The sequence below is a fragment of the Perna viridis genome, chromosome 14, assembly GCF_037379345.1.
Source record: "Perna viridis isolate PV_CMFRI_1.1 ecotype Kerala chromosome 14, ASM3737934v1, whole genome shotgun sequence".
Classification (NCBI taxonomy): Eukaryota; Metazoa; Mollusca; class Bivalvia; order Mytilida; family Mytilidae; genus Perna; species Perna viridis.
The window spans coordinates 33,153,812-33,218,792 of NC_142458.1; the positions used below are offsets into that span (position 1 = coordinate 33,153,812).

General features: G+C 32.6%; 3 protein-coding genes across 14 annotated transcripts; 2 read left to right on the forward strand and 1 right to left on the reverse strand.

Moving 5' to 3' along the window:
• Nucleotides 1–824: 824 nt before the first annotated feature.
• On the reverse strand, nucleotides 825–38,621 carry LOC148599047 (ATP-dependent 6-phosphofructokinase-like). Of its 12 annotated transcripts, none has more exons than XR_015918755.1 (23): nucleotides 38,394–38,621; nucleotides 35,614–35,687; nucleotides 34,375–34,452; nucleotides 33,207–33,396; nucleotides 32,219–32,384; nucleotides 31,576–31,620; nucleotides 30,134–30,242; nucleotides 28,915–29,010; nucleotides 28,407–28,499; nucleotides 27,918–28,043; nucleotides 26,646–26,710; nucleotides 25,419–25,509; nucleotides 24,623–24,769; nucleotides 20,381–20,401; nucleotides 18,573–18,593; nucleotides 17,433–17,503; nucleotides 16,433–16,523; nucleotides 15,689–15,841; nucleotides 14,917–15,081; nucleotides 14,178–14,242; nucleotides 12,205–12,484; nucleotides 9,245–9,350; nucleotides 825–5,166 (listed from the first exon to the last, which is right to left on the reverse strand). XR_015918755.1 is itself a non-coding variant. In XM_088562470.1 (23 exons), the coding sequence occupies exons 1-23, from the start codon at nucleotides 38,527–38,529 to the stop codon at nucleotides 2,936–2,938; spliced, it is 2,457 nt and encodes an 818-aa protein (XP_088418596.1). In that variant the 5' UTR covers nucleotides 38,530–38,621; the 3' UTR covers nucleotides 825–2,935. The 12 variants fall into 12 exon arrangements, 10 of the variants coding, with proteins under 10 accessions (XP_088418596.1, XP_088418595.1, XP_088418598.1 ...); XM_088562470.1 differs by having other exon boundaries at nucleotides 825–3,071; nucleotides 12,205–12,416; XM_088562469.1 differs by having other exon boundaries at nucleotides 12,205–12,416.
• A 251-nt stretch (nucleotides 38,622–38,872) lies between these two features.
• LOC148599048 (large ribosomal subunit protein eL19-like) lies at nucleotides 38,873–44,724 on the forward strand. Its single transcript, XM_088561228.1, has 4 exons — nucleotides 38,873–38,916; nucleotides 40,432–40,538; nucleotides 41,497–41,740; nucleotides 44,471–44,724. The coding sequence occupies exons 1-4, from the start codon at nucleotides 38,912–38,914 to the stop codon at nucleotides 44,706–44,708; spliced, it is 594 nt and encodes a 197-aa protein (XP_088417354.1). The 5' UTR covers nucleotides 38,873–38,911; the 3' UTR covers nucleotides 44,709–44,724.
• A 9,069-nt stretch (nucleotides 44,725–53,793) lies between these two features.
• Nucleotides 53,794–62,667, forward strand: LOC148599049 (uncharacterized). Its single transcript, XM_088561667.1, has 4 exons — nucleotides 53,794–54,820; nucleotides 60,873–60,933; nucleotides 61,172–61,247; nucleotides 62,015–62,667. Exons 1-4 carry the CDS (start codon nucleotides 54,800–54,802, stop codon nucleotides 62,610–62,612), a joined length of 756 nt encoding a protein of 251 aa, XP_088417793.1. The 5' UTR covers nucleotides 53,794–54,799; the 3' UTR covers nucleotides 62,613–62,667.
• Nucleotides 62,668–64,981: the final 2,314 nt, after the last annotated feature.

Here is a 64,981-nt window from a genome sequence, read left to right on the forward strand (position 1 = left end):
TGACAATTGTCATCTCAACACTGAGAGTTATGATAAAAGAGACGACTTTAATTTTAATATCATTAATTTTCCTTACTTGTCCATCAATATATATTCATCTCCTGCATATGGTGTTTATATTTCACAATTGATTCGCTACGCTAGAGCAAGTACTAACTACTCTTGATTTCCTTAAATGCCATAAATATCTGCGTAACAGACTCCTGAAATATGTCTTATAAGGTCTCTTACAAAATTCTTTTTTAGTTATCAGTCCTTGGAAGAAAATTACTGTTTCTTCTAAAACAATGGGTAGTGGTTGTTGCTTTTTGGTAAAAAGTCCTTTGTGCTGATGTGACCGCTGATTTGCCGATTATGAAAATAGCATCCAAAAGCTTTTTAATCATCACAGGTATAGTCATGCCGCAATGGAAGAGGGAGGTTTAGCGCGCTGTAAAACCTAGATTTAACCCACCATTTCGTCTGAAGTGCCCGTACCAAGTCAGGACCATTGTGGTAGCAGCTGCTCCAGTCGTGTAATATCTATTTTGCCAGATTTATTTTGGACTTGACGTGATTATGAAACAGATTAGTGTTGGGTAATTTTGTTGTTACCCTTATTGGTATATCTTATTAATATCATCAAATACATGTTATATCTTTAAGTCTTATGCAGAGAAACAATCTTACATATTATTATTACTGTACTGTGACCTCTGTGAAATGTCAAATATAAAACCATTAAAACCCGGGTGTTTATCATTTGTTGACAGTGAGGGTCATGTTTATTTCAAAAACCTACATTTTTTATAAGTGTTGTGCAGACTAACAAAATAACAGAAGAGGAAACTAACATTTTTATTTTCTTCAAGCAGGTAAAATTAACATCTGTAAAAATACAACAGTCAATATTTTAACAATTTCTACATTGAACAATAAGGAGTATCACTCCCTAAATGATTTCCAAGCTATGTAATACATTGTAGGTCCGACAGATTTCTTCTAGGCGTAATCATCATTCCTTACAAAAGATGAATACAATTCAAAATAATAAGTAAAGTTCATGTATGTTTCCCTCAACACTTCTCCCGATTCTTGATTTTTCAGTCATTTTTAATTCAATAGAACTGTTAAAATCTATAACAGTGATACTTGTTTTCACAATTTATTTCCAGAGCTTGCGAAATATCACTGGTTTTTAAAGAAATGTTTTGTTTAAAATTTCGTTTCCCAAAATAAATTACTACACAGTCAATAATTTATTTGAAGTTATGAATACAAAAAAAAAATACTAATCATTTATATAACTCCCATTCTCCCCTTCCTTATTTTTCTAATTGAAGATGCCGACGAGCAAACTCTACCTCAAACTTTACTGAGTAGCAATCATCTTCTTTACAAAACTGAATCAGTAAACATCTTGGTGAGATAGAAAAATTAAAGATCATTAAAAAATGCTGACCTGAAGAACTGTTGTTGTCAAAAAACTTCAAATGCTCATAAGAACAATATTTTTTTTTATAACACTCCAAATGTATCGATGGAAAACTGTTTCTTAACACATGCTCATGTTCCATACAATCACGTGACAATAGCCTTATGAGAGCTTTCTCAATGCTCAGATATGTTCCAAATTCTCAAACAACACATTTTAGTTCATACATGTGCATATATGTACCTTTAAAAATAAAGAATATTCTCATGGCCAAACATGGTTATATTATAAAAAAAGGGTAAACAATCAAATCTACAAGCACTGAAGTAAACAAATCATTAAATATAACAATATAAAATGGTACATACAAAAACAAACAGTGAACCAAACAAAATATGAAGAAAATGTAATGGTTTTAAAATATAAAACTGACAGTTTATACATATACATTATAAATGCTAAAGGTAAGGCCATGCTGAAAAAAATGTTTGTAAGCCCTTGCTGACTAACTCTTCCTACTTCAAACTACGGGTTTTTAAAATATTCTTCCATATTTTATTGTTATAGATGTTATATATGTATAGTTTTCTTGTTTTTTCATGCATTTTTTTTAATTACAGAACTTTTTCATGACTGAGGCAATAAGAACTTTGTGTTACACCCAACTGTTTTCGTACCAATGAATTGAATCGAGTAAGGGCAAACAATCAAAAATTAAAACATGGCCTACAATGCTATGGCATAGTAAAACTTAACACTGTGTGTGTGTGCTTGCTATTAACAAGGAAACATTAACAACCACTTTCAGATCTGTTCATCTATTAAAAATAAACGTCAAAAACAATGACAATACCAAAACACTTCTAGTACAAGCTTATATTTATAACACATTTATTGGAAGTATTAATATAGGTCGAATCTTCTATTGAAATAATAAGATTGTAAAAATGTCCTGCTTTACAGTTGGAAGGTGGGGAAGTTTATCAATAAATTAAAATAAATATTAGTTCAAAAAGCTGACTTTGGCAAGAAATTGTACTCCGCAACAAATAAAAAAATAAAGCATGAAAACTTATACTTAGTAACAGATTATTTAAGTGCGAATCAGTTACTAAAAAGATATTTTATGGTGATAAATCAACTACTTTTGGTAAGTAATAATTATTTCCAAAATTTGTAATTTTGCTTGATGGTAACCAATGTCCAGTAATTAAAATTCACTTATCTGCCTAATGCTTTTTTTTTTAATAAAGATGGTTTGCAAACTTTAAATGCAAACAAATTTCATTTAATTTTTTAAATTGAAAATTGTAATAACTTTTCCTTTTTCCTAGTGTAAAAAAAAAAACCCAAACTTCATTAATTTTAATTTCTTCGTACAATGATTTGTAATATCCAAAATAAACAAGGATTTAGATGATCTCCTAAGAGATTACCCTGTGAAGTTTATAAATGACATCAACTATAAGAACAATACAAAACACCCGATCAGAAAAAAAGTGGAAGTAATCCAAGCTATATTCATGCGTTATCATCATCCTCAAAGTCAACTTTACTTAGGATAGCATCGGCACGATACGCTTCGTTCTCATGTTTTGTTAAGATTCTCAGTAATGGGCGAAGTCTAAGCCACCACTGAGTTTTAGGAATTCTCTTTCTGAAAATCAAACAAAATTAACATACAAATGATTACATTCTATATTTATCTCTTCAATATAAGTTTGCCAAAAAATGTCAATCTTATAAATAGTATGGCATCCAACAAAGTGTTGTGGCCTATCTAATAAATACCTTTCCGTAATATAATTAGTAAAACAAATCTGTCAGTTGATATTCTTCTTTAAAGAATAAGAAAAAACCCAATGAATCTCATCTATATGAATTTGGTCAGATATTCTTAATATCTAAGGTCTTTATATATTGACCTCTACCATTTACTTTAGTTGTATGCTACATGTACAAGATTCACAAATGCTGAAGTCCTGTTAAAAAAGAGATCCCAACCAATTTTACAACCAATAATATTTCTTACAGTGTTGTTGAGACAGGATCGAATGGAGACAAGAAAAATGTAGAAAATGTCCTATCATATCTTTATAAATTTGAAACACTCAAAACAAACAAATCCACCTATTTTTAACAAAATATACATTGGTTAAAGTATATAATTTAGCACTCAACAGCAACAAGAAAGACAAAAATATCAACAATAACTAACACAGTTGTTCATGTAAACACAAAACACATAAAAAAAAAATTGATATTAACTACTTTGGTTTTTAGTTCAACATAAATATGTATGTACTGAATTGAATACCTTTAAGAACGATAATATTTGCAAAGTTCCCAGGTAATGGTTATTTGCTAACTTAGAATTGACCAGTTCTCCATTCAAAACCAGTGATCTTTTTTTAAATTAATTGCTATATCTCAATTTTACCATTTTTACACTACCCTATAATATATGTTTCTATTTCAACTCTCATGTTCAGGTATAGGGAGTGTATTTGGTTATCTAAATGTCAGTATTTGGAACAATTAGCTATAGTACATAAGAATTCAGGTTCAACACAGCATTGACCTTAAAGGTTTGCTAAATTGTTTTTTAAAATAGAAACAGATACACATATATATATATTCATTGATAGGAAAATTATTATAAGGAACAATGCTGTTTCACAACGTCATCTTTGTCGTTAGGCAATGGCACTACAAATTTTGCATTTAATGGGACTATCAATAAAATAATGCCTAAAAAACACAAGACTACTACACAATATGTTCATATACACAACTAAAACATCAATAAAATAACAATACTAACCACATGTATCATCATAATCATTTTAATCATTCAATACCACTATACACATGTGTCCTGAACCAATCATGCATTATGGGTACTAGTATTACAAAGCAAGACATTTAGCTGGGTGTAAAAATAGCTACATGTAATACAAGACAATAAAACTGCCTCTCAAAGTTTGGAATCTTGAAAAACTCAAGATAGATGAAAACTTATCTTGATTCAAAAATATAAGATAGTTACCATTGAAATATACTTTTATAGCAATTTGAACTGAATGGATACCAACTCCATTACAAATCTAGGTTGGCTTTAGTGTATTTTACTAACTTTCTAGATTATACATATCATAATGTTTCTTTCTTAATTACCACTTAACCTCTGTGTGAGCTTTCTACTATTGTGTGAAACAAATGTATATTTACAGATATGGACAAGATAAGAAACACACTTTTGACACCCATCTAAACAACTTTTTGTACCCTTTAACTGAAAACTGAGTATATATAAACATGCATAAGTAAAGCAAAGCAGGCAAGGAGAGATAGGAAATAATTCAAATAAATAACTAATATAGGAAAATATAATAATAATTTCAGACAGTATCTTCAATCCTAGACTAGTTGAAAGACTAAAGGCAAAACCAGATTAAAAAAGTAAAAATCTAAGGATCGTAAATAAAAAGTGGAATAAATGCAAAACAAAATAGGTTTTAACTGTTGCAACAAGTTCATATCAATGGAGAGATTCAACCACTAACAGAATTGTTCTATAAATAGTACATCGTGTCTATAAATAGTACTGGAATTATGCATTATCTTCATCTTCTACTTCATCAACACCCAGAGGAACTCCCTCCATTCGATATGCCACCTCACCATGCTTGGCAAGAATTCTTAGTAATGGCCGAAGCCTTAACCACCACTGGTCTTTAGGGATTCTCTTCCTGCAATAGGTATTAGTAAAATGCTACGTTATACAGATGTGAAGGAGAGGGGGGTCAATCACTCCTTCATTTTGACACTAGCTTTTAAAAGTCTCGACCTCATTAGGCTTTGAGTGGATATTGCATAATTGGTATAAAAATATCTGGGATAGGCTGAAATTATGAGGTAGTTTACTTACACATACAAATTTTTATTAATTTCATTGGAGACACAGTATTTATAAGTAATATCTCAATATAAACAAGCCTCTCTACATAAAGACATCAACACCTTATTTGCCTCCAAAGAACACTTTCCTACCAAATATGCTCATTTTATACTTCATGTCATAACTTTGCATTAGAAAACAAAAAGAAATTACCTATTTAAATTATATTCATGAATAAAGTCCATTAACTCAAAAATGAATAATCCAAAATACTGTAAACGTACCAAGTTTCGCTATTTTTGTGGTGGACAGGAAACAGTGAAAAATTGTACAAGCCAAATTTTTTTTTTTTTTACACTATATAAAATTGATACCCACAAATATGTAGACTTGATAGAATCCACGAAAATTAGCATCCGTGTAAATTAATACATTTACTGTATATAAATATCAAAAGGTAGCCTACATTGATAGAAACTAGAAAAACTGTGATCAATACTCACTAAATTGATACCCTCCACCCCCATTTGAACCTTATGACCTCCAAATTGATTCAAATAAAAATTTAAAATAAGGAAATGGAGTGCACAATAGGAATATGTAATTCTGTGAAAACTTCAATTAATTCCATTCAGTGGTATAGGAGGAGTAACTGAAAGAGAGGGGTCACTCAGTTCTCCATATTCATAAATAACAAAGTTTATGTTTCGCGATGTGAAATCATAAAATTGATCACCAACAAAATCTTAGATAGGAAGTGCACAATGAGAAAAATGTAATAAAGATTCTATATAAGTTCAATCTTTCATGTTCATTTTATCATCAATTTCATGTTCATCGTCTGAATATAGCTGAAATATTGCTGCTCGGATGTTAGACCCCAACCAACAAACAATATAAGTTCAATTAAATTCCAATCAGTGGTGAAGGAGGAGTAACGGTAAGATATGGGTTCTCTGTCTTCCCATATTCATATCAAACAAAATGTATGTTTTGCTATGTGAAATCTCAATATTAATTTTGAACAAAATCTTAAATAGGAGGCATACAATGGAAAAATATGATATAGATTTTGTAAAAGTTTAATTAAATTCCATTCTTTGGTGTAGGAGAAGTAACAGAAAAAAAATGGGTACTATCCATGACCCCATATTCATGACAATCCATGCATTGCTGTGTAAAAATCCCATTTTCATTCTCATCCAAATTAATTCTGGAACAAGATCTACAATAAGAGGTGCACAACTGGAAAATATCATAATATTCTGTGAAAGTTTCATTAAATTCCTTACAGTGGTGTAGGAGGAGTAATGGATAAAAGGAGGGTCCCTCTCCATGTAAGAAAGGAGAAAAGAAGTATGCACGGAAGGAAACCACTAATAAATATATGTACCTTACTTTGCAAGTGGGGTAAAACAAACTATTCAACCAAGTTTCTTGAAAATAACTTGAAGAAATTCTCCCTTTCATTATGAATACAGACCCAAAACTTGAAAACAGAAAATTAGAAATTTATAACAATTGAAAATAGAGCTTAAATAAAAAGAAATAGAACATTTTCCTAATTTTAATGAAAATGTGTGAAAAAAAAAAACCGAGCTCACAACAAAGAAACAATTTGTTATGGTTCCACAAAAAAATGCTTGCATTACTTTTTAGTCATTGTGTTGAATGTGAACAACGGACTGAAGGACAGACAGAGAGACATACAGACTCTAATGTAGCACGTTTCCACCTAAAAAAAAAAATGGGTGTATAAAAAAAGGTCTTTTTCACCATGACAATATTTTATCCAAAAAAATCAGAACTGAAGAAATCAATCTTGAGCATTCATATGATGTGTGAACAGACACAGAAATAGAACAGTGGCATGTCATAACACAGACATACGGAAAAATGTGGCAAAGTCTTAATAAACCAATGTAATAAAGTGATTACATAAAACTTAATTTGAAAAACTTAAATAAAAAAGAATACCCAGGCAACAACATTCTGGCTACATTACAATAAATGAGTATATGCATACAAGATATTTGACAGCACATTTAATTGAAAATCCCTGAAATCATTTGTTCAAACTAGAAGGTGTTGAGATAATGACTTTGTATTAAATTAACTGATTCTGAATTTATTAGTATTTAAGAAGTGTATTATTTAGCCTATATATTATTAAGACATTGCTAACCCATTTAGTAAAATGATTCTGTTCAATGATTTTGGAAGATCATATATCACATATTTATATATAGAGTTGTTATCTGCACTGTATTTCAAAGTTTTTAGTTTTTTTCAAACCATTATACTCCTCATCCAATTGCAAATAAAATGATTCAAGTATTAGAAAAACAGCATTTAAGAACCTAAAACAACTTAAGCAGTTCAACTTTAGCTAACTTCAGATCCGTGCTAAACTGCCTATTAAAAATGAACTTAGAACATTAACTATCATGTCATAAACAAAAGCGAACATTAAGTTGCACATATTGTGGTGCTAGCATTCCTCCACTTGAACATTAAGTTGATATCTAAAAACAACCAAAATCTCTCACAGCGCATGTCCTATCTATATAAAGCCACACACCAAATTTGAAACGAATCCATTCAAATTTTTGGTGAAAAAATTTTCCCTTTTCCCTATCATTCGACATATTGAAAACCAGCAGTCCCTAGAAACAGGAAGTTGATACTGAACAGCACTCAAAATTGCTTACAACTTATGCCCCATCTATATGAAACCACACACCAAATTTGAAAGCAATCCATCCAATGGAAGCCAAAATAATTGTAACGAACTTCGAATGGACAGACAGAATGAAATACAGACATAGTGATTCAAATATACCACCCACTTGTTGAATGGGTGTATAATTTTAAATCCATGACACAGAACACCATCCTTAAAGACGATATCTGAAAATCTGTATCCGATTTCATTACTGCCACAACAGTGTAATATTAAAATTTCTTTCCATTCTGGACATTTTTTTAACCACTCTTAACAGCCTTTACCATTTTTTAAAAAATCTCTATTTTAGGCCATACATAAAAAATGTCTTGGTTCTCAGGCTACTTTTTTGGTTTGATGGAGGAAGAAAGCTTCTTTTCATTGAAAAGTCAAGCCAAGTAAACATTAACAAAATATAATATAAAAAGAAATGAAATTAACAATATAACTCTGTAACAGTGAATATGTTGTGTTGAGGAGATTGGATCTATAGTGTGTGTATTAACAAAGAATAGGCAGAGATAGAGTTTTTAAACTAGCAGAAATGTATGTAGCTACACAGGTAAGTTATGACATTAAAATAAAACTGAGTTTGACTCCATTCTAAATTTAGTATCTAAGTACATAATTTAAGTACATGTAGTACAAAATATAAAAGGAAAATATTGGATTTAATGAAATAAGACATAACTAAGCTGTGTCTAGCGATAGATTGCCTGATTAATATGGCACCTTATTAGTGAATATCTGACAGTATTTACTTGGGAGTATACCTAACACACATGCACATCTTGGACAAAGACACAGATACTGCACTTTCTACACAAATTTTTACCATAAAGTTTCTATTATATTTTAAACATGACAAGTTAAATTCTATCCCCTGTTGTCTTTTAATGCTGAAAATCTTAGTATCCAGGTTTATTTACCAAGCTAGTTGTAAAAATATAACCTTCAATTCAGATCATAAAAATTCAAACAGTTGAGCTTTCAAAATCAAAAATAATTTGAAAATTTGTTTACATTACAAGTCATTATAAGTATTAACAGATGAAACAGTACAGTATTTGTGTGTCATCATAGTCATCTCTGATTGGTTATTGGTATTTTAGTGAATAAGAAGAAAGTGTATGTATGCTAATGTTTTCCAATTACGATTATAATAAAAGTATAAACCAGCTAGCCTAACGTTGACAGTACTTACTCAAAATCTGTATTGGCCTTCAGATCTTGTACTGGTGTAAACAGGAGTTGTCTTCTACACATGCCTAACAATACTGCTGAATCACGAGTACATGCCTTCAATACACCTATAATATATATATATAACCAGGAGTACATGCCTTCAATACACCTATCATATATATATATATATATAACCAGGGGTATATGCCTTCAATACACCTATCATATATATATAACCAGGAGTACATGCCTTCAATACACCTGTCTTATATATATAACGAGGAGTACATGCCTACAATACACCTGTATAACCAGGAGTACATGCCTACAATACACCTATCAGATATATAACCAGGAGTACATGCCTACAATACACCTATCACATATATATATATAACCAGGAGTACATGCCTACAATACACCTATCATATATATATAACCAGGAGTACATGTCTACAATACACCTACCATATATATATATATATATATATATATATATATATATATATATATATATATATATATATATATATATATATATATATATATATATATAACCAGGAGTACATGCCTACAATACACCTATCATATATATATAACCAGGAGTACATGCCTACAATACACCTACCATATATATATATATAACCAGGGGTATATGCCTTCAATACACCTATCATATATATATAACCAGGAGTACATGCCTACAATACACCTGTCTTATATATATAACCAGGAGTACATGCCTACAATACACCTGTATAACCAGGAGTACATGCCTACAATACACCTATCAGATATATAACCAGGAGTACATGTCTACAATACACCTACCATATATACAATACACCTGTCATATGTATATAACCAGGAGTACATGCCTACAATACACCTGTCATATGTATATAACCAGGAGTACATGCCTTCAATACACCTATCATATGTATATAACCAGGCGTACATGCCTACAATACACCTATAATTGATTAGTTATTTGATTATGGTTTAACATCCTATTTAAGGAAAAGTACAAATGATCAATCAAACAGACCCTGCCTTGTATTAGTCTGATATGTTGAGTCAATTAAACAGACCCTGCCTTGTATTAGTCTGATATGTTGAGTCAATTAAACAGACCCTGCCTTTTTCTAGTCTGACATGCTGAGCCAATCAAACAGACCCCTGTGTTGTATTAGTCTGACATGCTGAGCCATTCAAACCCCCCCCCACCTTGTACTAGTCTGACATGTTGAGCCAATCAAACAGATCCTGCTTTGTATAATTATGACATGTTGAGCCAATCAACCAGACCCTGCCTTGTACTAGTATGGCATAATGAGCCAATCAACCAGACCCTGCCTTGTACTAGTATGGCATAATGAGCCAATCAACCAGACCCTGCCTTGTACTAGTATGGCATAATGAGCCAATCAAACAGACCATGCCTTGTACTAGTCTGACATGCCTAGCCAATCAGACCTTGACTTGTACTAGTCTGACATGCTGAGCCAATTGAACAGACCCCTGTGTTGTATTAGTCTGACATGCTGAGCCTATCATACAGACCCTGCCTTGTACTACTCTGACACAACTAAGCCAGATTTTGATTGTGCTAGCTCACAGAAGTTACAGCCTGCAGGTAGGTATGTCATCCCACTCAGACACATTATTCTGACTCCCAGCCAACCAATTGTCACTTTACCCCTTAAAAAAATGTGTGCTTAGGAGATGCAGTGACTACCAATTTTAAAGTCTCCGGTGTGACTTGACCAGATGGAACCCACAACCTTCGGCACAATTAACTTCTGGAACAGGGTTATGTTGCTACAAGATTGAAGTCATCACTACAGAAGTTTTATGGTCGTCATCATGAACTCGTGGATCATTATGATGTATCCATCAGCACCATGAAAACTGATTTATTCAACGGGTCATAGTTTTCCTTTCCTCGTTTGTCTACCCAGGACTTGACTTTTTATGAGCAACTCGGCGGGTGTTTCTAGAAAAACAGAGGACGCTTAGCCTACCGGTGCACCAGGTCCATGCTCCCAGTTTTTAGTGGAGTCCGAGTTGCTCATTTACTTTTGTTACTTTGTATGTATGATTTTAGTTACTTTATGTTCTTTGTTGTGTATGTCTGTTTTCCATGTCTGGTCTTTGTCCCTGGATTACATTCTTTTGATTACCGCTATAACCTTGGTTCCCTTGATTACTCTCTCACTTACAAATGTAAAAGTAACCTGTCAATGTGAACTAATACAATAATGTTTGTACATATTAGTTTACATCAATATGGTTTTTACAAAGCCAACTGAAAAACAGACAGTAAAAATGAATTGCAACAGCAAAGACTGATTGTAAAAAGACATATTCTGCTTTATATTGGTCTGTTATATGCCTCCATTAAAATCATTTCAGACTGACTTTGAAAAAAAAGACCAATCAGCCCTTCTTGAGAATCAACTATATTTTTGTCAAACCCTATACAGCAAAATACTGTTAATTCAGAAATTATTGTGATGTTTTAATTATTGCAAATATATGCATTTGAGGAATAGACAACATGAAAAAAAACTTTTTTATAAATTTAAACTAAAAATTTAAATCCCATTTGTGTCTAAACTGAAAAGTCAGAAATACATGATTGCAAATAAAGATTATATCCCAGGCCACCTGCACACAACTACACATTTATATTGTATCCTTACAACATACATATACCAAGTTTCATAACATTGTGTTCAGTAGTTAAGGAAAAGTTGCAATTACAAAATCGGGGATGATTTTACGAGGTCAATAAACAAAGTGGAAATTGGCAAAATTGGAAGTAAATACACAGTAGAAAAATGAATTGTAATAAAAGAAAACCTGGATTTGAAATTGTGGAATTCCGCTGAAAAGCAGAAACAAATATGTCTGCAAAATAAGGATCATCTGACAGATAAGTATATTTCAAATTGCGGCCTTATCAAATGTACAAACCATCCTTGGTGTTCTCGTCTATCTTTTTAATCATATAATCTACAGACTTGGCAGCCATCTTGGTTCCATAATTTCTATCGAATGGTGTTGGTACACCACCCTGTTGCATGTGACCTAGAACATTCTGTCGACATGTGAATGATCCCTTTCCTTCCTCAGAGAACATCTGGGTGATAAAATCTGTTGTATAATTGGTGTTAGCATTCTCATTCCTGTAACATACACATAGAACATCTGGGTGATAAAATCTGTTGTATAATTGGTGTTAGCATTCTCATTCCTGTAACATATACATTGACATTTTTCTCAATTCAGAGTTGTTTTCATTGACAAGTGTCCTCCCTATTGGAGCATTACCAAATTAGTATTCTGGAAACATTGCATGACAATACAATTGTCACCTACTGTAAGATAAACATGTTGAATAGAAAAGAATGCAAATTTAATGCATAATATCTGGAAAACTGAACTACATTAATGTTCTAATTCAAAGGACCATAATTCATAAAATTCCAATGGACTGAAATAATTTTAACTTTATCTGTAACTTGTCATGGTAAAGCAAGTAAAGAAAACATCAAATATCTGCATGGATAATGAAACAAGAGACTCCCAGGAGCCTGAATTGCCCACCTGGTTGAATTTTGCCTTTCAAAGGCAATAAATTTAACAAGAAGTTGTTCAACAATTTTGACTCAAGGGGTCTTTGGTAGGGATTATCATAAGGATCATTTCAACAATTGAAAGTTTCTTTTAATTTATCATAGTTTTCAAGATATTGACTGAAAACTGTTAAAAAAGAGTCATTTTTCCCCTTTCAAGGACAATAACTCTTACAAGGAGTCATCTGACAACTTTTATCCCTGAAGACTATTGTAGTTCTCACAATAAGGATCATTTCAGCTATTGAAAGATTTTGGCTAAACCTAACGGTTTTTTAGATATATTTTCTATTTTTAGTAATGGCTGCCATGTTTTTGACGGATCAAAAATCCCCACAACAGTTCTATGCAGGATACCCCACGGAACATTTATACCAAGTGTGGCTTTAATTGGTTAAGTAGTATCAGAAGAGAAGATTTTTGAAAGAAATAACATTAAAAATAGCAAAAATCGTTGAAAAGGGCAATAACTCCAACATGGCTTAATGGATTAAAACCAAAATTTGACAAGAAATATATCTCACTATGTTAAACACTTTTACCTTATCAGAATTTAGCTAAATCTAACGATTTTTGAGATATATGCAAAAATCTGCTGTCTGTTCTATTTTTAGTAATGCCAACCATGTTTTTCGACAAATCAAAAATTCCCACATTAGTTCTATGCAGGATAATCCAAGAAACATTGATACCAAGTTTGGTTCTAATAAGTCTAGTAGTTTCAGAGGAGATGAGTTTTGTATAATTGTTAACCACGACAACGGACTACAACGACGACAAATTAATGACGACGACGGGTGCCAAGTGATGGCAATAGTTCTCATGGCCTTTGGCCGGGTGAGCTAAAAGCAGTGGAAAACTGATTTGCCAGACTGACAAAAGGATAGATGGACTGATGGACAGACTCACAGACTAAGTGCTAACCTAAAGTCCCCTTTAGTTGCTGATACAGAATTTAAACTGAGAAATAAAACAGGTCTTGCACGTCCTCATCTTATACTTAACTACTACTGAGATCTTTTACATTCAGTTAGCAACCTTAGTTAGCACTAAATCTAAGACAGTCAATGAAGAAGACAAAACACTACATATTTCCTCCACTATGAGGATGAATGTACTTGAATTATAAATACTTCATTCATCTATATGTATGTACGAAATACTATTCTGGATTTCTACATGGTTCTGAAGCCTCATAAATGCTACAGCTGTTACAAGTTCAGATTTGCCTCAAATTCATTGTGTTTCAGGCAATTTCTAAAGTTCCTAAAATCTCTTATAAGTAAAAGACATTTCAGTTTATTGTCTTACCTTAAAATTAAACCTCTTTGTACACCTAAATTGAGTATTTTGTTCTTTAAATGGAAAACGTCATCCTGGAAATAATAATACACTCTGTCAATGACGCATGTACATGTATATCATTCAATAAACTTCAAATTTTAATAATCAAATATCAATAACTGTGTTCTACCTGTTTTTAAACTCTACATTTCCCAATACTTGTTTCCAAATCCAAAATATTTCATCAGAACATCATAATCAAGATTATTTTTCCCCCATTTTCAAAGTGTCTTTTCTGATCAAATATTCTGTTTCAATTGGCTGTCTACAAATTTTCTAGTACAAATATTATATTTACATGTCAACAAAATTTTTTAAAGTTTGAAATTTTTTTACATAAAATGATCAAATCTCCAACTGAATAATAAAATCAGTTTAACAGCAAAACACATTTCATAGTGGCTATGTTTGCCCTGCCTTAACCACATAAAATACTGTAAACTGGGAAATTTTCGTGCTGTCTTTTATCATGATTTTTACCATCAATCTACTTTTACAGAGCTTTAAATTAGTGATCATTCCCCAAATCCCATCAGAATGTTCTTCAAAGAAAATATTTGTGACAGTTTAATATTCCTGTTATAGGTCTTACAGCAAAAAATAGCTAAAATAAAACTGCCACAAAAATTTCACAGTTTATAGTACCCAAATCATCCATGCTGCCACTATTGCTGGGGATTTCTCTCAATATAATCAATTTTTTTACCCTAAGATTTGTAATATTAAACTTTTCTTCGTATATATAAGCTGCATCAGCACCACCAGCTATACCACTCATGGTTGCTAGGTATCCACAGTAACCACCCATCGTCTCAATGATAAAAACTCTTCTCTTTGTTCCTGTGGCTGATTGTTTAATTCTATCACAGATCTGACAAAAAACAGAGTACATTTTTTCAAGAATGTTAAATTTAAAACAATAAAATGAATGACGTGACAAATGAACAGTATAATAAATTTCGATATTCAATATTTTTTTTCATGGTCAGGCTTTGTGACATGACTGCTAAAAGTTTCTTCACAATACTGACAGAAGTCATTTACAAAAAAAAACAAATTATCTTTAATCTACAAGAAAATTAACTCACAGCTGTTAATAGTCAAAAGATTCCTACACGATTGAACACTCACTTGCGATATGATGGATGAAGCTGGCAGAGCAGGACATGCTTACCCAGAGAACACGATGTCACTCCTGTTTTTTGTGTAATTTCATATTACAAGTGCTCAAGTTTTTGTGTTACATCTTGTTTCTTTTTCTTTAGTTTTTATATGTAATCTATGTTATTTAGTTCGGTGTCTATGTAGATCGTCACTGTTGCCTGTTTTCACATATTTGGATTTTGATGTATTTAAATTGTCTCATTGTTAACCCTACAGTATTTTTTTGCCAATACTCCCTATTATAAGGCAATGATATGCACCATGGCTTATAAATAGGCTCTCATTATTTTGTTAAAGATTACATGTAAACATACATCAGCTATTTCATTTAGTGCTGTATCAGCCCCCAAACTGAAGTCTGTTCCTGGTACATTATTACTGATAGTACATGGTATCACAACCATGGGTATACAGAAAGCATCATACTGTTCTCTGGCATCAGCCATCTGTAATGCACTGTGGTAGGCCTACAAAGGTAACACACAATGTCGTAATAACGTTTCAACAATGTTTCATTTTTCGGGGAATCAAATTAATAGTACATGGGGTTACAAGTAAACAAAACACATCATACTGTTCTCTGGCATCAGCCATCTGTAATACACTTGTGTAGGCCTACAAAGGTAACACACAATGTCACAATAACGTTTCAGTAACGTTCCATTCTGGTAGGAATTTAGACATGGCATAACATGTATAGGTATACAAGAAATTTGTTATCATTATCTGGCATTAGCCAGCTGTAAGGCCTACAAAGGTAACACACAATCTCATAATAACATTACATTTTCATACTTTGTGGGTCTCTTTAATTAGAGGATAGTACATAGTATAACCACAATACATATACAGACAAAAATCTCTTGCATTATAAAATTTATATTCAGACTCAATGATCCTTGAAGATTTTGCACTTGTCTATCAGTTTAACATTCCTTAATTCCATTCACACAACTACTTGAAGTATGAATGGTTGATTGGACACATATTCAACACAGATGATCAAGAATTATTATGGGTGAATGACTTGTCTTATTTCTTCTTTCATATTTTATTACCTCAAAACCACCAATGATGAGTAGACCACTAATTCCATGTTCCTTGAGTTTCTCTGCAACTTTATCTAATCCATAACGGGATGCAGTACATCTGTAGAGAAACATTATAAACCATATAATTATAATTACAGTATTATTTAATGGAGATGTCAATATTTCCCCTCCTTCATCTCGCTGAATTTTTTGGGTTCAAATTAATATCAAATCTTTAATCTTCATTTGACAATTTTAGGACTATTCTACCAATTAACTCTGTTTGGGATCAATTTAAATATTCACAATTGTTTATTTTTTTCTATAAGTTAGTGGAGTAGTCAATCACAAATTAAACAAAAAATAGAACTGAGAGTGACTCTCTCCACTTGAATTCTGAACTTAAAATCATTTATGGTATGTTGGATTATTTTCCCTTAAAATCATCTTCTGTCATGCACATTCAGATGAGATTATCCAACCTTCACATATACATGTACATGTATGTAGTTTCATCAAAACTCATAACTGATTTAAGGTATGTAAGAAGAGTAATGAAAAAAAGAATTTAGACAGACAGACAGACAGACAAATGGAAGGCCCAATGTTGATTCCTATTTATCCTGACCTTTGTTAGTAGGGGTATACTGTGAAAGAACTATAATTCTTAGAAACCAATTTTCGTGGATTAGGGAAGATGCACAAGTTCACGGATTCTTTATTTCGTGGTTTTGAGGTTTCCAGTATACATATCAATGAGAATCTCCTTTTCGTTGGAAACCAAATGTCATGGTTTGGCTCACTCACTTAAACCATGAAAATTAGTAACCCATGAACAATACCACTTTCACATTAACAATATATTGGTACAAGAAACCTGTCAATATGACAAACCTACTTGTCAACCTTTCACCTCAGACAATATAGATAACAATTTGGAATTGAGAAATCTGGAACAAAAAAGAACAACATAATTTTAAAACAGAAAACATTTATGTTTGATAAAACTTCAGTGTCAAGTACTCACTTTTTGGTTCCAAGCAGAGACCCTCCCTGAGCTGTCCAGCCATGTACATTAGTCCAACTTATAGGTTCCACCTAAAATAAACCAAAATATAAGGATAACTAAGAATATTAAAACACTGAAGATACTGAAGCATGGGGTTATGTTTATATCAATTCAAAAGTCTTCATAAGACATATATAATCAAATAAAAAAAACCAAATAATTGAAAAAAAATAGATGTTTTCTACTGAAAAGCTTTTTCAGCAATAATCATCTTATATTTTCTTTAAAACATGAACATACATTATTTGTCATAGATTTCTATCCCTTTAATATATTGAATATTTTAGCCTTAATTTTCTATTAGAAAAAATCAACATTACAGTCACCTGAAAAAACATACATAGTAGTCTAAAAAACACATGCTTTTGTGACATTCGTTAATAAAAGCATCAACATTCCAAAGAAAACAACTCTTAAATATAGAGATTAAAACGAGTAATGCATGTATTGTCATTGTCACTAATTATCCTTCAAGTTCAAAGTTCAATGCAAGAACAATTTTGTTTAACCATTAGCTATATAAGGATTAAAGAGTAAGCATTTAGTATATAAACAGCTATAGAAATATTCAAGTTAGCTTCATGCAAAAAAATTATTATTTCAGGCAAAATTTTCTACCAAATAAATCATTCACAAGATGACCATGATGAAACAGACTAATTATGCTGGGTTTGACATTGACATAAAGTTAGCAATTCAGTCAAGTTCGGCATGTATCATACGGGTACCTTATGCAAGATGTTTAAACAAATGCCATGATAAGCTGAAGAGCATGGAGACAGCATTAACAATATAGTTACAGAGTTACCAACCATTTACAAATATCTGTACATGTTAGAAGTGAATCTAAGCTATAAGCTGTAACAGGGGTTCAAAATATTAACATTCAATTCAAATATGAAATTCACTTATAACTTTCCCATGACTTTCAATCGATTAATTTCCTTTAATTTCAGTTAAAGCATCTTTAAATTTATATTTTTTTATATTTGAAGGTTTGAATCCCTGATTATATGCAAAATTGAATTAAGTAAAGATGTCAATTAAATCTACTTTGAAAATTCTACAAAATATAAGGTTGTTTTACTTTTTTCTTACCGGCTGAACTGCTCTTAAAATCTAACAAAAGTTGAACACAGGAATGACATGCACATATCAAAAATGCATTAGACAGAAAAGTGACACACTAAGTTAATATATAAACATAACACAAACACCTCCCACACTAACACACACTATAAATACACACTAAGAAACTTTTCCAAGAAATGGTTACCCGTTCCAAAAAGTATAAGTGTTACAAACACAATCTTTATTTTATAAGAACATAAAACACTGTATGTTTCAGCATAGCCTCTAGCCTTTTACATGATGATAGTAAAACTTCAATCAGGTTAGCAAATACAAAATGAAAATTAGTCTGAATACATGTAAATGTAGAGGGAAATTTTTATCTGTTCAGACAGCTCAGCTGTGTAGAAGATAAACTCATTTTTTCCATTTTAATTCATGAAACTTATTCTTAATTGGAAGGTTGGTAATTTCCTGGAAAAGTTTGAAACTCAAAGTACAGTACTACAACTAATTAATCATTAATGTAAGGCAAGATAAATCATTGCAAGCTTGTTTTAAAAAAGTGAACGCCAACAAGTTGTAAAAAATGTCGCCTAGCAGTTAAAAATCTTATCCAATGAGTAGATTCACTACTCCACATGATAACAGCAGTGCAAATATATTGGCAATAACATTGGTAATATCACCACAGATAATCTTTAAATAAAAAGCCTTATGGAAATGCTATGTGTTAACAATGTACTGTAAAGAAGCTATAAATAAATATGATTTTCTAAAAATCATTAAATGGGATTATCTTCATAAAAAGTTTACAGTTATTTAAGCCATAAATTTGCATGGTATGTTTATTTTCCTAACCAGACTCAACGAGACATAATGGCTGGTACGAAATCTTTTCTAAGGTATATGTCATCAAAAGAATCAGGCAATGGGCAAAACATGGCCAATAAAATAACGCTTTAACAGCTTAATTCTCCTATTTGTAAAGACAGACTAATTAAAATGAGTATCCAAAGTTTTCATGTATTTATAGAAAACACAGGTTTACATTCATTGAAATAAATTGGAATTTAAACAATTGAAAGGTAGACAACTGTCAAAAAGCAATATTCTGACAGTATATTGAATATCTTTACAATTTAAGGGGGGCAAAATGTACATTACCCACTATACAAAAAAACATAAGTCAGCAAAAAATGAAGGGAAGTCGAGTCAGGGCAAACAAACATTGTGTTAAATGACCTTGATATGCTTTTATTTCTGTGTTGACTATAAACCACAACCTTGCAATGATTAAAGTCTGTTCTACAATTTTCGTAAAAATAATTAACTCATGGCACAGATATACATGTGACATTCTGAAATTCTTATTTACATGGGAGTTGTGCTTTGCCACAGTATCAGAGTGGAAAAACAATTTTGTTTATTATCCCTCCCCCTAAAAACACTGCCAATAAACCGTATCATGCTTATTTCAGAAACTGTTTATGTATTGGCTCAGTTTAAAAGTAAGTAATATTGTTAGGATAATAAATGATTTGAACACAATCAACATCACCATGAAAGAAGACATATCATTTTTTTTAGAAATTGAAAGAAGACAAAGTTTACATTAAAAAAAAACAGCTGTGAAAAAACTGTAGTTTACAGTGTAACAGTATATCAAATTTGTTAAAAGTTTCAGTAAAGAACTTTCAAAACAAATGTCAGAGCCAATAAAAAAAAAGCATTTGATTTTAAAATTTTAAATTCCATATAAAATAAATATAGCTGTGCCATGAATTTTTACGACAGGTGCATTCTCTATATCTCTGGTACAAATATATTCTTACCGGATCAACAATTTGTGTGAGCTATGTATTAAATAGTTAATAAAGACCATTAGTATCGGGTATAAAACAACTACAATCCGTTTTCTAAAAGCTGTTAATTTTTTCTGTTCTTTTCTTGTAAAGTATTAGTTGGTTAATTGTCATTTTGTATCGGTTTTTTTCTGACGGCAGTTAAAACACTGAATAAACCAATCAGTTCATTATATTATGCAATTCGTCCAATTTCAACTACTGATTGTATTACTTGGTTCAATTACATGTATCATGGTCTGGTAAAATTTTGTGGAGATTTGAAATCAACTCTATTTATATGTTTGTTTACAAGAAAGTTCACAGTTTGTGGTTAATTATCTGAATAATAATGATGCTTTTACTAGTAACATAAAGCTGACAAAGTGATCTAGCAAATTACCATAAGACTGAAAATGAAATGATAGAATATATAATGTTGAAATTGGATATGAATTGTCACAGCACTGCTTTTATATCACCACCCTAACACAGCCATTTGTACCAACCGTTACACCTAATTCCTTCATCTTAGCAGACTGAAATATTTTTAAGTGACATATGTATTCTTAGATAAAATCCTGTTTTTTGATTGAACAAAATTACTTTATTAAAATCCAATAAATTTTCAAAGGGGACTTACAAAAATAGGAAATGTGGTATAATTGCCAATGATTGAGTCATCCATCAAATGCCAAGCAATGAACAATTAAACTGCCAACTTTACCCAGTAGTACTTTCATTTACTGTCTGCTTGCATTTTTGTTCTCTTAATTTTTTTTATGAAACTGAATGCAAATAGATCATACATAGGGAAGGCAAGAACTTCTCTCATACTATATAAATAAATATACTTTTTACAAAAATTAACATTGTCAGTTTTCACAGAGTGGTAAGTTTAAATATCAACTCTCTAAAAAAAAATATCTGCACCAAAAACCACTTGTCCCAACCTCATGGCTAAATCAACTACAGTCCACTGAAATCTATTTAATCATTTAAGAAGAACACACTGTAGAAATTCATTGATTGGTATAGTAAAATAAATATGTATGGTGTAGTCTCGGACTTGATTATACAAGTTTTTTTTTTCCTTATCCAAAGGGATACCTTACTACCAATGCATATGTTTTGCTATAGAAATGTTATAATGGTAATGTAAACTAAACCAAGGGAAGAAGCAATGAAATTATATGTTATCTCATCCAAAACTATGCTTTCAAAATTAAGCCAAGTGAGAATGCAGTTGTGTAAAGGTTCATTCAATACAGTCATTAGTCTTTCTTCTTATATTCACCAAGAAATACTTTATCATTTTCGGAAGATTATTTCTCCTGGCTGTGCCCAGTATGATGTAAACATAAATGTTGATATCTTGTCTGTGATGTTAAGAATATCAAAATTGACAAAAATGATAAATTAAGGAAACTATCAGCAAGATTCAGGAGAAACTTTTAAAAGAGAAAAAAATAAGTTAACAAAATTAACTCAGGAAAAAATAAATTAACAAAATTAACTCAGCTGTTTTACAACAATTCTTTACATGTACCTTTTTAAATTTGTATATTCAAAACCATATTTTTTTATCTCTGGTACATGTAAACAGATGAACCTTTACATAACTTTTTTTTTCTGTATCAATATTGACATCACGATGCTTTTGCGCCCTCAGCCTTAGCTTATGGAATAACAAATCATCATTCAGAATTGGTTACTTTCATTTATTCTCTAAAGCCAAAACTCGTTTCTATCAACTGAAATTTTCTGGACACCATGTTAATATTCTTTACATTTTGCTGATATTTTATAATTTTGTACTAACTTCTTTCAGATTTTTTGTCACGAAGTTGACACAATTCTCTTGACAGCTGAACAATTAAAATCCAACTAATTCGACTGGTCTGAGAATATTTTTACCTTCTACAGTAACTCCAGTCAAAGTTCATGACATCAAATTATTCCCAAAAATAAAGTAAATTTTGAAGTTTATGATGCCAAAGTCTACTCAAAGTTTTCTCTTCTTTTTTTCATTTACAACATTAAAACATTTGAAACAGCAAATAAAAGAACATTCAACAGGTGCCCTTTGTTAAGCTTGTTTCATCCAAATAAAATCACACAGGGCTAGGCTAATATCTTACATCTTACTGTCACTAATAGGAATAAAATATAGACTCCCACTATTCAACCTACTTCTATCCAGAACTGCTCATATTTTTACTGTTGTAATCATTGAATTCATGGTCCAGAAAATTACAACATAATACAAAGATACAAATGGATTTCCTGCTACACATATTCTAATAATTATATTCTTATTTGAGAATTGCTTCTATTTAAAGTACATTTAAATAGAAACCAATATTTAAAATAAAATCACAGAACAAGAAAGTAACTTATAAAAATGTGAGCAGTATATCAAACTTTAATATTTTTCAGCGAGGATTCTAAAGCAAATAAAAAAAAAACATTCAATTTCATTTTAAAACATAATCCCTATAAAATTTCAACCAACAATACATGCAACTTTCCAATACATGTACCTTAGGAGCCTACAGTAAAAAATGAACAAATACATACAAGTGGATATAGCACTATTATATCACTAGCCTCTCATTCATACTGATAGATGCTAAGTCAGTTATACACGATATAAACTTGTGAAGATGTCACTAGATATTCAGTGACTGTGTTGAAAGCATACAATTTATTACTGTAGATACCAATGTGTACACATGAGAAAAATATGATTTAAAATTATGATAAACAGCTATATGTATATAATGTACCAATACTTTCATTTTAAGCTGTAAAACAGACATACTTGTATGAATGCACGTGTGAACTGTAAAACCTTAAATCCATAATCAATTTGTATGTAAAGTGCACAAATCATCTGACTTTAGTCTTTTGGACTATTACATGTGTGATTCCATTCATTAACATATTATGCTAGTCTGACACACTGTGATCAAAGGAAATAACTCTAACACCATGGACAAAAGATTTAAAGTTGAACAACATTTGTGATCTGTCATTTATGAATCAATGTACATAGCTCTAAGAGAAAAGATGTGAATTATTATGCTTTAGATGGACACTCAGGTGAGGTCAAGAGGCCACAGTTAAGTGCAGGTGACCTAAAACTTACTCTCTTTTTCCCATTTAACTGTTGTGAATACAAACAAGTACAGGTAAATTCATATGTAACATTTCAATAAAAAAAGTTGAGACATCAGAAATGACAATGTCAGTGGGTGTAGCACTGTGGCAAAACATTTTTGCACTTCAGGTGAAGATGTTACCCTTATGACATTTTACATAGGATGACATTCCGCATAATTAAAAAAAAAGAAACCAATCAAAAAGTGATGAAAAAACAGAAAATTATGAAATTTTGACACAATAGCCATATATTTTTAGTGTTTTATCATTACATACACTTTCTATCAATCAACATAGGAAATTAACAAAAACAATGAAATAGTTAAGATTAACAAAAATAAGAGGTTTCATGATTGTAATAAATTATTATCACAATTATAAAACCCTTGCTATAAAAAAAATATTCAAAAGTCTCTTTTGGCAAAACTAAAGACAAAAAAACATTGTAAACTATGGCAATACCTTGTTGAATAACTAATAAGGAAAATGCAAACATGTTTTTATTTTCAGAACTCGGGTTCAAATTTTTTAAATGTTTATGGCAACAGAAAATTGTTTTCTGTTACACAATGAAAGTTAAGTTTTCCATATTTTTTTTACTTTGATGTCGTTTTCAATAGTAATAGGTGTTAACTGTTCAAAAACAAAATTAACTTGTACTAAAAATAATTTGTTTGTTATGTTTGTTTGGGCCCGACAAAGATAATATCTAGGTTTTCAAGCTATTTTTCTTTAAAATGACACCCAATAAGGGGCATTTCTTTTAAACTTCTATTGCCCCAAAAACAAGATGAGAATGTTTGTTTTTTACAATGTTCATTGACAAGGAAAATTATGAGGTACGATCTAGTTGATATGGCAATGAGGTAAGATCTTGTTGAACAGGCAATGAGGCATCCTTTATAGGGACAAGGTCGGATTCAAGACCTAAATACATTAGATTAACATTAAGAGGCCTGAAAACTTTTTTTTACATATATGTAGTGTGCTATTTAACATTTTTGATGAATACATACATGTGATAATCAGTATGTCTACAATACAGAACAAATATGTGAATAAACTTACATCTCCATAGAGAAGCCCATCAAATGAATCGTGGATACCTAAGACAGTATATCCATGAGTCAGGGCCAATCTAACAAAGGACCTCACTGCAGCATTTGCTCCACAGGCTGGGGCACCTATATTCATCACAGCTAACTTCTTACCCGTCTGGAAGTATACAAAATAATTAATAACATGCAAAGTAATGGAAACCTTAGAAGTGGTTAGTGAGACCTGTGCTACAAAAAAATAATAATTCTCTGAGAAATTTGACCTTCGCTCTTTATTACTTTAACTCAAAAATACTTTTCTCATGGGAGGGAAAGTAACTCATGAAAACTTGGTCTTTAGAAGTATCACATACAGAACCTTACTCTACTTCACAATACATTAAAGTACTTCTCTGTCTAAGATTCAAGCAAAATGTGCATAAAGTGTGGCACATGAAAAAAAAAGAAAACACAGAGATTTTATTGCATTATCTAAGTATTTATACCCTATAACCTCCAGAAATAACCACCAAAGTGTTTGTAACATTTTCCTTTATAAGATAATGATATGTCAAATTTTGTTGAAATGCACTATGGAAAAATGGCTGGAAAATTTTCCTATACAATTTCCCAATATAAGCAGTAAAAAAATATTTCTGTCACACATGCTTCAAATTAAATCAGAATTGCCTTTTGATTGTTTTCTAGATGTATTGAAAATATTTTAGGCAAAAAAGACCAATTTAATAAAAATGATGCGCCATCCATTGCCTGATACTTAACACAGAATGGTACTTAATACTTAAACACAGATAAATAATACTTACAACACACAGTTTTCCTGTTGGATCACATAAGTTCTTTGGCGGTCTCAGTTTACTCAGTTTAATGTAGGTGGCAAGGTTATTCTGGAAACTCCTACATAACAATACATTGATGATGTAAAAATTCCTTAATCGGAACAAATTCTATTCATTCTAACTGGAAGTGCTGACATTTCCTTTGCCTAAAACATGCTTACTTAAGGTAATATTAGATAATTGGAGAGTTGAAGAACCCAAAGGTTTATTTATTTTGTTCTCTCTGTGTAGAAATAATCTCCATCACTTGCTGAACCCTTATACAACCTAAGATGAGGTTATTTTTTTTTCAAGTAAGCATCCAAGTGTCATATGTTTTAACCCTGGGGTCAATATAACATGTAGAATATTGAACCCAGGGGATTACTTCATTACAGCAAGGGGTTAAAATATCACAGCAGTGGGGGGGATTAAAATATCACAGCAGGGGGGATTAAAATATTGTAGTGGGACGATAATTTATCTGGTAGCAATAGGAAAACTTAATCAGTCGATCATCAAAAAGATATTACCTAATCAAAAAGCAGTGACTTCTGAAATCTAACTATTGTGATTGACAATGTTGCATAATAAATTAGATGATGAATGAGATGATAAATGATTTTTTTTTATCGGATAGAAATCTAATTATTATATCAATAGCAGTGATTTATTGCATGTTTCCTGGGAACAAAATGTTGATAATTCACTGTGAAATAAATTTGTCAATGACTCTATCCTGCCAGAACATCACAGTACAATCTACCAATCTCAAAATTTAAGGATTGATGTTTAAAAGAGAAATTAACTACGGAGAAAATCTATACTATAAATAGGATAATGAATTGGATGTTGTGAACAACCCAAATATTATCATTCATGCCAAGGACCTATGACCATTTAACTTCTGCACAAGTTCCACACAATCTTTAAATCTAGGCATTTTTTGACACTTGTGGTCTTATTTTTCCAATTAAATATCCTGTTATCATCCCTAACGAGTGATCTATTTTTCTTATTGGTGCCATATTCTCACTTTAAACACGGCAGTCTTTGGAAAAGTACATGGTTTAGAAAATCCTTTATTGAAAACCTCAGTTATAGGCAAAAACTCTGATAAATACCAATATTTCCAATATCTACATGTAAGTACAAGTAGTTTTGGCTTTGGGTTCTAAAACGCATCTTATTTTTAAGTTCTGCGGATGATCTTACTTTCCTCTGAGCCTTACTGCTTCTTCAAAGTTCTTTTTGTTCATGGCATCTTGTACAGCTTTAGTCTAAAATATTAAATCATAAAAAAAATCATAATTTGTAATAAATAGTAGTATTAGTAAAAGTGTTCCAATTTGTTCATGGATAAAAAGCAGTATTCCTCCTGGTTGCAATGGACAGCACCAATGATTGCTACTTGGAATTAAAAATTAGCCTGACCCATTTCAATTCTTGATTGGATCTTTGCAGAGGCAATAATTTTTATTGTGTTAATGTGCTGGCGTTTGTGATTTTTTCATTTCATTATTTTCACCGGTATGTTTGCTCGTGGTAAAATTTCTTCCAACTCATTTCTATAATATCAATATTATAATAACTATAAATAAAGAAATGTTTTCTAAGATTTTACTTTTGTTACTTTGTATGAATGATTATAGTTACTTTATGTTCTTTGTTGTGTATGTCTGTGTTCCATGTCTGGTCTTTGTCCCTGGATTGCATTCTTTTGACTATTGCTATAACCTTGGTTCCCTTGATTACTCTTTGAATAGTTATGATATACCAGATATATAATTGTTACCTGGATTGTAACAGTTCAAATCAAAATCATAAAAAAAACATCACTTAAGATTATAAAGTTTTTTTTGTTCAAGGGACAATGATAATTCAGATATTTAATAAATAAAATAATACCAAGACTACATTATTTTTGGACCATGAAAAAGCGGAACTCGATGAAATTGGAAGTAAACATAGGGTAAAATCCAGATTTGAAAAAAAAAGAAATCATGTCTGAATACTGTAATGGTCAGCAATACTAGACCAGAACTGCTTGGGTCATGGCAATAAGATCAATAAGATTCTGAATTTCTACTGATGCTAAAGCCAGTACATGCAAATATTATTGACCCCATATGAATGTTTTTTACCAAACTGAGCTAAATCAGAAACTCTGCAATGTAAATACCACAACCATTACAATCAGTATAGAAATACAAAACAAACTACTATTCTTCAAGTCTGTCTCTTTTACCAATCATTTGGTCAGGTAAAGAATCTTTTTCATCAGACCGAACAAAACTTCACAGGACCCAGAAATGGCTATATCATTCTAAGCTGTGAAACTACAATGAACATGTGGTCGATCAGAAGCAAACATTTTTCCAAACCCAATCAAATAACTGGAATTGTCTGTCAGACTGACCTATTTGGGAATCTCTCAATTTTTTTTTTAAAGTAGTCACAAAATCAAGACAAATGAAATTTATTTACCCTTTCTACACATTCCATGAGAGGAACTCTGACAGTCTGGTTACCATCCAGTGATACAACACAAGCTGGGGTGTCAGCGTTAGCATCCATCAGGGCAAGGACAGCCTCTGCTCCCATTCTAGCTCCCTGTAAAAACAGACAGTGTTTGTGCTATTTCATATGGATAAGAGCAGCCTCTGTCCTTATTCTACAATGTAGAATTATACCTACTGACCCAATTCTATTCAAAGAGGCAAACAGAACCCCAATTTTTTGTTTATTTGGCCTAAGGGTAGAAAAGAAGCAGACTTTCTTACGACTTTCATTTGAATCAAGTACTTAAATTTTGTAACAGAGTTGAGGTATAATTAATGTGAATCGAGCCTGCATTAATAAAAATGTGAATAAGATGTGAAACTATAAGTGCATGAAGTATGCTCTGATAACCACTTCTGTGAAGAACACTGAAATATGATTGTCTCCTCTACACAACAATATAGTTAACCATACCAGAATTCTGTCAAATGCTGTAGGCTTTCCACCTCTCTGAACATGTCCAAGGACAGTCACTCTTGTGTCATACTTTAATTCTTTGGTTATAAGCTACAAAACAGAGCATGCTTAATTTATTTTTAAAACAAAATAAACTACATGTTCATTTTTCTGACTTTAATGGTTATTTTAGAGCATTGAACACCGTATATTAATCAATATAGTATTCGGCTCTTTCAAGTATTGTAAACTGTAAAGTTTTCTCAACATTTTTATGTTTGCTTTTCCATGGTAAGAACTGTAACGTGAAAATGAAACTGTTGTTATTTTTTTTTTAAGTATATTATTATACAATTTCAGGAAAGATTGTGAATTTAAAACTGTGAGAATGTAGACTCATCACAGAAATGGCAAAAAAGACAAAACAAAACTTTAGGTTAGCAATAACAGTTGCTGACAAAAAAATGGAGAAACAAGGTGATTCCAACAGACTACCAACTAGTTGAATGGGTAAATAATAACTTACATCTTTGACCATTGTGGCTGTGATAGCCTTACCCTCTGTGTCTATAGCGCCTTCAGCTACAATGATGATGTTCAAACGCAATCCTAATTCTCTTTCCTGAAAAAAAAAACAGGAAAAAATATAAAGCACTGGAAGAAATTGTAAAGTCTTTGTCAAAACCTTTACAGATGGACACTAAATATCATACTACTCGCGTAATAATGTATTTATATCACAGAATATGTTTCTTGCTATGATCTGGTTGGGTTTCATTGTAATTGGTTGTTGAATGATAGTCTACAAAATCTGATTGTAGAAACAAACATTATGACATTTCTTATGTAGTTCTATTGGTGACATGGACAAAAGATCACTAGAATTTCAATTTTGGCAAATACTGTAAGTCTAGTGGTTAAATATTCCAAGAGAATCATAGAGAAAATGTTGGATAACTAAAAAAACTTTTGAAAAGAATATTGCAAAACATCAACTCACTTCATTTATTTTCAACTTAATAACTTTGTCAAGGCTCATTTGTTATGATGTTGAAATTTCATAAGTTGAGCTGATATATTGGGATATTCAACTTTCACTCATTATGAAGTCTACATTTTTTTCAAAGGAGGTACATTTGATGACATGTAAGCTTAGATATAAATACACAAATAGTTTATTACATTAACAAACTGATTGTCAGATTTCTCCAATTGAGATGATTAAATGGCAGCATTTTGAACATAAATATTAGTTTAAAATACAAACATTTGATTATCAAGATGGGAAATGCCTGATAATCCACAATTTAAACTGTAAGATACTCTTTCTCTTATTCCTCAAAACAAAGACATTATTTTGCAGTTCAACTTCTCCCAACCTTTGCATAAAATGACATACATCCTTCTTTATCAAACTACAGCATAGGAAAATATGGAAATGCATACAACTAAAAAAATATGTCATCAAGATGTGAAGGCTTTTAGATTAGATTTTTTTTATATTTTGGGTAGTGTCTGCTTAACTCATTAAGTGGTACACTTGAATAAATACTACAATTTAGGGAGCTGAAAGAGATCATATGCATCAAATGTAAGTGTCACAATGAAAAAAATACTATAAACAATTTAGAATAAAATATTAAATACAAAATAATTATGAAATTAGTGTTTATAAATTAATTTAAATTTTTTTCACACATACATATGATGATAAAATGATTTGCATAAAAAACAATGAAACCTACAGCACTAAGTTTTTTACATAAGGTCTGTTCCCAGTTAGTTTCAGGAGGACACTCAGGAATAAATACCCAGTCAGCTTCTGTAGCCAAAGCAGCAACCAATGCAAGGTACCTGGAAAGTATAGCATTGAATCATCATGGGAGATTACCCACACCCTACTACTTCCAACAGTTACTTCATGGTACTTTAGAATATGTACATCCTGTGCTGGATGATAACTTTATCCACTTTGTTCCACTGGGGACTACAGTGCCAGCTGATAAAAAAAATTTTAAATCCCAAACACATGTATGGCTTCAAAACAATTTATCTCCAGAAATTCAAAGCTACACTTTCTTGAAATGAATAATAATTACGTAACTCTTGTGAAAATTTATTTTGCGTTCATTTAAGTTTATAAACTTACAGCAGTTAATTTTTGCAAATGCTAAATTTTGCAATTAAAAAAAACTGTGGAGTTCTATCATTATTAAGGGACATTCAATTTTATATTTCAAAAAATTTCACAGTGAAAAGATATTCAAAGTTATTTAAACCAAAATTTTGTGAAATATCACTTTCATGTTGCCTTATACATTGCAGAAACATAAAATATTAAAACCTACCATATATACTAGCCTACAAGTCAAATTTTTGGGACTAAATTTTTGACTGCTTGGAATGGTTCCAAATTATAGACGACATCTCACAATAAACTAAAATTTTCAGCCTGAAATGTCAATAGCATCAGAACAACACTGAACAGCCAGACCGGAGCCTTTAACCCCAATGTTAAATTGTAAACATCAGTTTTAGGAAGACTGTCTTAATTTTCTACCCTTTAAAGCTACATGATGCAGTAAAAGAATATTTACTGTTTAGTCTTTATTTTGCCAAGATACTGATTTTATTCTTTTTTTCTCACTCATCCATTTTGTGTATTGATTTTTACATGTGTATACTACAAATAACCAATAACCCAAAGGCGTAAAAGAAACATTACTAAATAATGTACCATAATTCGTGACAAAGGTAATTAATATTCTAGTTGGTAATGATAATTCTTTTTATGAAATTCTTTTTCTTTAAGATAAAACCTATTTAACTTACTGAAATATCATCAAATGAGATGTTAGGTTATTGTAAACTTTCTGTTTTATTCTTTGTTGTTCACTATATTTAAGATTTTAATTTGGGTTGTCGGCAGTACCAAAATTAGATTGAATTAGATTAGTATAAAAACAACTATTATTTATTTCAATATTTATTGAAGTCATCAAAACAAAAGGTATACTCATTGCAATTAAGGAATTTTAGCAATGCATCTGTCTGAAATCTAAGAGGGGTCCAACTTATAGGCAGATCTACTTATACTTGAGTATATACAGTATTGAATATTCCCATATCTTCATACAATATTTCATCTCTATAGATCTAGAGCTGTAGAACATTAGTTTCAACTTACCCACAATGTCTTCCCATCACTTCCAACACAAAAGCTCTTTGATGGCTGAAAAATAACGTATTAATCATCCGAAAGAGTTGTTACTTTATAACTTAAATGTTCAAGTTTTACAACATTGCAGGGATGTGTTGTATCAAAACTAAAATGATTTATAGGTATGGAGTGTTAATGAGTCCAACATACAAGAATGTAGATGCTCAAAAACATGAATGGCTAACAATTGTTCTATCAAAACTATCATATTTCTCAGAAATTATGCATGCAGTTACAAAATGATAATTTAAATATCTTTACTTTAATACACTTTATTGTCATATCTGGGACAACGAGTCCCACTTGAAATTCATTCATAAATGCTGAGAACATTTGTTTGTAGTGTACAAATTTCAACAGCTTTCATGGTTTCTCAAACCATGACATTTAAGTTTAACAAAAGGTCTTTTTCTACTCCACTGCATGGCCATGTCAGATCAATAAAATTCAACAAAACAAAAATACAAAGGCACTTTTACACTATTCAAGTAAAAAACTATACAACTTTAGCTTGAAATTTTCAGTTAACTTTCCAGTCATCATTATTGCAAAGATATGTGGCCTAATTGTTAAGTAAAACAAAGAATTCCATAATTTATCCATGTCTCACCTAGATGCTGTTGTGGCAATGGCATCTACAGCCTCAATAATTCTATGAAGAGCAGAGTCTGTCCCAATTGTCATGTCTGTTCCACAGAAATCATTATCAATGGAGCCAACCATACCAACAATGTTTAAATGACTACAGTTCGTTCTTTGTTCATTTGTTATTTGACCTGAAGAAAAAAATTGTAAATGTAAATAAATAGAATAAGTGACTAAACTTTCAAGTGATTTTAATCAATAAAGACACTGACCTTATATGGACAATTTTTTTATTTTTTTCTGAACAAAATTTTCTTCTATCTTTCATTATGAACTTCACTTGTTACATCTCCTAGATATAGGAAGAAATAAGGGTGTTTTAGAATAGATACATGCTTTAGGATAGACACATGTAACAGACCCCGACATGTTTTAGAATAGACACATGTAACAGACCCTGACATGCTTTAGGATAGACACATGTAACAGACCCTGACATGTTTTAGAATAGAGACATGTCACAGATCCTGACATGTTTTAAACATGTTAAAAGGGTAGCTGCTGTCAATTAATTTCCCACCAAAAAATTAAGTGCATTTACCCCCCAAAAACATTCAAATTTTTATTTATAAATGTTGAAGTGAACAAATCATATCAAGGCTAAAATATGAAAAGCTCATATAATAATTTACTTCAGATCTGAAACTAACAAAAACAAAATACTATTTTAAACACAAGTCCTCTTCTATCAATTAAAGCACCATTTAGAAAATGTTTTTTTATAAGGAACATAAAAGTCCTATGATGGAACTTTCAGGCATTATATGACAATTCTGAAAAATATGGTAATTTGTCTCCTCCTTTCCCATGTTATGTAGCTTGAGTATAGATTGTCATTTACAGTTACCTCTTAAGTGAATAAACATATATCTTAATTTTTTAGAAAAAACAAAGATTAATATTTAAAATGATAAGTCACATATGTATTTAAATGTTAATAAATCTAACAGTACCAGCTTCTTTCAGTTCATCCAGCAGACTCATCCATTCCTGTCTGAACAGGTTAGCACCAGTCAAACTACCATCACCACCGATTACTACCAGATTAGTTATGTTATTACTGATCAGATTCTTTGCAGCTTTTAACCGCCCTTCTCTCTGTCGGAAATCTGCACATCTGGCACTACCAATTACTGTACCTCCCTGTAACATAAAATAAATAGCACCATACATGTAAATGTAGACATCCTCATACCTACTTTTTTCATGCATTGCACCTCAATAATCAATTACTATAATAAAAAATGTCAAAAATGTAAAAAGAAAAAGAAACATTTCAATCAATCTGCTGCCTGAACTTGTAAACATTAGAGAAATAAATAGGCATTCAGGGAAAATGTTAGGAAATTCATTAAGGATTTACAGTGCAGAATGTCCATGTATACATGTATGTGGCATTAACCAGTCACTTCCATTAAAGAGAGATAATTTGAATTGGTATTTAGTTAAACTACAAGCACTAGCATTATGTAATAGATTTAATCCAAGTTAAAGATTTTTCATTCTTGCTATGAATAATTACTCCTTCCCAGTGGCAGCTGTTAAGATATATACAGGTTGCAGTCAGTGGAACAAAACATGGTCTTTTACCTAAATGACCTCATACAAACTTCATTGTTATTCTAACATTCAAAAGGTTTAAAATACTTTTAATACTAATATACATTGCTGTAACCATCAGCCTGTGTTAGCAAAATACCAATTTACAAGCCTTATGTCTTAGATTTGGTGATGTAAACTGATATCACTGATTCTTTCAATATACAGTAAGGTTTGTGCTGTTTGTTTTGATGTGATTGCTATGGTGGCTTTTTTATCTTGTGTGTGTTCTAAATGTGCTATTCTTTCAATGTTCTCCAAATTTAGACCAAGGGTTTCCCTTTGTTTGTAGCTTTTACGTTGCTTCTTTCAGTAGTAAAATACAAATAATGTGTTAAAATTTATAAAAAAAAGATCTGATAAGTTTTGCTCAAGCTATTGTAATTAAATAAAAGTAAATAGATGTAAACAATGACAAAATGATGACAGCATGATACCATTATACATCTGAATAATTTTTTGGTGTTATTATAAAAATTCATCAAGACAAGTGTTATTCAAACATCTTTACAAGCTTTATACCTTTTGCATTATTCCAGATGAACTAGCCCATGAAGCCTCAATGATGTTATCTCCACCATCAACCATACCTTGATATCCCTAGAATCAAATGAAATATTTCTGTCAAAAAAAGTTCATAAATGAATATTACAGGTCCAAGAGTTTGAAGTTGAAGATGTAGCTGCCAAAATCTAGTGAGAGGATGTTCATCTTTTGATTTAAATAAAAGTAATACATTATATAACAAAATAACCAAACTCAGAATCATAAATCAGAGGAAAACATAAAACGAAAGGTTCCAATGGGCCTGAATCGTTCATCTGGTTTCATTTTTTGCCTCCAAGGACCATAACTCTAATACTGAGTTGGCAATATAAAAACTTTTGTTAGGCCTTAGCACAAGGATCTTTTCATTATTTTACATATTATTTCCTACCTATTATAGTTTTTAAGATATTGACCAAAAACTGAAAAAAAAACTCATTTTCCTTTTAAAGGCAACAAAGAAATGTCCAATAACTTTCACCAAAATGGAAACTTTTGTGTGCCTTATTATAAGGATCATTTCATCAATTGAAAGTTTTTTTCTATCTATTTTAACTACACAATTGGCTGAAAACTGCAAATATGTCATTTTTTTCATTCCAAGACCAAAAACTCTAACAAGGAGTTGTTCGACAACTTTAACCAAATACAGACTTTTTTTGATTGTTTTTGAGATATATGTATAAAGTGGTGACTTTACCCCTGTGATCTAAAAATAGCAATGGCAACCATCTTTTACTGTTGATCTATATAACAGATACCATTTTTAAAACAGACACTAAAAGAATACTGGCAACCAAGTTTGGTAATAATTCACGGAGTTTCTATCAGAGGAGGAGATTTTAAAGATAAGTTAGCAATGATTGCCAAAGGATGACTAAAGCTCATATGGCCTTTTTGGCAAGGTGAGTTAAAAATGAAAATAACCACTATGTTCCTGACTTGGTACAGGCATTTCAAATAGAAAGGGTAGTTTAAACCAGGTTTTATAGCCCTAAGAGTTCTGACATAAGTTTGTGAAATAAGATTTGCTACAATGACTAATACAAAGATTCTGCTAAAATAATTGTGACCAAAATCCTTCTAGGACAACTTTATTAAATTCCATTCTCAAAAGAATAGTGGAAGCACTTTATAAAATCCATGTTTCCTAGTGTTTCCAACATTCTCATAACCGTGTCCAAGAAGGTACAGGTATAGTTAAAAACCAATTACCTCTTTGATGTAGAATACTTTGCATCCAAGGTAACTTCCCATTCTAACAACAGCTCTCACAGCAGAATTCATACCTTAAATACATCAAAGTAGAGTATCTCAATCATATACTGGTAAATATACATACACACATTAACATAGTAATGTACATGTACATGTAGCATGAGAGATATAAAAGACAAACAAGTTCATAAAATGTAGTTTTCTGAACCTATAATGTTCTTTTTTTTTCTAATCTTCAGTTTTTCATTTTTGTTCAGTTAGCAACATTGTGTATGCAGTTGCCTTTATTTCTTGTTTTCATGTTTAGACCATGAATTTTGATCTGTCCCATTATTGACGCTTCATATTTTTTGCCAAATTTTGTTTTATTGATGGCATACCTTGTATTTCATTGAAGTGTGATAATTGTTAATTAGTTGTAATTTGTGCCCAGGGAATTAACCGGTCGTTTGTCTCGGTGATATAAGCCAAAAGGCAAAAACATAATTCACAAGCTTATTCCAAACAAAAACATGGCTTGTTAGCGGTAACCCATTCGTGAAGTACACTCAATTAGCCTGTTCGTCTTTTAATTTAGGTTTTATTTCATATTAAAAGATGTGTTTTTTTATTTAAAATTTCATGAATACAAAAAACACCAATAAACTTATATAATAGCAATTTACAAAGTGTATTAAAAGAACAAATATAAAAAAAGTTTGAAAATGTTTTTCACAATAACAATAGCTTTTATATTTGGATAACACTGGTTTTATGTTGTTCACTAATAATCAGGTTTTTAGATGTATGTAATACTGGCAGGAGTTTTATTATAATTATTTACAATTCTTATATAGCACTTACATGTATCTAACTTTACATACTGTTACTCTAAGTGCTTCACAGTGCATATAAAGTTGGTGTATAGATACATAAATAATAATAATAAAAAAAAACATATACAAAGTAAAATTATACCATTTAAATTGCAAGGCAAAATGAGTTTGACTATATATTCTAAAAATGAATGTATTTAAACAAAAATGAAAACTATATCACAGGAAAAAAACACTCTCAAATGTTTTAGAACTGAAAATTTGAAGAATAAATCCATACTTTGTCATAGAATAATATAATATACAAAGTTCTAGTCAAAATCTATTTATCGAATAAAAGAAAAACAATAAGCAAGAAATGATGAATTAAGAATCAACGACATCGCAATAAAAGTCTAAAAGCATATAACAGTTAAGTTAGCAATTTTGGAATGCTTGTCTGAATAAATGTGTTTTAAGGCTTTTCTGGAGTTTAACCAGAGTTACTTCTCCTTTCGAAATTCAGAATGCTTGTGATGTCATAAACATAAAAAATGGGAAGACAAAACAGAGACTCTATACGACAGAAAAAAACCAATATTTTTGCGATGAAATACTTTGTACAGTTACTTTTCTTCCACTATCTGAATCGATTTAACCTCACTTGTAAAAATCATGAACTTACACTTTAACAATAATTGAATTTTTACAGGTAAATTTGGACATTTTTATTATATTTTAGTGTTCTGAACAGGGGATTTTCAATATTTTTTTTCAAAACCATAAATACATGATACATATAAATGAATCAACAAAATGAATTATACATGTATTCACAGAAGTGATGCTTGAAATGGCATTCAACAGATTTTGCCCGTTCCATTGTCATGTCAATGAATCTGGCTTTGATGGACCTGCTTCCATCTGTAAAAATGTGAACTAGAGTAGCAAAGAACTTTATGGCATGCCTACCATTGCTTTCATCACATAAAATACTGAATGGTTTGTTTAGTTTTCAATCACTGTACGTTTGTAGCAGATATGATTTGGGTGCATTTACTTCTTTTACATTAAAATTTCTCTGCAATATTATTGTCAGGGAATTATTTTCTCCACAAAGTCAGTAAAATGATCAGCCACAACAAGGATTTATAAATAGCATATTTATATTTAACTCCTTGGCCACAAGTTCATAAAATATTGACATAACTATCCATTTGAAATTGTAAAGCATGTTACTTGTCTATAATAACAGTGATAATTCTGGAGAGACTTGTATGTCGATCTGCTGTTCCAAGCGTTTTGACGATTAAGCACTTTAGCGACCCACGTGGTTGTTCACATAAACAAAAATGGTGGACAAAAATTTATGAAAATTTGGGAGATTGATGCCTCCTGTATATGAGTTTTTTTTGCGGGTCAAAAGGTAAAATTACGGGAGACTCCCGCAAACAACAGGAGGGTTAACACCTATGATTATGCATAAGTCAAACATAAACCTTATATGCTGTAAGTTTACCCCTTACAAAGACCGGGGAAGCACAGCTTATTTTTGTACATTATATCAGCCTTGTGACCAGTCCCAGTATATAAAATCCATGCTGCATAAGTGAGGCATAAACATAAAATTAAAAGAAATGCCTGAACAAGTGCAAGTTCTAAATGAGATCCCAACCCTGTCTACAATAAAAATATTTTCTTCAGACAACCAGCCTTGACTCTTAGGTCAAAAACTATATAATTCAAGTTTGCCAATTATAACAATCATTTTTATTGGCACATTAATTAACACATTGGCACACTTGCCAAATTGCATGATCATAATATGACACAATCATTAACTCCTGATTTAAGCCAAATTAAGGTGCATATTATCATATGTATACTATATGCCTAGTCCAAACTTAAAAAAAGGAAATTTCGATCTTTAAAGTAGGCCAATGCTAGATCTAAACCATTGTTTAAATATGGGGGAAAATATACCCTGTGAGTCGCCCCCGCTCGTGAAAACGCCGAGTGCTTTGCCAGCAGCACTCCCTGCAGCAAGCTCTTGTCCTTCACGTCCTGTTTCTATCCATATGCTGTCTTTCCTAACATAATCCCGTGGTCGACTCGACATGATGAGGTCCTATGTCTCCCACTTATTCCTTAGACGTTTATATGCAGTCCTTCGGCTGCAACCTTCAACAGATGACCTCGACCTTCCTAAATACTTCCGGTAAAAAAAGTGATAGTGGTGAGTAGGAAGTTCTTACGAGAAATAGTTGGACGATTTACTGACAGCTCATAAACTCCGTCAATGTATATTTATCTATTCAGAGTACAAAATGTGAAATTTGTTCATTTTTGGAAACTTACGACGGAAAAAATTATTTCGCAAAAACTACATCAGAATGAAGTAAACAAAATATGGTTAATATTCGAACTATTTTGTCAAAGATCTATTTTCTTGAAATATCCGTCCGCGCTTTCTCTTACTCAACAACGTGCAACCTGCAGCCATGAGGTTAATATCGAAGAAGATAATTTTTGCTTATACACCCTTTTATTTACTACAAATGCATTACATTTAGTAAAACATGTATCCAAGATATATATGTTTTTAATTCAGAACTGAAATTTCCTTTGTAATCGCTCTATTTTAACTTATAACTGCACGTTCTTGTGCAGCATGGTCTCCCCAAATATACGGATACCAGATTATCACATTCTACGACAGAATAAAACCTTTTACTCTTTAAAATCTGTATGTTAAAATGGTTAATGAACATTTTAATATAAAATGTAGCAAACTGGCACATGGATTTGTAGACAATAACGGTATTTTTAAAAAAACAAATCATATTCAGGGCCTTTGATCCTCGAGCATAACATTGAGTAAATTAGTAAGAACATGTTTCATCAAAGACCGCCATCAAGAAGAAAGATTTATAATAGATGCCTACTTTCATATTGTATCAGTGTCCTGTCAGGACAGATGTTACAGAATCACTTCTGTATTTAGCTGTTCTCTGAAACCTGTAATAATGACCAAAATTACAGGACCTTCTCATGCTTATTACATCACAGAAAAATATTTTGCCTGATGGGGAATGCACCAAGGGTAGACTTGAATGATAAAGATTTATTATGTCGTTAGTGGATTAATATTTTTTATGACCAATACTATGTATAGGTGAGGCTTACTCAGTCAGTTGAATACTAGACAGTTCATACCATTTCAGCCTATCCCAATGCCAGTCTATTCCTTAGTCGATTTAAAATTTCTTTTAATGTCATTTATATTGCTTTTAAACATGTGGGAATCAACACTAGTGGTGTATTATGCATGTTTTGGGTGACTGTCATTCAGTATAGCAATAAATGATTACCTCTATAGCAGGATGTATTCCTTTGAATTTTTAGTATGAAATTTATTTAAAAAATCATTGAATAAATAGCATTATAGTCTAAGAAATTTTAGCAAAATTTTATCATGGGGAAAAGATTATTTCTTTATGATGTCATTTCTTCATAATCTTGACAAAGATTTGATAGCTATTGTTTGACTAATCTTGTGATAACTGCATGATGGAAAGTCTGGTAAATTATAATATTTACTTATTCCTCCAATCTTTGCCAAATAAATTTTTGAAAAGTCCGGGCTAAAAAAATTTCTATGCACTTATATAGTAATCATTAGCATGCTTCCCAACCTGATAAAAAAAATTATATTACATGTTAATGGCTTGATATTCACATTCATTTGTATCATGTATGGTATGATTACTGTAAACCAATAAGTTGGATTGTATCCTCTTACAATCATATGACAGCTATATTGTTTCTTCATGTGTCTGCATATGACACAAATTTTCTTGATAGCTTCACTAAAATCAATTGTAGAGATAAGACTTATTACACAGTAAACATGTATGAATGTTCCGATTCAATATGTACATGTTGCTAAAACAATGGTACAAGTAAGCTGCAAGGAATGTTTACCTTGTCTTAAAACCTGTTTTGTTCTTTTTTTTTCCAGCACTCTAAGGTTGCAGAAGCGGTTAGCTGCTGCCGTACTCAAATGTGGCAAAAACAAAGTCTGGTTGGATCCAAATGAAACAAATGAAATTGCTAATGCCAACTCAAGTATGTTGTATACAGTACAGAATGAGACATACTGTGACTGATCACTGACATGGTGGTGTACCACTGTTAGAGTGGCAGTAAATATCTTTTTAGTTTTTTAGATAATTTTTTTTTAATATTGCTGCATTTAAAATGATCAAGTGTTCCACTCACAATACAAGAGTAGCAAAAAAATTCTTACAGAAAAAAATTGTTTAGAAGCACTTCAAGAATGTTACACCAATGTTCAGTCACGGTATGTTTCTTTCTTTACTGTAATATCATAATATGACTATCTTTTGATATAAGATAAGTAAAACCTGAAGAACAATAAGTAGTCTCAAAGCTGCTCAAATAGAAGTCTGTTGCTTTACACGCTTCCACATAAAATCATAGAAATTAAGAGTAAATTCATATGCCAGAGACTTTTTCCCACCGTCTTGTAGAAATTTATTTATCTATAGGACATGGTATGTCATCAGGTTATGTATTTGATTGTATCACTTTTGGTCTTTTCTTCCATTGTCATTCCTGGGAGCATATTAGCAGTGGTTAGTGTGAGGATAAGAAATTATTTCAGTTAAGATTTCATAGAACTTGACAATAACCATCTCCTGCAAAGTTATTGCAAATGGATAGATTTGCAGAAATAAATCAATTCCGCTGATTTACATCTAGAACTCAAATACATTTAAGGAATGTGAAGTGACATTAATGAAGTTTAATGTGTGGTTTGGGCATTTTCATCCAGATGGGGTTGTTGTCACTTTGACATATATGTATACACCATACATTTTCTCAATATATATAATGAACCAATGCACAAAGTCCAGCGCCCTAGACCACTTGGCCATCTAAGCTATATATGTACATATTTTCATTTTAGTAGAAGATATTAAAAATTTACTCTTTGTTGTACATGCGTATTTATGTCAAATGTGAATTAATAATTCTAGAATTTCATTTCTTTACTTTTCAGGACAAAACATCAGAAAATTGGTGAAGGATGGTTTAATCATCCGTAAGCCTGTAGCTGTACACTCGCGAGCCCGCGTTAGGAAGAATGCTATTGCCAGAAGGAAGGGACGTCATATGGGACATGGTAAAAGAAAGGGTACAGCCAATGCACGTATGCCTGTCAAAGTCCTGTGGATTAGGAGAATGAGGGTTCTCCGAAGACTCCTAAAAAGATACAGAGAAGCCAAGAAGATTGACAAGCACTTGTAAGTGTCCCAATTAACTTGACCTGATTCCTGTTTTCCTCATGAAATTTTTGCTAGAAAGTTAAATTTTCACCTACAGGAAAGAGCCTTCTAAACACACATCCCTGGGGAAGAAGGAAGTTGAAATTCTGGAGCTCCGAAATGCTGTTTTACAATGTTAGTTGTCCCTTTTAAAAGAGAGCAAGAATTTTTACAAATATGTTTTTAAAAAAAGCCAAGTATGAAATGAGAAATGGCACTTGTTACTATTTTTATCCCAAAGATAAGAGTGATGATGAGATTATTGTCTCGTTCGTATGAAAAAGGACATTCTGTCTTTTATCTGAATCCAAATAATGTTCTGAACTCTTATAATCGCAAAGTAGTAAATTATCAGTCAATAGGTCAAAAAAAAAAATTATGTAGATCTCTTTTCGGTTGCCAAAGTATAGAGTTCCAGGCCAGTATGTGGGATAAGGGTCTGTATATACATAATTATCAATAATGATTACAGCATGACTTAATTTAGGTAATGCATTACAAAAGATACAATACATGAATTAATGAATTTAATTGCACACCTGTGCATGCTCCTACACTGGGAGCAGCCATTTTGATTAATCTTGCATAATAAGATAAGAATCCCAATGGGACCGGAAACATTTTTTTTCTCCCAAATTGAAGTCAGGGGTTATGGATCCAGGCAGGTCAGGCAACAGGAAACATTTTTTTTTTTTTTTTTTGGCTTATAGCAACACTTCCTTTTATGGTAAAGTACTTTTGGTTCATTAGAATAGATCCAGCTTCTATGTTAAGTCAGTTCAGTTTATTGGTCAGATCTTTTAATATTGAACATTGTTTTATTTTGTAAATTTGCGATTTTCTACATTTGCCACCCAAGATTTGTATGTGTTTGTATTCTTAGGAGCTATTATATTTTTTCAGGCAAAAACACATTTATTTCTGTTTACTCTGTTGCTTTGATTGTGATGACTTTTATTATGTAATGAAACAAGGGGATGTGAAATTTGACAGATATTGTTCATGTTTTCAATGACCATAAATTTACAAATATAGTTTGAAGAATGGGCAAAATATTCACACAAGGAGAAAAATTAGGGCTTTAATATATAGAACTAATTCTGAAGATCAATAAAAAAAATACATTTTGGTAATTTACATTATGAAAAAGACCTGCTTAATTTAGATTAAACATTGTCTCACATATTTTTGCAGTAATAATTTATTGAATTACTGGTATGAAAAAGGATTTTATAATCCATGTTTTAATGGTAAAAAAATTTGAAGTGGAAAGGATGGAGGTTTTATGCATGACACTAATTTAGTTGTTGAACTCTGTGATACATTTGTTTAATTGATCGTCTTTTTTTTTTTGGAGATGACTCATGTACTAAGAAAAGGTTTGGCCTAAATGTAATTTTAAGAAATTATTGCATAAAGCCTGACTTATCAGTAAAGTAATTTTTGTCCCCCACCGCAAAGTGGAACGTGACATAGCTGGTACAATGTCTGTGTCTCCGTCCAATCACACTCCTTGGAAAATGCTTGACAGATTTTGTTCAAAATTTGTCAGATTGTTAGTCACATTTTAAAGTTCATCATATTGCACTGCCATTTTGATTGAACAGTGTCTAATATCACAGGAATTATGGGACTACTGCATTTCAATTTTTTAGTTTGTTGGTGGGGTGGGGTATATGAGATGCTTTTAAATTACCCCTCATTTGAAGGAGTTTTGCTGTAAATTGCTTTCATTTAGCTTGTGTTCTCTGTAAGCAAAATGTAAACACTACATTCAGTGGTTGGGATTGGAGGGGGCAAGTGCCAACATGGTACAACATTAAAGGTTGTCCTATTGCCTAGGACAAGTGAAACTGCCAGACAGACAAGTAACAGTAAGGCTTCACTTGCCCAGAGGACAACCAAATCTTATCTGTTTTTTAGCATTCATTTACTAAATGTCAACCTGGATATTGATTTGGGCAAGTTGAACTTTCATTAGCTTGCCTGATAGGACAAGATTCATAAAGTGTTAATGCATACCCAGGCTATTTATCTTATTCTGGCTGAATATGTCCCATTAAGAATGGCCCGTTAAAATTCAGAATTTCAGTAAAAATGACCCATTCTCCGAATATTTCAATACAATCTCTGCTATACAATAATCATATACTAAAAGTAACACAAGTTTGTCATTTTAACAACTTAAGAGTTATGATGAGATAACTGTCTCGTTCGTATGAATTGTAACTTTCATGTCATTATCATGAATCAAGTATTAAAATCTGAACTCTTACTTGTTAAAAATGCACATGTTGAATTCAGTTTTGTTAAGAAAACCCCTTGACTGATAACAGGAGGTTCCCTACTGAAAATATTTTCAGTATTTTAATGGAAAACAACTTTCAACCATGATTTTATAAAAGGACATGTTATGGTACAAGTGTGAAACCTCCAGTAAGATGCCAAATGATAATTTCCTGAAAAGTATTTAAAATAGGCTGGGCAAAGCAGTTTTATTTATCCTAAACATTGCTGGCTAATGTAACTTAATTTTGCTGAGCAATGCAGTTTTATTTATCCTAAGCTGGCTAGTAGAACTTTATTTTGTGAGTTGAAATTGAAATCCGCTTGCCAATTTAGGAGAAGAATTTTTTGTAAAAGATGCTATGACACTATTGTCTATGAAATGTTAGTGATTGTACAATAATGATATGTTCAATGTTGTAGGTACCATGAACTGTACCTCAAATGTAAAGGTAATGGCTTCAAAAACAAGCGTATCCTTATGGAACATATTCACAAGAGGAAGGCAGAGAAGAGCAGAAGCAAACTTCTCAGTGACCAGGCTGAAGCCAGAAGAATGAAGGTCAAGGAAGCCCGTAAACGTCGTGAGGAGCGTATCAAGACAAAGAAGGAAGAACTTTTGAAGTCATTCTCTGAAAAGGAGGAAGCTCCTAAGAAATAAATGACTGTGCTCTTTTTCTGTGTGTTCATTTCTTTTCATTTCACCATCATTTCATTTTGGGCGCTTAAATTGTTCATTGCATTCTTTAAGAAGATTGTACATTCTCCAACCACAGGGGTACAAATGATCATTTACTAGCAGGTGGTTAGAAACATTTTCACATATATCTGAAAAATCAAATATTTCATAGAAATGTAAATGGGGGACTTGTAGTCAATTAATGTTCTCATCCTCCACATTTCTGTTAAAAGAACATCTGATTGTTTTACTTTTTGCCACCTTAATAATTGTATCTTAAAATTAAAGAAAAACATGAAAGATTAGTAAAAGGTACTTATTATACTCTGCCTAATGAAGTGGATACCTTCATTACAAGGTTTCAACACAATTACTTGTGAATAGATTAATTTCTTTTTTTCAACTTAGTACAGTTTAGTTCCATAAAGTACACATATTCGTTAAGTTCAAATTTCAGCAAAATACAGCAGGTACTATTCGAAATTTTACTATCCTTTTTTTAGCTCACCTGGCCACTTGGCATCCGTTGTCGTCAGTAACAATTATACAAAACTCTTCTCCTCTGAAACTACTTGACTGATTAAACCAACTTGGTTTGAATGTTCCTTGGGGTATCCTGCATAGAACTGATGTGGGGATTTTTGATTCGTTGAAAAACATGGCTGCCATAACTAAAAATAGAACATATAGGTCAGACAGTAGTTTTTCACATATATCTCCAAAGCCATTAAGTTAAGCTAATTCTGACAGAGTAAAAGTGTTCAGCATAATGAGATCTATCTATGGTCAAATTTTGGTTTCAATCCGTTAAGCCATGTTGGAGTAATCGCCCTTTTTCAATGATTTTTGCTATTTTTAATGTTATTTCTTTCAAGAATCTTCTCATCTGATACTACTGAACCAATTGAAACCACACTTGGTATGAATGTTTCTTGGGGTATCCTGCATAGAATTGATGTGGGGATTTTTGATTCATCAAAAAACATGGCAGCCGTTACTAAATATAGAACAGCCGTCAGCCAGTAATTTTTCACGTCTCCGAAACCGTTAGGTTTAGCCGAATTCTTTCAATAGCTGAAATGATCCTTATTATTAGGCCTACAAAAGTCTTCAGGGATAAAAGTTGTCAGATGACTTTTTAAACAGTTTTCAGTTAATATCTTGAAAACTATGATAGATTAAAAGAAACTTTCAATTGTTGAAATTATCCTTATAAGCCCTACCAAAGACTTCTCGAGTCAAAATTGTTAGACAACTTGTTAAATTCATTGCCTTTGAAAGGCGAAGTTAAACCAGGTGGGCGATTCAGGCTCATGTTTTTTTAGATAATCAATGTTCCATTCCTGCCTTTTTTTACTTGTAGCTGTATTATATGTCTTATTTTCACAACTTTTGAGAATACAAAAATATAATAACAGGACCACAAAGAACAAGTTTAACAAAACTTAACACAGGTAGAAAACAAAAGTATACCCAGAAAACACCTGACCCCAGGTTGAACTCCACGGCTCTAGAAGGATAAGAAGTTCTGCTTCTTAGGAGACTTTCATTCGTGTTGCTTCTCTTGAAGGTGTAGTTGGGAAGGCTGTTTATGGTAGAGGTGGAAAAGGGCACCACAGTTATAGGGATGACCATAGTTCTTTAGGTTTGGAGTGACGACCTTGATTTATTCATTTATAGCCTTTATACCCCACCACACGAAGTGGCAAGGTATAATTATTCAAGGCCCCACGGTTTCCATATTATTCACGTTTATATAGTTTGTAACATATATATTACAACACTTGGTTGTGGATACAATACTAGAGAATCGGTTTATTTTAATAAAAACCACAAAAGTGGTTGGTATTGACTTTGGGGGTTATGACCCCAACTGCTTTGGAATTATGACTAAAACAACTCCAATAAAACAGGAATGTCTATGATATTATTCCACAATATTCTTAGTCCGAATTTCCTCTGACCCTGATACCCTCCTCTTTTTTATTTGGATATTGATATGTCGGGTTGGGGTCAGAACGATGTGCCATACAAAAAGTTGGAGATTAAGCGGTACCGCGGAGTATCGCCCTTCAAGCGCTGGTAACGACTTTCAAGTTGAAATTGTGCATGTCACACCTACCTAGTTCGATTCCGGAATTATTTTCCTGTATGCTGATACCAAATTTGCTACAAAAATTACATTTATTGTTATTGTTACACGGAGCTTGTTACTTTTGGAACGGAAGGGTAGCGGGCACGTAATTTTTCAGCAGAATCTTGTAATATTCTGTTAGATTCCGGTTTTAAAAATCGTTTCTGCTCCGTTCCGTTCCAAAGGTAACAAGCTCCGCCTACTCTCTATTACGATTCAAAATGCCAACAAAACAGGGGTCTCTCGTGGAAAATTATCGAAACTTCAATAATAAATGTAATTTTTTGTAGCAAATTTGGTATCAGCATACAGGAAAATGATTCCGGAATCGAACTAGGTAGGTGTGACATGCACAATTTCAACTTGAAAGGGGAGGGTTGCAGGGTCAGAGGAAATTCGGACTACAATATTCTATACCACAATGGTTGACATTTCGGGTGTAGACGAACTTTAAAAAATCGGGACCAGAAACATGTATTTCCTCATGTCCAGACAATACCTTCATTATAAGTGAGTGAATCTTTTTGGCATTGTATAAAAAAAAAAGATCATACCACAGAAAGAATACTGGGATAGGTCTTGAGTCAAATAGTAGTAAGTGACCAGAAACGAGTGTTTTTTTCCCGATTTCTTAACACGATGGCTTGTTTAGAAAAAACCAAAAAAAAAACGCTTGACTCCTCGTGAAAATCCTGGCCTGAATTTTCAGATTTCAGATATCTTCTACAGGCCGCGCCCTGAAAGATCGTCTTTTTGTACGACCGCAAAAAAAAAAGTTTTATCCCAACAAAAACCAGACCAGAGAACACATACGCAAAAAAATGCTAATCGAAAAATTAGTTACTAACTGAAAAAGGAATGTCTGCAAATGCAACCACGTATCCAAAGCCTGTTCCAAGTTGCATTAAGTCCAAATCTTAAACCAGAGACGGCGTTGGCGATTTGAACGTAGACCCTGAAAAAAATCCAATAAACTAACGACAGGAAAAAGGCTGAGATTTGCTAGCATTTTCACTGGAGAGCCAGCAGGTGATTTGCCTGAAATTCAAGTGAAATATCAAACGAAATATAAACGAAGAGATGGCACCGAAGCACCTATAAAACATTAATAGATAAAATTGATAAATCACCAGGCTCAGAATATGTGCATCCTAGGCAACTGTCAAAGCTAAATGTCGCTATGTATAATTTTCAAACAATCAACATCATCGGGTCCGAAGAATTGGAAAGAAGCGCAATATTCAAAAAGTGTAACAAAGCACAATATTAAGCCAGAAATTACAGACCCGTCAGTTTAACATCAATTATATGTAAAACAACGGAGAAAATCATCCGGCAACATTTTGACCACAAGCAATATGGGTTTCTATCAGAAAAATCTACTGCCTTGCAACTCTTACAAGATATAGAAAAATGGACTGCGACATTGGATCAGGGCCTTTAGAAGTAGACTGTATCTATACAGTTTATAAAGTTACACACAGTAGACTAATTAATAAGATTCAAAATCATGGCATTAAGAATCCAATCTTAGACTGGATTCAAGATTTCCTAAAAGGAATGTTTCAGAGAGTATCTATAAAAGGCAAGCTATCTATAGAAAGAAAGGTAACACGGGAACCGCTACTTTTTATCCTATAAATCAACAGTTTACCACCGGTGGTTGGATATTGGACGCATAGCTATTTGCCGATGACGCTAAAAACTTCAGAATAATAAGTGACCGCAACAATAGGCAGGTACATTGTTTGCGTTAATTCCACATTGAAAAGTGTAAATTCATGAATATACGTAGACATGGAACCGAACAAGGGGAACAATGTTAATTTTAACCTACTTGGGAAAACCATGAAAAAAAGCAAAGAGGAAAATCTAAGCTATGCTGAGAGACTCAAGAAACTCAAGTTACCAACTCCAGCATATAGGAGAAACAGAGAAGATTGAGGCGTACAAAATCATTCACCTGAGAAATTATAGTCAAACACATACATATGTATATTAGATATAGCACAAGTACAAATAAGAGGAAAATACAAGCATAAGAAAAATAGCTTTGCTGTATGTAAATGTATATCAAAAACATGGAATAAACTACCATAACATATAACAATTGCCCCTTCTGTCTATGCCTTTAAAAATCGTCCCGGCAAGCACTGGGAAAGTGAGGACCTCTATTATAACAACCATATTACAGCTGAAATCATCAATAAAAACGGAAACGAGAGAATTATTCAGTCACATACTGGAACCGGAAGGATCTAGTTTCAGGAATCATCATTATCGTTAAGTATAATGGTATCATGCTGTCGTCGTCGTCGTCCATTCAATTACTGGACTATACATGTAGGTGTATAGGTCTTTACTATTACACAAGGTGCCGTACCACAAAAGGAATCTTGAGATTGATTTAGGAGGTTGTCACTTGAATCGTTTAGGAATTAGAGGACAAAAATGGCAAGAAACAAGTTATCATGATGTCTGGAAGAATGTGAATGGATCGCGATGCTTGAAAGTGTTCCATAAGGTGAGGTACTGCAAAAGAATTGCTTGGGTTGACTAAAATGGGTCAAGAATATAGTCATATTTCTGATATCTGGACTACGATAATTAGGTCACTTTGACATTGTTTATTTAATTGTTTTTTATTTTTTACCCCTTCAAACAAAGTCGGGCGGGGCACGTACACGTACAATGTATATAGGAATCATCCCGTCAGTCCTTCTGTCCACATTTCTTGTCAGAGCAACTCCTCTAAAATCGCCGAAGGGATTTTCATGAAATGATACAGGTACAAAATGTAGGTTGGGCATCATATGTAGATGTATGATTGAACTTAAAGGCTAACACTTTCATTTGATGCGAGGGGCATTCTCTTTGTGAGCTTGTCATAATATTTCTAGTTTGTTGGTGTTCACTGATATGATCATATTTTCGACTTGTTCCATGTAGTCTTACATGTATTCTTTGACTTGTTTTATTTCCGATTATGAATATCAAGTCAAGTTCGGATCGAAATGTTTGAATGGAAGTCTAATTAAAAGTTCTTTGAATGTGATAGCGCATTGTTACGATCTGGTCCGTTTACAATAATCTAACGAGTTTTTACGAATACTTGCAGTTAGGAGATGAGTGTTTTTTTAGGACGGTAATTATTTTTCAATGCAGTGCATGCTTTTTATCATAAAAATTCAAAATATACAATATGCATTCTTCAATTGATCATTTGGCATGCATGTTTTTCAAGTAATATTATAGTGTTATTAAATGGGTATTTTCTTATTTTAAAATCCTGTATAAAGTCCAAGTACAGTCATATTGGGTTGATGTCACCTGTATTGGCCCGAGGCGCAGTTGGTCTTTGAAATCCTGTATGAAACCAACTAAATCCATATTAAGACCAGTAAATTCTGTAATTTAAAAACCATTGGTTTTTTTGTCTCTCGCAAAAACAACAGTTGAAAGATGATTTTCTAGAAACCGACCAATATCTATTGTATTTAAACACATTAGTTAATAATAATAGGATAATTAATTTGATGGAGTGAATCACCAAAATGTGATCAAAATAAGATCACGAATGCCGAAGAACGCCAAGATTTAGTGATTGAGCAGCTGGAACTCGTTCCGCGCTAAATGAGTTCTTGGCACGAGCGATCACATTGTGGCTAGTAACGATAACCAGTTGATTATTCTATATAGTATATAGATTTTCACCATTATTCTTTTCTATTTTCAACATAAACCTTTAATTTGTGAACGGCAGATTTGTGACGTTTTCTGATATTTTAGCGGGAGAAAGTGCGAAATTGCCGAATTTTTTTCACAATGTGAATTATCGAAAATATTTACACTGGAAACATTCGGTAAATCACTGCTATTTATATAATAAAGTCAATATTGTACCAAAAACTCTTTCGACTTCTTCGTTATCTGGTACGACAAACCTAACCCTCTTCGTCTTGGGCAAAGTATTCATAAGTTTTCGCAAAGACGTGTTTATCCGTTAATCCATCGAAAAATTATCGTTAATTACTCGCAATTATTCGTAAATTAATCCTTTTTCACAATGGTTTAAATTATGTCCAAACTAATTCAGTTCCTTCCGCGAATCTACGCAAATGAGTTATTTACGAAAGTCGACGATTAAAATAAGATTGCTTTTGAAGGACTAAGAATTGATTACTCGGAAGGATTCGTGTATGTGACGGGGTATAATGGGAAAATATAGAATCATTATTTTATTTCATCTTGACGTACACTCAGAAATCGACGGTAAAGAAAACTATTGACCAAACTTTACGACAAACGTGATGACTTTTCATTCAGAATTGTCAGCTTTCCTTTCATCTGTGGCAACATCCCTTCAGCACCTGCGTAAGGACTTTTCATATCCAACTCATACGTTACGCCAGAACGTGACGAAACTACGCAGACTTTTTGTATCGCGCTATAATTCTATCAAATAGGCTTCTGGAACAGGGTTATGTTGCTACAAGATTGAAGACATCACTACAACAGTTTTATGGTCGCCATCATGAACTCATGGATTGTTACGGTGTATCCATCTGCGCTATGAAAACTGATTTGTCATAGTTTTCCTTCCCTCTTTCGACTACCCAGGACTTGACTTTTTTTTTTTAGCAACTCGGCAGGTGTTTCTAGAAAAGCAGAGGACGCTTACCCTACCGGTGCACCTGATCCATGCTCCCAGGTTTTAGTGGAGTCCGAGTTGCTCATTTGCTTTTGTTACTTTGTATGTATGAATTTAGTTACCTTATATTCTTTGTAGTGTATGTCTGATTTCCATGTCTGGTCTTTGTCCCAGGATTACATTCTTTTGATTACCCTTGATTAATCTTGGTTCCGTTGATTACTCTTTCAATAGATAAGTAAAACATTGGAAAATTTATTTATTAATTTTTTTCCAAAAGATTCCAACCAGCCTCGCTGATAAAAGGTTCGATGCCCCAGACCTTCAAATCTCCCATACTCAGGACAAACAAGGATAGTTATCATGTATCTTTCAAGGATACATGTTCTTATCGTATTGATGAGGAAACGATCAGCCTATGTTACAGGCGAAAAGCCTTATATTTACAATCTTCCTAGAATAATTAAGAAATAGACATGTATGATTTGCAATGAAGATGAAAAAATCTAACTTAAGATCACCAAGGCAGAATATTAAGCTTAAGTATTTATTAAAATGTGCATTTTTAGTTTTAACATAAAATATTACATTTAAAAAAAAATTCAATTTCATGAGGGGACCCAGCTAGTCACCCACCTCCCGTTCCCACCCAGATCCACTATATCAATGTAACAGACAGAAAAGCAACTTCAATAAAGCTTATTCGGAGAACTCTCTTCCAGACGATCGAACAGAAAAATCTATTCAATATATGTTAAGTAAAAAAAAGAAGTCGTTGAATCTGATATAATCGTTCCGTTTGTTTTAAGAAACTTTTGTTTTGATTAAGTTTGAAGAAGATTGTTGCCAAATCATATTGATTCTTTTGTATATTGTATTTCTAAAATGTGCGTTACATGTATTTTTCAGTAAAAAAATATATTTAACTAAAAGGTTCAACAAATTAAAAAAAAATGTTCACATTTATCACATTTTACTTTCCTTGGAAATTTAACCAGAATAAAACCATGAAACGAAACAAACAATGCTAAACTTTAAACGTGCAAGGTTTGAAAGAATCATGTTTTTACATGAGCGGACATGTAATGGTGTGTCAGTAATAAATATAAATATAGCCAGTGAATACAATATACATGTAATAATATTTTTTATAAATAAAATGGGGAACAAATTAAATCCACTAAAAAAAAAACTGTTAGACATGAGTAATTCTTTGTAAGTATTTAAATTCTTAAAAAAAACTATTGAAAAGGAACGAAAATTAGTTTTCATTATAAATTACTTCTTTAACGAATTTTCCTTTGAAACTTAAATTGAATGTATTTAACTTTTTTTGATGTTGACAAAGGGTCAAAGGTTACTTCTGAGTAGCAATTTTACTTTTTTATTTGGTCTAGTACACTAACTTATTAAATCATTTAATGCAATGTCATCTATCATAAACTTTACAACAGATTTACTGCTGCTTTCAATTATAGCAGTAATTGAGGGACAAAGACCAGACATGGAAAACAGACATACACAACAAAGAACATAAAGTAACTAAAATCACGTACACAAAGCAACAAAAGCAAATGAGCAACTCGGACTCCACTAATAACTGGGAGTATGGACCAGGTGCACCGGTAGGGTAAGCGTCCTCTGCTTTTCTATAAGGATAAAGGAGGTAGGAAACGTCTGATTTGTTACATTTTTAATACTTTCTATTGTTATTGCTAAGTTCGTTGGGCAATAATTTCGTCATTCTAGCATTACAAAAAGGTAATTTCATACACAATATATTTATCTATAACAGACAGAACATTTACTTTTTCTTGGTCATCTATACTGGGATTTTACCTGTTGCTGTCTTTCCTTTTCTTGCAGCGATCCACTCTGTTGAACACGTTCCTTTTATGGCTTCCTTTAGACGCAATATTAAGATCAGAAATAAATCGTGATTATAATAGCTTAAGTGAAGTTACTGTAATTAAAGTTCAAATATACATTCCACAGTGCATTGAGATGAAATGTGTCAAATACATTTGAAGTTATTCAATCGCTTAATTAAACTCTCTTTTCAACTTTATTAAATTTTGAAATTGAAATTTCTTTCTACGGCTCCAGTAAAAACGTAATTAAACATGCGTTTCATGTAAAACTTTCACATTGGGAAATTGGCTCATTCACCTCAACAGGAGAAATCTGTTATTCAGAAAACACAAAGAAACTGTTACGTAATGTATTGGAAGATTTGGAAATATTTTTGTAAGTAAACATCGCTTCTGCTGATTAGAAATATCACTTTTAGATATACATTTCAATTAAGTACTTTAATCAGAAAACATATATCTAAGTTATCATACTAAAAACCTTGTTTCACAGATATATGCGGTTCCAGCGAAACGTCTATTATTGGAGCGAAGAAAACGTCGTTTGTTGAGGAAAATAGAAATCTTTGATATGCAGACAATTTCATCAATTAATAGCTGAGGAATATCAAAATACTTTCAGATTTTGGAATTGATAAAAAAGTAATCCGCACAGGCACGTGTCTTGTGAAATTGTCACGTGCCGGGTGACATCTTGACACCCCGCCAAATTAAAAGAGACATTCTAGCTACAGATAGGAAATAACTCATTAGCAAAATAATATAAGTTGTTGTGTGTTTAGTTTAAGAATTAAGAGGAAGGCGTGTTGACATAAAATAGGAAAGCTGAACAGAATAACGCGTATTTAATTGAAAAAAACATTCAAACTATGCAGAGGAAATAGTTAAGTAACATTTGTGCATGCTAAAACAATAACTGTGACATAATTGTTTGCTTTCCCCTAGACAGACAACCACCAATATTTCGGGAGACATCCAAGATTGACATTCCTTATAGATAAATTGCCAATTTTCTAGAAAAAATGTGTAGGTTACTACTGTTCTTAGATGATGAGTCGTGAGATTTACTCCAACGTCGAAAATTTATAACGTCGACGTTTTGCGTGCATGAAAGAGAAATGGAGCGTTAAAAATACCATCGTTTTTCAGTGATCGAAGCTTAACTAAAACATTGAAACTTTCTAATGTAGCAGTTGATGTTTTCATTGCCTTGGATATATAAATCTAAATGGATTGTTGAAAGTCTCCGAAGTAAGATTTTTTCAAAACATTACTGAATTCAACTAAATCTACTACAACTGGCAATGATTTAAACAAAGTGTGTATAACAAAGCTATAACATCAAACATCAGCTGTTAGGGAACAAATGGCCTATAAACCATTGAATCTTTTGGATCACTGATATAGGTATACTTCAATGAAGACAATTATTCTTTGGGTAAGTCTTCTTTCATCTCAAATCTTACATTAATATGTTTAACTATCTTACAAATTATCTTAAATAATTTGAATAATGATAACTTTATTTCTAAACAAGTGGTATCTTTTAGAATAGACGTATTTGTTTAGATCGATTCCAATAATAAATAACACTTCTTTAATCATGTGAGTAGATTTAACAGTAAGTATCAGTTGAAAGAGTTCTGCCTGAATTTCTTCTACTGTCGACAGTTATTCGTTTTTTTTTTACCTTTCGCTGACGGTGCATTTAGTAATTTTTGTAAAATTTAGTATTTCAATAGAATTATAAGTTATTTCTTGGCAAATCACGGTAATTAAATATTTGTTTTAACTTATGCTAAACAAAAAGGACATTGTTATGCTAAAATCAATAATGGATCTTTTTCCCATTTGCCAGGCGAAACATTGTCAATATGGAGAGCAGCAATGAGCTCATGGTAATTTCTGCACTTTACAATGGATGAATTGTTCCTGATTTTGCATTACCTTGGGCCATTCTCTTAACCTATAGTAAAAACATTGTTTTGCATTAAATAACAAAAAATTGACAAGTTTCTATTATTATTTTATTTTCAAAAGATGTGAAGCTGAATAACTGTTGATACTACAATGGGATGACGTTACGCGCGATGTTCGAGTTTTTACGAAAAGGTGCACCCAGTAGCATAATAGCACAGTACGATGTATTCGGAAGTACATTTTCTTTAAATACAGTACACACGATGCGGAATGGTACGAACTTTTCCGGATTTTTTTTTCTTCTGTGTTGCCGGACTAACGGTGATCAGTTACGAACTTTCGGTGATAAAAAAAACATTACAAATGTAATTGAAAGAACGATAATAAAAAGCCAATCTGTAAGTCATCATACGATTAATTTAAAACGGAATAATGAATAATCATGTCTTTTATTTGGCATATCTTTTACCCTAGAGCATCTCCTAGCAAACTAGACATTCGCGCAAAACTGTATGTTATACTTGAAATTTCGCTGCAACTGGTTGAGAAATTCGACACTTGTTTCTCGTTTTCCTTATACTAAAACTATATCGCATACACATTTGAAAAGCAACCATTAATTTTTAATTTAATTAATTGAAAAAACAGAAACCGTTTTGGAACATTGACAGCAGAAAATGACCAACAAATGACTCATAAGAATGTAGATGGCGCAACGGACTTTTCGCGATCTGATATGTTTGGTACCGTATTTTTGTTTTGGAGTTATCAATACCAGGCTAGTTGGGACGTCCAGGAAACGTTTTCATTTGATAATTGTCTCTTGCAGAAAAACTTCCATTAAAATTGAACAAGAGGCTCCCGGGAGCCTGAATCGCTCACCTTGTTAACGTTTTGCCTTTTAGGGGCAAAACCGTTTTGGAGATATTTGCTGTCTGACCCCAATTCTTAGTCACCGCGGCCATGCTTTATTACAGATCAAAAATCCAACCGGTCATTTTGTTAAGGATGCTCTTTAAAACAAAAATACCAACTTTCATTGAATTCTGTAAAGTAGTTTCTGAGGAGAAGATTTTTTAAAATGATAACATTAAAAACAGCAAAAAGCGTCCAAAAAGGGCAATAACTCCAACATGGGTCAACAGATTTTCACCAAATTTTGACCACAGATAGATCTTAATATCATGCTGAACACTTTTATCCATGTCAGAAGTCGGCTAAACATAACGGTTTTGGAGATTAATGCGAAAAACTACTGTCTGACCCCTATGTTCTATTTTTAGTAACGGCGGCCATGTTTTTCTACGGATCAAAAATCCTCACATCAGTAATATGCACAATACCCCAAGGAAAATTCAAAGTAAGTTTGGTTCCAATTGGTCAAGTAGTGTCAGAGTGGTAGAGTTTTAAAAGAAATTATATTCAAAATAGCGAAAAACGTCGAAAAAGGGCAACAACTCCAACATGGCTTAAAGGATTAAAATGAAAATTTGACCACAAATAGATCTCATTATGTTGAACACTTTTACTTGTGTCAGAATTTGGCTAAACCTAACGGTTTCGGACATATATGCGAAAAACTACTGTCTGACGCCTGCGTTCTATTTTTAGTAACGGCGGCCATGTTTTTCTACGGATCAAAAATCCTCACATCAGTAATATGCACAATACCCCAAGGAAAATTCAAAGTAAGTTTGGTTCCAATTGGTCAAGTAGTGTCAGAGTGGTAGAGTTTTAAAAGAAATTATATTCAAAATAGCGAAAAACGTCGAAAAAGGGCAACAACTCCAACATGGCTTAAAGGATTAAAATGAAAATTTGACCACAAATAGATCTCATTATGTTGAACACTTTTACTTGTGTCAGAATTTGGCTAAACCTAACGGTTTTGGACATATATGCGAAAAACTACTGTCTGACGCCTGCGTTCTATTTTTAGTAATGTTTTTCGACGGATCAAAAATCCCCATTTCAATTCTATGCAAGATACCCCAAGAAACATTCATACCAAGTTTGGTTCAAATTGGTCAAGTAGTTTTAGAGAAGAAGAGTTTTGAAAAATTGTTAGCGACGACGACGTACGACGTACGACGACGACAGACGCCAAGTGATGCCAATAGCTCACATGACCTTCGGCCAGGTGAGGTAAAAATCAGTATGTTTTAATATATATTTTTCAATTAATTTATTCAGCGGAAAAAGAAAACAAGATCGAAAGAATTAAGATTAAGCAGACCGGAAAGAAGTAAATGTGAAACTAGACGTACAATTGTAACCCCTAACGGAACTAATACCCCCACAGCAGCCTGTTGAACCCTGTACATTTGGGGACCAAAGTGGACATACGATTCAAATTGGACACATTTTTATGCCGGATAGACTAAGTACTTATGATGCACAATAAGCTGCCAATTATATCTAACACCGAACTCAAACAGCAATCATTACTATATACTACAAATTGAATATTCTGTCAAAAATCATATTGCTTGAGTTCCAACGGTCATCACTTCTACATTTTTGTTCAAACATAAATTCCTGACAATGTACACACCCAAATATAGTAATTTAATACCCCAATAAGTATCGTAACCATCATGCAAGTCGTTAAGAAGGAGTTGCGGACAACACATCAGACAAATATTTCATTCGAGAAAAAAAACATACGCAGTTTCTACACTTTTATTTAAATTGATCACCAAAAGTCTGAAACCAATCACCGTTAGTGCGGAAATTAAACACATCTCGTAAAGTCCGTTACCATTCCGCACTTTTAAATGTTATAAATCAATTTACTCTTCAAAAAACAACTCCGTGAATGCAACGACCATAATACTTGAATTAGTTGCATATTTAAAACTTTATACTTGTTTATATCATTTTCAGTCAAACCTAGCGTTATCCACGGTAACATTTGTTTGTTGCTTGAAAGGTTTTAGGTACTCTTTTTTTTATCCGCGGTTACTACAGACTCCCCATATTTTTCTAAATATTGACCAATTTAAGTGTGAAAAAAATGTCACAAACATGATTTTAACGTTCACAGAGTCTGACGTCAATATAATACCAATGTAATGTAGCAACAAGTGAGTGGCGACGATATACATTTACATGCAATATATAAGACATTATACTATCCAAATGAAATCTTATCCTGTGGAAATTTTTTCCGGATGGTATTATTTCACTATGAAAAAAATTCCAGTCACCTATTAAATTGATTCCACTACTAGAACATAAATAATGATATTTATAATAAATATGCTAGAGGTATTCCTAAATGTTCACAGGATATTATTTCAAACTATATTATTAAATAATATCCTGAAAATAGTTTACATTAAGTGAATAGTATTCATACTTTAGATAAAATGGATAATATTTATCATAAATAATATGATGGATGAAAAATTATGTGTAAAACATCCCATGAAATAACATCCAGGATAAAAAATTAATATTTAAAAACATTCTGGATACAAACTAATATCTAAAAACATTCTGGATACAAACTAATATCTAAAAACATTCTGGATACAAACTAATATCTAAAGGCATTCTGGATAACATGCCACATCAAAAACTATCCAAACTGTTAACACCTATAACAATGTCAACTCTTTACTCCACAAAAAAAAACCCAGCCCCTATTTTAATAGTGCTCTTAAAGAATCCCTTTTAAGATACTTGTATATTTAATCATCTTAAGGTTGATTATGGAAACAATCTAATAGCCATGGAATTAATTTGATATTAATTACTCTCCGGTGGAAAGTATTTCACACAGGATACTATTGGATTTATTTAGATTGCAATATCATAAATAAAAATTCCCATTTTAGTTATGTAAGTTAATAGTCACACTTAGGATGAACGTATGTTGCAGATGATGCATGTACAATTAAATGTTGTCATTGTTCTAACAAACAATTCGAAGAATACACACTTTCAGTTGCAGAGATTTTCCAGTCTGGGGTCCGAACAAAAAAATATGTAAAAAGGCGGAATCATTTCTGCCAAAATATTACATAATATCAATGATATTTTCCAACAAATTGGAGGGTGTTCTAAACCCATTAACTGGGTACGCCATATGTGTACATGTAGTAATTGATTGTATAGTAATAGCTACAATGTAAGCTGTAAATCAAAACATTGAGGTTTCAGACATTTTTTCCCACGGTCACACGCGCGATTCCCGAGGTCGAGATAATAGTGTTATTTTTCGTGGAAAGGGGTGTGATTCAACAGTCAATTAATTTTCATATTTGGGGCTACAATCCACTCTATGATTACGGATATTATAACAGTAATCAACATACTAAATAGTACACCTTATAAAAAGTAGTATTTACGCACCTGAGGACCCCACCTTATAAAATGTAGTCAAAATTACCAATTCCGAAAAATCCTAAATTCACCACTTCATGTGCGTATTTGAAAATGACATATAAACGCGTAAGCAAATTTCTTTTACTCACATGCATTTTTCAGGTGAATACATGTGCAAATTTGCTCACGTATGTTAATTGTTGTCATGAGAATGAGACTGGCTTAACGGTTGATTCGCCATTTGAGAACAGTAAACGAAAAAAACAGTTTTTATAATGCTTACAATAATTTCGTTGCAGAAGAAAAACATTTCTCAAATATAATGTAATTAGTTGTATAAGTTGATACACAATGAAAAATTAATAACAAAAACATGACGCAGTCAAATAACATTACGGGAAATACGTTTTGACGTCTGTTACGCTCAAAGGTACGAACATCGTACGTAACGTCTAGGCACGACCGAACTCCCTGGTGACTGTGATGATGATGATGATGATGATAAAATATGATTGGTTAAGTTCTGGCTGTGTAGCTAGTATAATATTTTACGAGCTCTTAACGGATCTCCGTTTGTCAAACTTATTGTGCAGGAGTAAGTCCATCCTCCCAAGTCAGGGTTTTAAGTCCACCTTCGTTCCTCAAACCTTGTTGGAACGAAGGTGGACTTAAAATCCTGACTTGGGAAGATGGAGTAAAACCCATTTTAAAAAGTCTTTTGTTATAACGCTGCAACAGCGCTTTCTCTCTGCAAATTCACTGGGGGGAAATGGCAATGTTGTACTCATGACAAACAAAACAACCAGAATAAAAACCGTGACTTTACAATCTGTACATAAACTTCTAGAGTTATCTTCTGTGTAAAAATATCAGTACACTTGTAATATCATTGCATATTAGATAGTAAATATAAAACAATCCTGAACCAAAGCGCTTAGCTGTGACAGATGGCTTGAATGCACCGTATGCACCAGAAGGGCAAATGTTTTGAACAGACACCTCGATCAACATAAAATATGAAAAAAAAGCAATCGAACTTTTAATTAGTAAAGGGACAATTACATATGTAAGTATGTATCAGTCCTTGGATTTTCCGTACATTACTGGTTGTTCGAAATTTGTTTCCTCGTCTTTAATGGGGTTTTCATGGAACATATTTTGATGAAAAAAATATTACATGACTGTAATTTCTCCATAGAATGCATAATACGAAAATGTACTTATCACTGATTTTACAGATTGTGGTATTGCAGTTTTACCAGATATGTCAAAGCAGCGATGTCTTCTTTGAAGCAAGCAGTAAGTTTATATTGTTTCCATATAGATAATTTGAGTAATGAAGCATGTCTGAAATTAATACATGTATCCTGTAATTTTATAACTTTACGTGAGCTCTGTCTCGGAAGCTTTCTCCATGGTAGCTTTTGTAAATATAACGGTATAAACCTACTGTCATATCAATGCGGCATTGCTGAACCTACTGTCATATCAATGCGGCATTGCTGAACCTACTGACGATATTGCTCTTCTACTTCAGGTACAAGACGGCATAGAGTCAAACGTTCCATCAGACAAAGAGCGTTCAGTAGAGCTTGTAAGGTCCACACATGTGTGTAAGTTATTGTTGAAATGTTTAAATCGAAGAATAAACAAAATAAAATATGAAAACCGGTTTCCATGACATTCAATGATTGATGATAAGCGTCCGGATGCTGTAGATAGTACATTATTTTTTTTCTCTGACCAATCAATCAATGGCGTAGAAAGATCAGACTTTTATGTATAGATGACACGATTTTCTGTGTTTATAGCTTCGCTACTGTCATTTGTAAGAATGTAAGCCACTAAAATAATTAGGAATCTCTCTTAAAACTTTTGTTACTTGTGCACTGTTTGGTGACGATTGCCATGTACAATGTACCACCAAGGAATGAGAAATGCGTCTACAAAATTAAACAAAAAAGACATTTATGCAAATACGTTTTCCATTTGAAAACAACCCTTTTAAGGCATGGATCATTTTATTAATGAGCAGGATCGGGGGGATGGGGCGGTATCATTTTGAGAAAAAAATTGAGGTCCCAATTTTAGAATTATTTACTCAACCATTGAAAACAAATCTTCATAACTTAAAAAGTCAGATTTTTAAATAAAAACATTGATTCTGGTTGTTACTGGAATATAAATAAAATTTTGCGCTTGCACGATACAAATTCTTATCCGAAATCTCAGGCCCCGGCTCATGATAAAAATGGTCGGTGCATTATTTTTTTCAACAGAACAATTCCATGTATTAATGGTCCGACATAATAAAAAAAGTATCGTCATTTTTTGTATTCTAGCTATGGAATGTTAGAAGATCTGTATGCTTTGTTTTCAGGAACTTGAAATGTAATAATGACGATGGCTGGTATCTTTATGGCTCTGATTGGGGTTGCTGTGGCAATTACGATGGGTGCTGCACGTGGGCATCTACCGTCTGCTACTACCACGACGCAATGTGCAAATGCTGTGACTACGGTTGGTTGATCTGTGGACCGGATTGCAAACCAGAAGCAGAGTGTTTTGACGAATATGAGGAAAACACAAACCAGATTAACAGCCAGACACAGAATAAAGATACTACAGAAAGACACGAAGAATTCAAGGACAAATCAAATGACAAATACGAGGCTAAAAAGAAAGTATTTTCTCAAATAGTTCACGCGAAGAAGACCAAAAACGACGCTTTACCTCTAACAAATGTCGAATTGTTTTCCAAATCCAATGCATATGACTCTAAAAAAGTGTTTTGGAAGCGAACAAAATCTGGGCGATACCTAAAGCAACCAACAAACATTTCAGAGAATAAAACAACAATGTACGGTAGAGTATACAATAAGCGACTACAAAAATTGATTTACACGGACGAACAACTGATGGCGGCAGATCAACCTTTGAAGGATATGATAGAGGAAGGCAGTGGAGATGTTCCATAGATAGTTAACATATTTTATCATTTAAATTTAGTTTATAATAGAACATGTAATCACAGATTGTTATTATACTTTTAGTGGTTGTCTTCTCTGCCATCAAAATGCACGGAGAAGTATTAGGATTGATGTTACTTGTTAAATGTATGACATTTTCAAATGCTCTGCTTTTATTTCTGTACTCCGAAGTACGTTCGGAAATATCATTATTGACATATTAATACAAAAGTACAGTGCTCAAATTTTGCTATAAAATCCCAATCATTTAAATATTGAACCGAAGTCTTAACACAAATGATGGTTTATAAGACCTTTTTGTGCAAAACCGTGTAAAGCTCATCGCCTGTTATCTTATTTCATGAAAGAAAAATGAGAGAACCTGCAACCTTTCACCGGACAAGGCACCAGTTATGGACGCTCACTCGCATAATTTACTTAATTATATAGAACCTTTCGTGTTAACTTTGGGGTAGCCGATGAGCATCCATGATTTTAGGAAAGAACAAAAAATCTTTCCTCGCGGAAATATATTTGGCACACATAAAAATTTCCCGTCTCGGTTAATTGAACATCAATTCAAACAACAGTTACATGTACTTTACAATTAATATTGTATTTTCATATAAAAAATTCCCAAAGATGTTAGAACTGTCAAATTCGCGATGCAAAGTTTTGGTCGTTCCCTCCGCGGGACTCGATTGATTGATTGTTGGTTGTTGGGGTTTAACGCCCGAGCAGGAATATTTCAGCAATATTCAGGCGATGAACATGAAATGAATGATAAAAGGAACATGAAATGGATGATAAAAGGAATCATGAAATGGATGATAAAATGAAGTGATGATGAAATGAAAAAAGGGGAGGGGACACCAGGATAATGGGGTCAACAAATTTTGATTGCCACTAGAAAAAAAAGGAAGGATGGGTAGGGTCGGGCAATTTAACCTCCTGTGGCGGAGCGCAAAGGTTCCTACTCCTATCGAATACCACAGCAGGGTTATTAAACGTGCGAGGGACGTGGCATCTTTCCCAACACGGTGCACCACTATGGTTTGCGGTCAGGTTTTCCGTATTATAGCCTGACAACTCCAGCATGTAACACCAGGGGTACCCCATTCTAACACCTGGGGCACACATCCCGGTTGCTCTGTGGTCAGAGCGCCTAGCCCCCGGCAAGGTTTCTGAGCACTATTAACTCGCCTTTTACGACAAGCTTAGCGCGGCTGCAGGCCTATTCTTTTGACACCGGACCTGCACGGGGCCCGCGGGACTCGAACTGGCAACAAATCAATATTATACAAACGTCTCAAAACGTGACGACTCTATTCGCTACACTGCTCCATTGGATCAAATTGATGCAGGGAAGATATGTAAACGTATAGAACGGTCTGAAAAATTCCCAACGATGTTAGAACTGTCAAATTTGCGATGCAAATTTATGGTCGTCCCCTCTGTGGGACTCGAACTCGTACCGCTGTGACATCTATGGCAACACCGCCTGCACAAAGTCCAGCGCCCTAGACGAATAGAATGGATGGAGCAGTGTAGCGAATAGAGTCGTCACATTCTGAGACGTTTGTAAAATATTGATTTGTTGTGACATGCATCATTAATTTGATCCTCTATCCTACATAATAACATCCAAATGAACTGTCCCGTACTACCATACATCGTGTACTAAGTTACAGCCCTAGATTAATCCTACGAGGAGGAATGACCCGGCCAGCGAAAGCTATATTTTTATATAGCCTAGCTGGCCGAGTGGTCAGGGGGTTGTACTTTGTGCAGGCGGTGTTGCCATAGATGTCACATCAGTACGAGTTCGAGTCCCGCGGAGGGAACGACCAAAAATTTGCATCGCAAATTTGACAGTTTTAACATCGTTGGGAATTTTTCAGACCTTTCTATATATATATATATATATACATATATACATTGAATTTCGGAGTTGTCTCCCTTCTGTACCCTGGAAATGTTCTGTCTGCTTACCGTACCATTCAATACAGTAGTACGTGCTATGTATTATAATGAGTACTTTAGGGGGGTACAGTGATGTGAACAGGTTGTTCTACCAGTAAAGTACGTGGTTTTAAACGTGACCCATTTGCGCATTGCATTTTTTCACTGCTTCCGCATTAGGGAAGCCGCACTAATGCTGAATTATATGATTAAATCCGCTATTGATTCCGGAAATATAAAAAAAAAATACGCATATCAAAAATATACCCCTCCTACCGAGGGACCACAGGCAGATCCCACAAAAGGGGGGGGGTGGAGTTGGCAGGACCCACCATCTTATGTTCGAAAATTTTGGTTATTGATATAGAAAAAAAAACTTAAATCACTTTGTATGATCTGTAATAAGGATGAAAAGG

Coding starts and splice junctions, on each gene's coding strand:
- LOC148599047 (XM_088562469.1), bottom strand. CDS start 38,529: ATGTCGAGTCGACCACGGGATTATGTTAGGAAAGACAGCATATGGATA. Junction 32,385..33,206: donor GGATGAACTGAAAGAAGCTG/GTACTGTTAGAT, acceptor TTTTTTCTTCAG/GTCAAATAACAAATGAACAA. Junction 24,770..25,418: donor CAACAGGAAAACTGTGTGTT/GTAAGTATTATT, acceptor GTATACTTCCAG/ACGGGTAAGAAGTTAGCTGT.
- LOC148599048 (XM_088561228.1), top strand. Junction 40,539..41,496: donor AATTGCTAATGCCAACTCAA/GTATGTTGTATA, acceptor TTTACTTTTCAG/GACAAAACATCAGAAAATTG. Junction 41,741..44,470: donor AAGAAGATTGACAAGCACTT/GTAAGTGTCCCA, acceptor TCAATGTTGTAG/GTACCATGAACTGTACCTCA.
- LOC148599049 (XM_088561667.1), top strand. CDS start 54,800: ATGAAGACAATTATTCTTTGG. Junction 54,821..60,872: donor TGAAGACAATTATTCTTTGG/GTAAGTCTTCTT, acceptor CTGATTTTACAG/ATTGTGGTATTGCAGTTTTA. Junction 61,248..62,014: donor TGTAAGGTCCACACATGTGT/GTAAGTTATTGT, acceptor CTTTGTTTTCAG/GAACTTGAAATGTAATAATG.